General features: G+C 43.6%; 4 protein-coding genes across 4 annotated transcripts in view; all 4 read right to left on the bottom strand.

Moving 5' to 3' along the window:
* Window positions 1-22,404: 22,404 nt before the first annotated feature.
* Window positions 22,405-32,528, bottom strand: stx12 (syntaxin 12). The gene is made up of 11 exons (XM_017686560.2): window positions 32,388-32,528; window positions 31,998-32,109; window positions 30,004-30,188; window positions 28,114-28,183; window positions 27,856-27,955; window positions 26,970-27,107; window positions 26,776-26,819; window positions 26,062-26,164; window positions 25,543-25,615; window positions 23,491-23,573; window positions 22,405-23,330 (listed from the first exon to the last, which is right to left on the bottom strand). Exons 3-11 carry the CDS (start codon window positions 30,098-30,100, stop codon window positions 23,238-23,240), a joined length of 801 nt encoding a protein of 266 aa, XP_017542049.1. The 5' UTR covers window positions 30,101-30,188; window positions 31,998-32,109; window positions 32,388-32,528; the 3' UTR covers window positions 22,405-23,237.
* An 869-nt stretch (window positions 32,529-33,397) lies between these two features.
* trnau1apa (tRNA selenocysteine 1 associated protein 1a) lies at window positions 33,398-47,514 on the bottom strand. The gene is made up of 9 exons (XM_017686562.2): window positions 47,355-47,514; window positions 47,153-47,250; window positions 46,784-46,883; window positions 45,459-45,508; window positions 45,097-45,228; window positions 40,300-40,419; window positions 39,241-39,418; window positions 38,053-38,086; window positions 33,398-33,812 (listed from the first exon to the last, which is right to left on the bottom strand). Exons 1-9 carry the CDS (start codon window positions 47,376-47,378, stop codon window positions 33,628-33,630), a joined length of 921 nt encoding a protein of 306 aa, XP_017542051.1. The 5' UTR covers window positions 47,379-47,514; the 3' UTR covers window positions 33,398-33,627.
* Window positions 47,515-52,430: 4,916 nt separating this feature from the next.
* On the bottom strand, window positions 52,431-58,653 carry sh3bgrl3 (SH3 domain binding glutamate-rich protein like 3). Its single transcript, XM_017686561.2, has 3 exons — window positions 58,521-58,653; window positions 54,714-54,881; window positions 52,431-54,172 (listed from the first exon to the last, which is right to left on the bottom strand). The coding sequence occupies exons 1-3, from the start codon at window positions 58,563-58,565 to the stop codon at window positions 54,107-54,109; spliced, it is 279 nt and encodes a 92-aa protein (XP_017542050.1). The 5' UTR covers window positions 58,566-58,653; the 3' UTR covers window positions 52,431-54,106.
* A 9,232-nt stretch (window positions 58,654-67,885) lies between these two features.
* paqr7a (progestin and adipoQ receptor family member VII, a) overlaps window positions 67,886-71,746 on the bottom strand; it is a 4,552-nt gene continuing 691 nt past the window's right edge. The window contains exon 2 of the mRNA XM_017686558.2: window positions 67,886-70,290. Within this exon, the coding sequence (XP_017542047.1) occupies window positions 69,198-70,268 (1,071 nt within the window). The 5' untranslated portion in view covers window positions 70,269-70,290 and the 3' untranslated portion in view covers window positions 67,886-69,197. The remainder of the gene's footprint in view (window positions 70,291-71,746) is intronic.

A 71,746-nucleotide genomic window follows, 5' to 3' on the forward strand; every position in this document is an offset into this window, starting at 1 on the left:
CCCTGCTCAGTCTAGTGGCGCACTTCTCTCTTCACCTCTTTGTTCTTTGCCTCGCGAAGCAGTTAGAAGAATCAAATATAAATACAACTCTAATTTATCCATATATAAGGAATAATTCTCTTAGTAAATTAAAAAAAACCTAAACTACCAGACTACTAGGAGGTGTGCTAATGATAATGGGTCCTAAAATTTCTTAATATTTTATCTCACACCTGTTCGTTCTCTGACTTGCCGTTGTGGGAAGGAGAATGAATGGGTGAAAAACACAGGCCAAATCAGGCCTCGAGGGTGCCCTGCTCAGTCTAGTGGCGCACTTCTCTCTTCACCTCTTTGTTCTTTGCCTCGCGAAGCAGTTAGAAGAATCAAATATAAATACAACTCTAATTTATCCATATATAAGGAATAATTCTCTTAGTAAATTAAAAAACCTAAAATACCAGACTACTAGTAGGTGCCCTAATGATAATGGGTCCTAAAAATTTCCTAAATATATTATCTCACACCTGTTCGTTCTCTGACTTGCCGTTGTGGGAAGGAGAATGAATAGGTGAAAAACATAGGCCAAGTCAGGCCTCGAGGGTGCCCTGCTCAGTCTAGTGGCGCACTCCTCTCTTCACCTCTTTGTTCTTTGCCTCGCGAAGCAGTTAGAAGAATCAAATATAAATACAACTCTAATTTATCCATATATAAGGAATAATTCTCTTAGTAAATTAAAAAAAACCTAAACTACCAGACTACTAGGAGGTGTGCTAATGATAATGGGTCCTAAAATTTCTTAATATTTTATCTCACACCTGTTCGTTCTCTGACTTGCAGTTGTGGGAAGGAGAATGAATGGGTGAAAAACATAGGCCAAGTCAGGCCTCGAGGGTGCCCTGCTCAGTCTAGTGGCGCACTCCTCTCTTCACCTTTTTGTTCTTTGCCTCGCAAAGCAGTTAGAAGAATCAAAGATAACTTAGCCCGAATACAATTATAAATAAAAAAAAGTTTTCCAACAAACAAAAGGAGATTCTTCCACAGACAGAGGAACTGAAAGGCCCGATGGCGTGACTTAACAAGCGGTGGCCCGTGCAATACCCTTGATCTTCCTATCTAACCACGGCTGTTGAGGACAGTTGATGGGGGAAGTCATTGTATGTTCTCTAAACCTAACCCTAACCCTAACCCTAACCCCCTAACCCTAACCCTAACCATAACCCCTAACCCCTAACCCCTAACCCTAAACCCTAACCCTAAACCCAACCCCTAACCCTAACCCTAAACCCAGCCCTAAAACCTAACCGTAACCCTAAACCCCAGCCCTAACCCTAACCCCTCACCTAACCCTAACCTCTAACCCTAACCCCTAACCCTAACCTAACCCTAACCTAATCAAACACCAAAGCGTACTCCCTAAACTGATCAAACACCAAAGCGTACTCCCTAAACTGATCAAACACTAAACCGTACTCCCTAAACTGATCAAACACTAAACCGTACTCCCTAAACTAATCAAACACTAAACCGTACTCCCTAAACTAATCAAACACTAAACCGTACTCCCTAAACTAATCAAACACTAAACCGTACTCCCTAAACTAATCAAACACTAAACCGTACTCCCTAAACTAATCAAACACTTAACCGTACTCCCTTAACCAATCCAAACACTTAACCGTACTCCCTTAACCAATCCAAACACTTAACCGTACTCCCTTAACCAATCCAAACACTTAACCGTACTCCCTTAACCAATCGAAACACTTAACCGTACTCCCTTAACCAATCGAAACACTTAACCGTACTCCCTAAACCAATCGAAACACTTAACCGTACTCCCTAAACCAATCGAAACACTTAACCGTACTCCCTAAACCAATCGAAACACTTAACCGTACTCCCTAAACCAATCGAAACACTTAACCGTACTCCCTAAACCAATCGAAACACTTAACCGTACTCCCTAAACCAATCCAAACACTTAACCGTACTCCCTAAACCAATCCAAACACTTAACCACACTCCCTAAACCAATCCAAACACTTAACCACTCTCCCTAAACCAATCCAAACACTTAACCGTACTCCCTAAACCAATCCAAACACTTAACCGTACTCCCTTAACCAATCCAACACTTAACCGTACTCCCTTAACCAATCCAAACACTTAACCGTACTCCCTTAACCAATCCAAACACTTAACCGTACTCCCTTAACCAATCCAAACACTTAACCGTACTCCCTTAACCAATCCAAACACTTAACCGTACTCCCTAAACCAATCCAAACACTTAACCGTACTCCCTAAACCAATCCAAACACTTAACCGTACTCCCTAAACCAATCCAAACACTTAACCGTACTCCCTAAACCAATCCAAACACTTAACCACACTCCCTAAACCAATCCAAACACTTAACCATACTCCCTAAACCAATCCAAACACTTAACCGTACTCCCTTAACCAATCCAACACTTAACCGTACTCCCTTAACCAATCCAAACACTTAACCGTACTCCCTTAACCAATCCAAACACTTAACCGTACTCCCTTAACCAATCCAAACACTTAACCGTACTCCCTAAACCAATCCAAACACTTAACCGTACTCCCTAAACCAATCCAAACACTTAACCGTACTCCCTAAACCAATCCAAACACTTAACCACTCTCCCTAAACCAATCCAAACACTTAACCACACTCCCTAAACCAATCCAAACACTTAACCATACTCCCTAAACCAATCCAAACACTTAACCATACTCCCTAAACCAATCGAAACACTTAACCACACTCCCTAAACCAATCCAAACACTTAACCACACTCTCTAAACCAATCGAAACACTTAACCACACTCCCTAAACCAATCGAAACACTTAATCATACTCCCTAAATTATAATAACACTAAAATACAGCCCCTACGCAATCATAACTCTGTTCATCTACTAACACCTAGACTAAAAAACCCCAACACTAAACTAAAAACAGTAAATACTAAACGAAAGTCTCCTACTTATATTAATAGCAATAACAGTGATAATGACAATAATAATAAAAAGGAAACTAATTACTTTCTAAAGGATAAAATAACTAAATTGGACATGGGACACAAGCCTAGGCATGATCAACCTATGGCTGGCCGCCTCGGATGAAGGTGTATAGTGTTTAAAGGCCGAAACACCTGATGACTCTGAGGTACACTACTGATGATGTGTCCTAAAATTTCTTAATCTACTATTTCTGTACTCTAATTTATCCACATATAAGGAATAATTCTCTTAGATATTTTTAATAATAAGAAAAACTAAAATACCAGGCGATTAGTAGGTAAGCTAACGATAATGTGTCCTAAAATGTCTTAATGTATTATCTCACACCTGTTCGTTCTCTGACTTGCCGTTGTGGGAAGGAGAATGAATGGGTGAAAAACACAGGCCAAATCAGGCCTCGAGGGTGCCCTGCTCAGTCTAGTGGCGCACTTCTCTCTTCACCTCTTTGTTCTTTGCCTCGCGAAGCAGTTAGAAGAATCAAATATAAATACAACTCTAATTTATCCATATATAAGGAATAATTCTCTTAGTAAATTAAAAAACCTAAAATACCAGACTACTAGTAGGTGCCCTAATGATAATGTGTCCTAAAAATTTCTTAAATATATTATCTCACACCTGTTCGTTCTCTGACTTGCCGTTGTGGGAAGGAGAATGAATAGGTGAAAAACATAGGCCAAATCAGGCCTCGAGGGTGCCCTGCTCAGTCTAGTGGCGCACACTTCTCTTCACCTCTTTGTTCTTTGCCTCGCGAAGCAGTTAGAAGAATCAAATATAAATACAACTCTAATTTATCCATATATAAGGAATAATTCTCTTAGTAAATTAAAAAAAACCTAAACTACCAGACTACTAGGAGGTGTGCTAATGATAATGGGTCCTAAAATTTCTTAATATTTTATCTCACACCTGTTCGTTCTCTGACTTGCAGTTGTGGGAAGGAGAATGAATGGGTGAAAAACATAGGCCAAGTCAGGCCTCGAGGGTGCCCTGCTCAGTCTAGTGGCGCACTCCTCTCTTCACCTTTTTGTTCTTTGCCTCGCAAAGCAGTTAGAAGAATCAAAGATAACTTAGCCCGAATACAATTATAAATAAAAAAAAGTTTTCCAACAAACAAAAGGAGATTCTTCCACAGACAGAGGAACTGAAAGGCCCGATGGCGTGACTTAACAAGCGGTGGCCCGTGCAATACCCTTGATCTTCCTATCTAACCACGGCTGTTGAGGACAGTTGATGGGGGAAGTCATTGTATGTTCTCTAAACCTAACCCTAACCCTAACCCTAACCCCCTAACCCTAACCCTAACCCTAACCCCTAACCCCTAACCCCTAACCCTAACCCTAACCCCTAACCCCTAACCCCTAACCCTAAACCCTAACCCTAAACCCAACCCCTAACCCTAACCCTAACCCTAAACCCAGCCCTAAAACCTAACCGTAACCCTAAACCCCAGCCCTAACCCTAACCCCTCACCTAACCCTAACCTCTAACCCTAACCCCTAACCCTAACCTAACCCTAACCTAATCAAACACCAAAGCGTACTCCCTAAACTGATCAAACACCAAAGCGTACTCCCTAAACTGATCAAACACTAAACCGTACTCCCTAAACTGATCAAACACTAAACCGTACTCCCTAAACTAATCAAACACTAAACCGTACTCCCTAAACTAATCAAACACTAAACCGTACTCCCTAAACTAATCAAACACTTAACCGTACTCCCTTAACCAATCCAAACACTTAACCGTACTCCCTTAACCAATCCAAACACTTAACCGTACTCCCTTAACCAATCCAAACACTTAACCGTACTCCCTTAACCAATCGAAACACTTAACCGTACTCCCTTAACCAATCGAAACACTTAACCGTACTCCCTAAACCAATCGAAACACTTAACCGTACTCCCTAAACCAATCGAAACACTTAACCGTACTCCCTAAACCAATCGAAACACTTAACCGTACTCCCTAAACCAATCGAAACACTTAACCGTACTCCCTAAACCAATCCAAACACTTAACCGTACTCCCTAAACCAATCCAAACACTTAACCACACTCCCTAAACCAATCCAAACACTTAACCACTCTCCCTAAACCAATCCAAACACTTAACCGTACTCCCTAAACCAATCCAAACACTTAACCGTACTCCCTAAACCAATCAAACACTTAACCGTACTCCCTTAACCAATCCAAACACTTAACCGTACTCCCTTAACCAATCCAAACACTTAACCGTACTCCCTTAACCAATCCAAACACTTAACCGTACTCCCTTAACCAATCCAAACACTTAACCGTACTCCCTAAACCAATCCAAACACTTAACCGTACTCCCTAAACCAATCCAAACACTTAACCGTACTCCCTAAACCAATCCAAACACTTAACCACTCTCCCTAAACCAATCCAAACACTTAACCACACTCCCTAAACCAATCCAAACACTTAACCATACTCCCTAAACCAATCCAAACACTTAACCATACTCCCTAAACCAATCGAAACACTTAACCACACTCCCTAAACCAATCCAAACACTTAACCACACTCTCTAAACCAATCGAAACACTTAACCACACTCCCTAAACCAATCGAAACACTTAATCATACTCCCTAAATTATAATAACACTAAAATACAGCCCCTACGCAATCATAACTCTGTTCATCTACTAACACCTAGACTAAAAAACCCCAACACTAAACTAAAAACAGTAAATACTAAACGAAAGTCTCCTACTTATATTAATAGCAATAACAGTGATAATGACAATAATAATAAAAAGGAAACTAATTACTTTCTAAAGGATAAAATAACTAAATTGGACATGGGACACAAGCCTAGGCATGATCAACCTATGGCTGGCCGCCTCGGATGAAGGTGTATAGTGTTTAAAGGCCGAAACACCTGATGACTCTGAGGTACACTACTGATGATGTGTCCTAAAATTTCTTAATCTACTATTTCTGTACTCTAATTTATCCACATATAAGGAATAATTCTCTTAGATATTTTTAATAATAAGAAAAACTAAAATACCAGGCGATTAGTAGGTAAGCTAACGATAATGTGTCCTAAAATGTCTTAATGTATTATCTCACACCTGTTCGTTCTCTGACTTGCCGTTGTGGGAAGGAGAATGAATGGGTGAAAAACACAGGCCAAATCAGGCCTCGAGGGTGCCCTGCTCAGTCTAGTGGCGCACTTCTCTCTTCACCTCTTTGTTCTTTGCCTCGCGAAGCAGTTAGAAGAATCAAATATAAATACAACTCTAATTTATCCATATATAAGGAATAATTCTCTTAGTAAATTAAAAAACCTAAAATACCAGACTACTAGTAGGTGCCCTAATGATAATGTGTCCTAAAAATTTCTTAAATATATTATCTCACACCTGTTCGTTCTCTGACTTGCCGTTGTGGGAAGGAGAATGAATAGGTGAAAAACATAGGCCAAATCAGGCCTCGAGGGTGCCCTGCTCAGTCTAGTGGCGCACACTTCTCTTCACCTCTTTGTTCTTTGCCTCGCGAAGCAGTTAGAAGAATCAAATATAAATACAACTCTAATTTATCCATATATAAGGAATAATTCTCTTAGTAAATTAAAAAAAACCTAAACTACCAGACTACTAGGAGGTGTGCTAATGATAATGGGTCCTAAAATTTCTTAATATTTTATCTCACACCTGTTCGTTCTCTGACTTGCAGTTGTGGGAAGGAGAATGAATGGGTGAAAAACATAGGCCAAGTCAGGCCTCGAGGGTGCCCTGCTCAGTCTAGTGGCGCACTCCTCTCTTCACCTTTTTGTTCTTTGCCTCGCAAAGCAGTTAGAAGAATCAAAGATAACTTAGCCCGAATACAATTATAAATAAAAAAAAGTTTTCCAACAAACAAAAGGAGATTCTTCCACAGACAGAGGAACTGAAAGGCCCGATGGCGTGACTTAACAAGCGGTGGCCCGTGCAATACCCTTGATCTTCCTATCTAACCACGGCTGTTGAGGACAGTTGATGGGGGAAGTCATTGTATGTTCTCTAAACCTAACCCAGCCAGAGCCTTCGGACCAAGCACGCTAATCGAATCCCAGCAGTCTCCTGTCAAATACAATACTAAAAAACATCCCAAACCTTGGGGAATAAATAAGCTTAAAACATGGGCCAAGTCAGACCTAGAGAATGCCCGGCTCAGCCTAGTAGGGTAATTCCTTCCTTCTTTATCTGTTCCTTCTTAGTCTCATAATGCAGTGAACATTAAAAAATATGACCCCAAAACTACCATCACACTAAAAACATAACCCCAACACTAAAACCAGCCCTAAACCTAACCGTAATCCCAAACCCAGCCCTAAAACCTAACCGTAACTCTAAACCCATCCCTAAAACCTAACCGTAACCCTAAACCCCAGCCCTAACCCTAACCCCTAACCTAACCCTAACCTCTAACCCTGACCCCTAACCCTAACCTAACCCTAACCTAATCAAACACCAAAGCGTACTCCCTAAACTGATCAAACACCAAAGCGTACTCCCTAAACTGATCAAACACCAAAGCGTACTCCCTAAACTGATCAAACACTAAACCGTACTCCCTAAACTGATCAAACACTAAACGGTACTCCCTTAACCAATCCAAACACTAAACGGTACTCCCTTAACCAATCCAAACACTAAACGGTACTCCCTTAACCAATCCAAACACTAAACGGTACTCCCTTAACCAATCCAAACACTAAACGGTACTCCCTTAACCAATCCAAACACTAAACGGTACTCCCTTAACCAATCCAAACACTAAACGGTACTCCCTTAACCAATCCAAACACTAAACGGTACTCCCTTAACCAATCCAAACACTTAACCGTACTCCCTTAACCAATCCAAACACTTAACCGTACTCCCTTAACCAATCCAAACACTTAACCGTACTCCCTTAACCAATCCAAACACTTAACCGTACTCCCTTAACCAATCCAAACACTTAACCGTACTCCCTAAACCAATCGAAACACTTAACCGTACTCCCTAAATTATAATAACACTAAAATACAGCCCCTACGCAATCATAACTCTGTTCATCTACTAACACCTAGACTAAAAAACCCCAACACTAAACTAAAAACAGTAAATACTAAACGAAACACACCACAACACAACACACACTACACCACAGCACACCGCACAACACACACTGCACTTCACAACGCACCACACACACCACACTACACACATAGGCAGCACACACAGCGCACTGCACAACACAACACACTACAACACACAATACACCACAACACACCGCACAACACACACTGCACTTCACAACACACCACATACAGCGCACCACACATCACACTACACCTCACAACACACGGCACACACATGCAGCACACACACAGCACACTGCACCACGACACACCACACCTCACAACACACACTGCACCACATTGCACACACAACATGCAGTGCACAACACACACAGCGCACCACACACCACACTGCACCTCACAACACACACGGCACACACATGCAGCACACACACGGCACACTGCACCACGACACACCACACCTCACAACACACACTGCACACACATCATGCAGTGCACAACACACACCACACAACGCACTGCACAACACACAACACACCACACACACACACACACAACGCACTGCACAACACACCACCACACACTGCACTACACAGCACACGCTAACCTAACCCTAAAACTTTCAATCTAATCCCTAACCTATAAAACCAGACCCCACCCAATCTGTAGTCAGGGGACCCAACAACGGGCCCCCCGACTTTAACCATAGATGGACCCCAAACTACAGAACACGAGTTCGGGAGCCCGGCGTTCGTCCCTTTAGGGAGAACAGAGTGAGTGATCCCCTGATGAGGGGATCGAGTACATAGAATACAGCATTAAACCCAGAACCACACTAAAATGAGTAAAGCTTTAGAGGACGGTAGATTCTCAAGAAAAATATGCAAATTTTCCCAATATGCGAATCCTTCCAATAGACCAATGGCAACAACTCCACATCCTTAAATGATTAGATAGAGACTTAGAACCTATGAAAACATACCAAAATTCCAAAACTCCAAAAGACCCTGGGCTATGGGACTCAGAACACCCAGAGACCCAGGGAACTCCAAAAGACCCATGCATATGGGACTAAGAACAACCAGAGACCCAGGGAACTCCAAAAGACCCTGGGCTATGGGACTCAGAACACCCAGAGACCCAGGGAACTCCAAAAGACCCTGGGCTATGGGACTCAGGACACCCAGAGACCCAGGGAACTCCAAAAGACCCATGCATATGGGACTAAGAACAACCAGAGACCCGGGGAACTCCAAAAGACCCTGGGCTATAGGACCAATGCTTATGGGAGTCAGAACACCCAGAGACCCAGGGAACTTCAAAAGACTAATGCTTATGGGAGTCAGAAAACCCAGAGACCCAGGGAACTTCAAAAGACTCAAGCTTATGGGAGTCAGAACACCCAGAGACCCAGGAAGCTCCAAAAGACCCAGGGCTATCGGAGTCAGAACTCCCAGAGACCCAGGGAACTCCAAAAGACCCAAGCTTATGGGAGTCAGAACACCCAGAGACCCAGGGAACTTCGAAAGACCCAGGGCTATGGGAGTCAGAATACCCAGAGACCCATGCTTATGTGACTCAGAACTCCTAGAGACCCGTGGAAATTCAAAAGACCCATGCTTATGGGAGTCAGAACTCCCAGAGACCCAGGGAACTCCAAAAGACCAAGGGCTATGGGAGTCAGAACACCCACAGACCTAGGGAAATTCAAAAGACCCAAGCTTATGGGAGGCAGAACACCCAGAGACCCAGGAAGCTCCAAAAGACCCAGGGCTATCGGAGTCAGAACTCCCAGAGACCCAGGGAACTCCAAAAGACCCAAGCTTATGGGAGTCAGAACACCCAGAGACCCAGGGAACTTCGAAAGACCCAGGGCTATGGGAGTCAGAATACCCAGAGACCCATGCTTATGTGACTCAGAACTCCTAGAGACCCGTGGAAATTCAAAAGACCCATGCTTATGGGAGTCAGAACTCCCAGAGACCCAGGGAACTCCAAAAGACCAAGGGCTATGGGAGTCAGAACACCCACAGACCTAGGGAAATTCAAAAGACCCAAGCTTATGGGAGGCAGAACACCCAGAGACCCAGGGAACTCCAAAAGACCCAAGCTTATGGGAGGCAGAACACCCAGAGACCCAGGGAACTCCAAAAGACCCAGGCTTATGGGAGTCAAAACACCCATAGACCCATGGAAATTAAAAAGACCCATGCTTATGTGACTCAGAACTCCCAGAGACCAATGGAAATGAAAAAGACCCAGGCTTAGGGGACTCAGAACTCCCAGAGACCCATGGAAATTAAAAAGACCCATTATTATTGGACTCAGAACTCCCAGAGACCCATGGATATTAAAAAGACCCATGATTATGGAACTCAGAACTCCCAGAGACCCGTGGAAATTAAAAAGTCCCATTATTATGGGACTCCCATTATTAAGCCTGGGTCTTTTGGAGTTCCCTGGGTCTCTGGGTGTTCTGCCTCCCATAAGTCCCATTATTATGGGACTGAGAACTCCCAGAGACCCATGATTATGGGACTCAGAACTCCCAGAGACCCATGGAAATTAAAAAGACCCATGATTATGGGACTCAGAACTCCCAGAGAACTCCCAGAGGCCCAGGGAACTTTAAAAGACCCATGATTATGGGAGTCAGAACTCCCAGAGGCCCAGGGAACTTTAAAAGACCCATGATTATGGGACTCAGAACACCCAGAGGCCCAGGCAAATTAAAAAGACCCATGATTATGGGACTCAGAACTCCCAGAGACCCATGGAAATTAAAAAGACCCATTATTATTGGACTCAGAACTCCCAGAGACCCATGGATATTAAAAAGACCCATGATTATGGAACTCAGAACTCCCAGAGACCCGTGGAAATTAAAAAGTCCCATTATTATGGGACTCCCATTATTAAGCCTGGGTCTTTTGGAGTTCCCTGGGTCTCTGGGTGTTCTGCCTCCCATAAGTCCCATTATTATGGGACTGAGAACTCCCAGAGACCCATGATTATGGGACTCAGAACTCCCAGAGACCCATGGAAATTAAAAAGACCCATGATTATGGGACTCAGAACTCCCAGAGAACTCCCAGAGGCCCAGGGAACTTTAAAAGACCCATGATTATGGGAGTCAGAACTCCCAGAGGCCCAGGGAACTTTAAAAGACCCATGATTATGGGACTCAGAACACCCAGAGGCCCAGGCAAATTAAAAAGACCCATGATTATGGGACTCAGAACTCCCAGAGACCCATGGAAATTAAAAAGACCCACGATTATGGGACTCAGAACTCCCAGAGGCCCAGGCAAATTAAAAAGACCCATTATTATTGGACTCAGAACTCCCAGAGACCCATGGAAATTAAGAAGTCCCATGATTATGGGACTCAGAACTCACAGAGACCCATGATTATGGGACTCAGAACTCCCAGAGACCCGTGGAAATTAAAAAGTCCCATTATTATGGGACTCAGAACTCCCTGAGGCCCATGGAAATTAAAAAGTCCCATGATTATGGGACTCAGAACTCCATGAGGCCCATGGAAATTAAAAAGTCCCATGATTATGGGACTCAGAACTCCCAGAGAACTCCCAGAGGCCCTGGGAACTTTAAAAGACCCATGATTATTGGACTCAGAACTCCCAGAGACCCATGGAAATTAAAAAGACCCACACCCACGTTACATGCTCCAAAGACCCATTCACACGCTAAAAACCCCGCTTCTCTAGCATCCTCTGGGCCCGAGATCCACAATGCCCAGGGACCGCTACACCAAAATACGCTACCCCATTAACACACGCCTTTCTCGGCCAAAAATAATCAAAACATCCGGGGAAAAGACCCACCACCAACCCAGCATGTCCACAGGCCGGAATTTTGACTAAGTTTTTATGGTCTACCAGGGAGCCGACCAAATACATTTCTCTAAGTCTGAAGGCCGACCACTGGGAGACCCAGTAGAAACAAAGACCCACAGGCCCAGGGAGATTCAAAAGAAAAACGAAGTTTTTATGGTCTCCCAGGGGAAAGAACAAATAAATTTCTCTAAGTCCACATTTTTAACCCCTGTCGGCCACTGGGAGACCCAGTAGAAACAAAGACCCGGGGAACTTCGAAACACCCATCGCTATGGAAGTCACAAGATCCAGAGGCCCGGGGAGATTCGAAAGACCCAGCGGCTTCGGGGCTCCGCGGCTCCGCGGCTCCGCAGGGGAGATTCGAAAGACCCAGAGCATGGAAGTCACGACATCCAGAGACCCATGGGAACTTCGAAATACCCAGCGCATGGAAGTCATGACATCCAGAGGCCCAGGGAGATTCGAAAGACCCAGTGGCTTCGGGGCTCCGCGGCTCCGCAGCTCCGCAGGGGAGATTCGAAATACCCAGCGCATGGAAGTCATGACATCCAGAGACCCATGGGAACTTCGAAAGACCCAGCGCATGGAAGTCACGACATCCAGAGACCCATGGGAACTTCGAAATACCCAGAGCATGGAAGTCATGACATCAAGAGGCCCAGGGAGATTCGAAAGACCCAGCGGCTTCGGGGCTCCGCGGCTCCGCAGCTCCGCAGGGGAGATTCGAAAGACCCAGCGCATGGAAGTCATGACATCCAGAGACCCATGGGAACTTCGAAATACCCAGAGCATGGAAGTCATGACATCCAGAGGCCCAGGGAGATTCGAAAGACCCAGCGCTACGGAGGTCGTAACTTCCATAGCTTTGGGGAACTTCGAAGACCCAGCGCGTAAGTTTTTATGGTCTACCAGGGCTTTCCCGGGACCCTCAGAACCCATGGGCTGGACCAAAGCACCTTAGGGCCGAAATTAGGGAATTTTGGTCGGGCCTCGTAGCTTCGTAGCTTCGTGGCTTCATGGGACCTCCGGACCACCGTGGCGGAACGTTTAGCGCTCCAGACTAAGGACCTAGCGACCTGGGTTTGGAACCCGGGGCAGCGGGCATTTTATTTTTGGCTGGAATTTACCATGGAGCTCCGAAGCTCCGAGGATCCACAACTTCCCGTTACTTCCAGCCTATTGTAGGGTAATGGGCAGCGCTCTTGGCTTTCAGTCCAGCGACCCGAGTTCGAAACTCATCTGACCTTTACCTCGCTTATCTGCCTTATTACCCCACTGATCTGATCGTTACCTCACTTACCCGCCTTATTACACCCTAATTGTGAAAAACATCTAGAAATGTGAGAAATCAAGCCATAGCAAAAAAAACTCAAAGCTATAAAGGTGTTAATTCCCTAACTTCAACACTAAGACTAGACTATGACCAGACCTAAACCTAATTTCAAGACTAAATCTAGACCTAGTCCTAAGCCTAATCCTAACTTCAACACTAAACCTACCATTAAACCTAACCCTAAATTCAAACAACCTACATCTAACCCTAACTTCAACACTAACCTACACTAAACCAATTCCTCCTACACCTAACCCTAATCCAACACCAGACCTAAACCAACTTCTTAAACTCACCCTCATTTCAACACTTGACCAACTCCTGTTACTTAACCTCAGAATGATTACACAGCCATACAGATGTTCAATTTCAGCATTCATATCGCTCAGTAATAAACCATATATATTAGTTACATATTTTACTCAGAACTGTATAAAGATATTGTCTCTTTGGCTCCTCCCACATTAACTCTATTCTCTCTTGTATTTATAGTGTTTGTCTCTTAGTTTAAAGCTTCTTATCAGTGAGTTTGTCTGGTCTGTTCAGTGTGTTAATGTCATGCATGTGTGACTCTCCAACACTGAGTCCTCGTGTGTAACAAACTCAGTAAGAGAAATAATGTACTTCTAATCTAAAACTCAGTCACAGCAGAGTTCATCTAATACTATGATCCAAGTTTGGATCAACATCATGATTTGATCTTCCAAAACACAGATCTACTCATCAAATACATCACTGCAGAAAAACACGTGATTTGAACTCTCTTTTTTTTTTTTTTTAATTTAACCTGTCATGTCTGGCCATTTTTGCAATCGGAATGGTAATCCGAATGTACTGATGTACCAAACATATTTGTTTTCAGAAGAAAAAGCTCTATAGGTTACTAAAGCCTATTCTTGTTAAAGTTTGTATTTTATTTGTTTGGCCAGGCCTGACAGGCAATAAAAAAGAGGACAGGAAAGAAAGAGAAGAAGGGAGGAGAGAGAAAAAAATTATAATAATAATAATAAATCATAATAATGATAATTAAGTAAGTAAATAAATAAATAGAAAAAATAATAATAAATAAATAAATAAATAAAAAAGAGAAAAAACAAATAAAATAAGTAAATAAACAGACAACTAAATAAAAATAAATAGATAAATAAGTAAGTAAATAAAAAAAAGAGAGGGGAAAAAAACAATTATACAGATATACATACATATACATATATACACCCAGACATAATTCTACTATTTGCTGCTACATACATACACACACATGTTTACATATCTATACATATGCCTCTATACATATACACCCACCCACCACACACAATTCTACTGTTTGCAGCAATGTGTATATGTGTGTATATGCGTTCACATGTCATGTGTCATGGAATGTGCTCAGCAATGAGGGCAAGAAGCCGCAACCATGCCCCCGTGGTCCAGAGACAGATAGGGAAGGACCCGGGGGACCCGGACCATCCACAGCCCATTAGGAACTCAGGAGACCTGAGGCCACATGCTCCGACGGCCACCGCGTGCACGCCCCAGAGGACGAAGAATGGAGGCCCCAGACAGAGCGCCCACAGACAAAGGGCAAGTGACCGGAGAGCCAGAGGCAATGAGCAGCCCACCCCCCCGGCAGGCCAACATCCCCAGCATGAGCCGAGCATGCGGCCCCCGAGGGCCCAGGCGCCCGAGACCGGCCGACCCCCGGCAGGACCCCCCCCCCATGCCAGAGAGGCCCAAACCACCCTCAGGACACAACCGCCAAGGGAGCAGGGCAGGGACCATGCCAAGATGTCCAGCCATGCACCCAGGGACCCACAGGACACCCATACCCCGGGGAGTCGGCAAGCAGCAGGGAGCGGTGGGGAGGGGTAACTCCTGCCCACCACCATGTACCACAGATGTCCAGGCTCAGCAAGTCATAGACCCAGGCCCAGCTGTCCACACACACATGTTCACATGCACCCACACACACCCACACCCACACTCGCACACACCAGTCACCCACTCATGCATACACACGGAACATACATGGACTCACAGTGTCGGCGGGCGGACACCAGCACGGGTCAGCGGTAACCCAGGGAGGCAGCCATCCCGGCCCCGAATGACCGGCCGGTCCCCCCACCAGGCAGGGTGCACCAAACCGGGGTGTGAGAGGACCCACCCACCCCCCCCCACACACTCAATATGTGTGTGAAATGAAAAGAATGTGTGTGAGCTACAGTGCAATTAAAATTGGAGGGACAGAGGCAATGTAGTACTGAATAACAGCACACTGCCACGCTGCCCCCCAAGGCCCTCAATGTCTAATGTGTAAATAAAATTGAGGGGCAGGTAGCAGTGAGCAGATAAGTGAGGTCACATCAGCAGCGCCACCCACCATCCACTGAGTGACACCTGCCCCCCAAAGCCCTGTGTGTACTGTACTGTGTCATGAAATGTGTCATTGTAAGGGGGGAAAAAAGGGGAGGAGTGGGACATCACGCATCACAGCGAGCAGAGCCAGGTAGGTGGCCCTACTCACTGCAGCATGGGCCCCCCTCCCCCAGAACCCCCATGTGTAGTGTGATGTTTGACTGAGTGGGAGGAGGGGAAGGGTCAGGATAAGAAAGACCGAGAGGCAGAGAACTACCCCTCGGAGGAAGAGAGCCAGCTGGCGCTAGCTCACTAGGCACCCCGGTTTCCTACACCCGGCCGCGGCGCAGGGAAGGCCGGCCCAGGGCCCGAAGCGGCCACGACCCCAGGACACCACCGTGCTCCAGGCCGGCGCCCGCCCACACAGCTGACACAGCACAAAACATACACACCCACACGCACACAAGAGACAACAATTATCACACATACACATACTCACGGTTACAATACACATACTCACAATGACAATACACATACTCACAATTACAATACACATACTCACAATTACAATACACATACTCACGATTACAATACACATACTCACAATTACAATACACATACTCATAATTACAATACACATACTCACGATTACAATACACATACTCACAATTACAATACACATACTCACAATGACAATACAAACACAAACAACACACACCCACACGCACACAAGAGACAACAATTATCACACATACACATACTCACAATTACAATACAAACACATACAAACACACACACATACATACCAACACAAACACACTCACCCGCACAAACTTCACACACACCCATATACACGCAAACACAGTGGTCCTGGGTCCAGAACCAACCGGCCCTATGTGGTTGTCCCCCTTCTTGAGTGCCCCACCCCTCCTCCCGGGAGGCATCCAGAATCCTGGAATGCCAGACAGACACCCTGGTGCGCCCCAGACCCCCCACCACCCGGCGGTGCGCCCAGGGGGGCACAGACCCCTCCAGCGCAGGGAGGAGCCCAAACGGGGGACGGGCGACCCCAGGCGCCAAGGCCCCAGACCCCGCACCCCGGCCCACACAGAGGAGGCCAGCCCCCCGGACGGGGCCAGCACCCACCCCCACGGGTCCCCAGGTCCCCACCCCAAGACCGTGAGCGCACACATCCAGGCCCCCCACCATCAACAACAGGGCCCGCACACAGAAACCGCAGAGCGGCAGCCCCCATCTCCAGTCTAAGAGCCATCAGACACCCAAATGGATTTGGTTTGGATTTTTAGTCATTTTAAAAGTATTTAGACATATCTGTGTCCAGAAGTTTTCATCCGGGATGATGGAAAGATCTCTCTCCCATTTTGTAATTGGAAGGGATATTGAATCATTAATTTTTAATAATAATTTGTATATTTTTGATAACAGTTTAGGGGTATAGAGGTTTAGAAAGTCTGTTATCCACACAGGGATTTCTAGATTTAGATTACTTAGATTAAATCTTGCCTGTATGATGGACCTCAATTGGTGATATTCCAGAAATTTGCTACTGCTAATTTCATATTTTAAAATAAGATCTTCAAATGAAATAAAGGTCCCATCATGAATAACATGTTCTAAATTATTTATTCCTTTTTCTTGCCATTCTGAAAAATTCAGTACTGTCTTTTTCCGACATATATCGGGATTGTTCCAAATGGGTGTTAATTTACAAGGGATTAGTGAAGACTTAGCCATCTTTAAGAATTCCCACCAGGCTATCAGGGTGGTGCTTATTGTAAGGCTTTTAAAGCAATTGTAATGTTTAATGCTGGAGCTAATGAGAGGTAAGTCAGATATTTTCAATTTCCCACAGAGTGTTTGTTCCAGATCCAGCCATGGACTGTCTGAGCGGTTTGATTTCATCCACCTTGAAACATACTGTAGTCTATTGGCTAAAAAATAGTGATAAAAATTTGGTAGTTCTAGACCACCGCTGCATTTTAGCTTTTGTAAAGTCTTCAAGCTTATTCTAGATGTTTTACTTTTCCATAAAAATTTAGAATATATTGAGTCTAGCGACTTAAACCAAGCAATAGAAGGTTTATTAGGGATCATTAAGAACAGATAATTTACTTTAGGCAGAATCATCATTTTTATTGTGGCAACTCTCCCCATGAGAGATATAGGTAGAGAGTTCCAACGTGTGAGATCGTCCTCTATTGTTTTTAGTAGAGGAATATGGTTCAGTCGTACCAGATCTAACAGCCTGGGAGAAAAATGTATACCTAGATATCTAATGTTGCCCGACTGTAGTGATGTAGTTATGATGTTCTGAAATTTACAATTCAGAGGCAAAACTGTTGATTTACTCCAATTAATGGAGTAATCTGATACAGATGAGAACTTATCTATAAGTGTGATTGTCTTTAGAAGAGCGGTTTGTGAGTTCCCGAGGAAAAGTAATACATCATCAGCATAAAGGCTTATTTTATGGTCTGTATTTTCTGTTTGGATTCCTTTGATGTTTACATTCTGTCGGATTTTTGCTGCTAGTGGCTCAATGAAGATGATAAACATTGAGGGAGAGAGTGGGCAACCTTGTCTAGTTCCCCTCTGCAGACTGAAGCTTTGTGAAATAAGATCATTTGTCCTAACCCGTGCATTTGGAGAGCTGTATAATGTTTCGATCCAGTTTATAAAGGATGGGCCAAATCCAAATTTATGTAGAACTGCTAACAAAAATTTCCAATTTACCCTGTCGAATGCTTTCTCTGCATCTAAAGAGACTACTATTTTTTCTAATTTGTTAATGGAACAGTAGTCTATTATATTTATTAGTCGGCGTGTGTTATCGGCCGAGTGCCGGCCCTTGATAAAACCTGTTTGGTCCGAATGTATAATATATGGAGTGATTTTTTCTAATCTTCTTGCGAGAACTTTGCAAATAATTTTAAGGTCTACATTAATAAGAGAGATTGGGCGATAGCTAGATGGAAGTGTTGGGTCTTTGCCTGGTTTAAGAAGCAGGCTAATGTTGGCCGAGTTCATGTTTGGAGAGATTGTGTGGTTATTCTTGATTTGAGTCACCATCCTGAAAAAAGTAGGTTCTAACACAGGCCAAAATTCTTTATAGAATTCTGCTGGGAAACCGTCTGGGCCTGGGGCTTTATTATTTGGAAGGTGCTGTATTGCCTTATAGAATTCAGATGATGAAAACGGTGAATCAAGAGTTGTAATCTGATCCTCAATTAATTTAGGAAGATTTATGTCATTAAGAAATTCTTCAATTTCAGCATCAGATGGATTAATCTGTGATGAGTATAAGGCTTCATAAAAGTCTTTAAAGGAGTTATTTATTTGTTGTGGGTCATGAGTAATATTACCGACCGAGTCTTTAATAGAGTGAATAGCTGTTTTTTCTTTATTCAGTTTTAACTGATTGGCCAGGAATTTTCCAGATTTATTTCCATGTTCAAAGTTTTCCAGACGCAACCTCTGCAACATAAATTGTGTCTTCTTATCAAGTATTTCATTTAATTCCAATTTAAGTTTCCTCAGGCTGTTAATTATATTTTCTTGTGGTGATGCAGCATAGGCATTTTCTAAAGATTTAATTTTCTGTTCCAATTCTAATATAAGTGTTTTTTCTTTATTTTTCTTATGTGCGCAGTAAGAAATTATTTTACCCCGCATTACTGCCTTTCCTGCTTCCCATAGAACACATGGCGATATTTCCGGCAGATTATTTTGTTCTAAGTATATAGCCCACTCTCGTTTAAAATAATTAATGAAATCTTGTTCTTTAAGTAATGATGTATTAAATCTCCAGTTCCTAGTTGGTGGTGTAACTCGTTTCTGTGTCAGAGACACAGATACAGGTGCGTGATCACTAATAGTGATAGGATGTATCTGAGTGTCTGTGATTTCCGTCATCATGGAGCTACTGACTAAAAAGTAATCCAAGCGGGAGTGGGAGTGATGTACTTGTGAGAAAAAACTATAATCTCTCAGAGTGGGGTGATGTGAGCGCCAAGCATCGCAAAGACCAAAATCCTTCATGTATTGTTTAAGAATGTCTGCAGACTGCCAGTTCCTTTGACTCACTGCTGTACTGAGCCTGTCAATCTCTGCATTAAGTACCAGGTTGAAGTCCCCTCCTATTACAATTGTGGTGTCAGTGATCAGCAAGTGAGGTGAAGAAGGTATGAAAGAAGGAGGGATCATCAACATTTGGTCCATATATACTGGCAATACATAAATCTATATTCTGAATATATAGATTAAGTATTATAAATCTGCCTTCGGGGTCTGATATCGTGTTTCTAATAGAGAAGTTTATCCTTTTGTTAATTAATATAGCTACACCTCTTTGTTTAGAGTTGTAACAGGCTGAGTACATATGAGGAAACTGTGAAGAGGAGAGTGTGTGTGCAGATGTTCTGGACACATGTGTCTCCTGTAGGAACACAATGTCCGCCTGTAAGTCGTTTAACCGGTTAATAATTTTCACCTTTTTCTCCCTTGAACCAACTCCACGCACATTCCATGAAACAAACCTCAGTGTGCTCATATTGAAATGTGTGTGTGTGTGGATGTGTATGTGAGTGTACATTGCATGTTGTGTGTCCTGTATAGCATTGTGTGTGTTGTGTAGCAAACATGTTGGATGCAGAAAGAAAAGGAAAGGGTGCTCCAAAGTGACAAATATAGCATAAGAATGAGGGAAAAAAAAAAGAAAAAAAAATTAATAATAATAATAAAAATAAAATAAAAATAATAATAATTACTTAACATAAAGTCCACTATGCTGTCTGAACCGGCATTAATTGTTATATACAGACATGTAAAAAAGAAAAACAAAGAAGATAGAGAAAAAAGGCGTTTGTATACACAGGTCACCTGATCAGTATAGCCATGGCGTGGTTTCCTGGTCGCGATAGAGCTGTCCGTTTATATAGAGTTTGTCCACTGCGATGATAGCTCGTGAACCTTCTTGAATATGTTTTTTCCGGAGAGGGAACAGGATTTTGCGTCGCTCCAGGATCTCTTTAGGAAACTGATCGTTGACGCTGAAGTCCGTTCCTCTCAGCTCCCGTCCGCGGCTCTTCACCAGCTCTTTCTGCTTGAAACGTTCGAATTTGGCTACGATTGGTCTGGGTCTGTGTGCCCCGGGTCGCTTAGCTCCTATTCGGTGGACACGATCGAAGTTGATGGTTTTAACAGTGTCTGCCGGGAGCTTCAGGTAGGATTGCAAAAACTCCTTCACTGTCGTTTCCGGGTTTTCCTTCGATTTCTCCGGTAGACCCGAAAACACGAGGTTGTCCCTCATGCTGCGGGCCTGGAGCGCGGTGACGGTTTCCCTGATTTTTTTATTCTCCTCCGAGAGCCGGGTCATTCCCTTGGTGAGGGAATTCACCGACTCTCTGAGAGCGGCGTTCTCCACAGCCAGTGCTTCCACCTGCTGTTGGCTGAACTCTACCGACTCCCGGAGAGCCTGAAACTCCTTGTGAAGAATTTCCAAAATGGAGAGGCGAGCGTCGAAACTGGACAGCTTCTTATCAATGGACTCCAAAATGTCCGCCACTTCGCTGGACTGAGAAGAAGCCCCTGGTGAATCTTCTGGGCGACTCCTCTTGGTGGATGGAGCTCCTTTGCTGCTGGACGGAGTGTTGGTTGGTTTTCCCATTACGACTCGGTCGAAACACTCGTCGATGTAAGCTTGCAGACTGTCCAGATCTTCTTCACCGTCCTCCAGTGTACTTCCGGTAGTGAGTAACTTATTAATATAAATTTTATAGCTTTTAAAGTTGTTTTATAACTGTGTTGGCTAAGAAAACTAATCCATGTGGTTTATAGATTACTGACTTGCTGCCTTGCTCAATATTGCCGAGGTTCGTGTTGAGGTCTGCGTTACTACAGCATAGCGTCTTCCTGTCTCTTCCTCTTCCTGTCTCCTCTTCCTCCCCTTCCTGATTTGAACTCTCTAACGCCACCTGCTGAAATGCCTCATATTCAAAGTTAGATGATTTTCCAAAGTTACATATACCTCCATGTTTCCTGAACTTCACAAATCAAGCTGGAATTAATTAAAGTTTAAGTTTAAGTTTGCTTTTGCAGCCCATTATATGAATTCCAAGAAGTCAAATCAAATCAAATTTATTTGTATAGCGCTTTTTACAATGGATGTTGTCACAAAGCAGCTTTACAAAATTTCGGAAAAGACAGAAGGTGATCTAGTCTCTAGAACCAACTTTTACATCTTAAATTTTAGGGGTTATTACACTATAGTAAATAGGGCAGTCGTGGGCTGGAGGTTAGGGATCCAGCCTTGTGATCAGAAGGTCGCCGGTTCGATCCCCAGAGTCACCAGCACATGACTGAGGTGTCCTTGAGCAAGACGCCTAACCCCCAACTGCTCCCCGGGCGCTGTGGATAGGGCTGCCCACTGCTCCGGGCAAGTGTGCTCACTGCCCCCTAGTGTGTGTGTGTGCGCGCTCACTAGAGTGTATGTGGTGTTTCACTGCAAGGATGGGTTAAATGCGGAGGTGAAATTTCCCCATTGTGGGACTAATAAGGGTCCCTTAATTTAACTATAGAGCGATCTAACAACCTTTTCAGGCCTTTTCAACCAGAACCGACATTCGCTACACAAATAAAACATTGTTTTCTACTGTAAAGTCACATCAGCCACAAATGCACAATATACACACAGAAAGACGCGTTTGAGATGTTTCTTTACTTCTGTTCTCAGTGTTTAAAAAAAGAAAACAAAGACAATTCTGCTTACTTTAAAAGTGAGGGTGCGTTTTTATGGTTCTTCATCTGTGTACAGTTAAACAGATCCATATTGTTTATACCTGCAGAGCTTTTACAGCACATTTACAGCCTTGATCACAATATAGAAGAGTTTACAGGATAAATGGTAAAGAAACAGAACCGAGGACTCGTCAGTCGTCATCACCGCCGCTGTACAGCAACACTGCTGACACTTTCACACTCGAAGAAAAAACACTTTTGTTTTTGAAGCTCATCTCAATATGTGAGTCCATCTTTTAGGAGTGTTACTAGCTCTGAAATGAAGAAGTACACATTTTACAACACTCAAAATCTAACAGCCCAAAGAGCTTTACAACGGGAAGAAACACTTCTATCCCGTCTCCATGGTGACAGACTTCAACTTCAAAGCAATCCTTAAAAAATCATTTTCCTGATACTGACGTTAGTGTTAGTGCAGTAAATATAGAACAGGGAAGAAAACAAAACATTAGAATTATTAATTAAATCATTTTACTGTCTGAAAGCAAATCCCTTCACACTCATCTTCTTCCTGACTTTAACGCAGACAGAATCTAACCAGAGTTTCTATGGGAATGTCAGAAATCCGTGTTTCTATCAGAGTCATTAGCACTGCTCCGTCTGTCTCTGAACACTTGCAGGAAGGAAGCACTGACACCTCTAACCCCTCAGGATGTGCCTCAGTGTGGAGAGGGAACAAATAAATAAAGACATGAAAAGCAAAAAGAGAAAAGAAAAAAAGCAGATGTTTCTCCTCATTTGGAAGCCAGCCAGATGATGATGCCAAGGACAGTGATCGCTATGGAGAGCACCAAGGCCAAGATGCACATCTTCTTACGGGACTTTTGCTGAGGAGGAGAATTTAATACATCAAATTATAAAAATCAAAAAACAACAACCACCACCACCACCAGACAGTGAGAGATCCTTATTATTAAATACAGATGAAGCGCTCCACACTTCCACTGCATCGCTTCAAATTCCTCCTGTTAGACTTGACTGTGTTACCTGATAATACGCTGCTCTCTGGAGCTGCTCGGTTCCTCTCTCCACATGCACCTCCGCACTCTCCACATTGGCCTCGATACTGTCTGTAGTCACACACATTTACATGCTTTTAAAGAAACATTGACAAAATCTCATTCACCTGTGCAGTTATAGATGCAGTTACTGCTAAAGTACTCAGCTTCCAACATCAGAAACTTTCAGAATTTCTAATGATGCTTTAACATGACTGCAGATTTTTATATTTAACTAAATTTAAAAACACCTTCACATATTAAAAAAGAAAGACACCTGAACATCTGACTGCGGTTATCATTCAATTGTGAACCTCAATGAAAGGTTCAAAGATCAATATTAATAAAACTTAATACAGAATTAAGAGAAAGTTGCACAAATACAAACATTACGAAACAGAAAATATCAGTCAGACATTAAAAACCCTTAAAATAATTTTAAAACAACAGATTTGTGAGCCAAACTTCATCAGTGAATTATGGAGCACTGTGCCTGATCAGCAGGGGGCGCCATGCTAACACTGAAGCATTTGCATTTACAGCATTTTGCAGACGCTCGTATTCAGAGAGACTTGCAATCTAATCGTTTTTACACAGGTAGGTGAACATAGAGGGCGGAGGTGTTACCCGTTACATTATACCAACTGCAGAAGCAGAGTGGATAGAGGAAAATTGAGGGAAACACTGTAAGAGAAGTTGCTTTAGTCTGATAGGAAACTGAAGTTGGGAAGAAACTTTATCCTATCCTAAACACTCAGAAAGCAGCTCCGAAAGTGCAAGGGGACATCAGGAACACTCAAATTCCTGACCTCAATCCCACGGTCAATCTGTGGCACCATGAAAAAATAAATACATTAAAAAAAAAATTTAAAAAAACACCACAAACATTCAAAAACCTGCGGTACGGCAATCCTTCATACCACAGCCTTAAACAGATGGTCACTGAACTTCACTGATACTCTGCTGATGAGTTAGTACTGCAACAAAGATCTAGCAAATACGGACACTGCCTGGACGGCATGCACTCTGGATATTTAACACGTTGCGTCAGCATCTTTAAAAGATCTATAAAAATGTATTTTTTTTTTGGCTATTTTGGCATCACTGTCTGGTATCACAGAGAGCATCACTTCTACGTGGACAGAGAAGCTCTGTAGCGAGTAGTGAACACAGTGACGATGGCCCAGTCCATCAACGAGTAAAGGTTCCCAGCCATTAAGAACATCAACTCTAAAGAGTGTTAAAAAAAAAAGTGTGCAGAATCAGGAAGGATCCCACAATCATCCTTCACACCGTTTACTCCATTACCACCTGGAAGAAGACTACGGTGTGCCAGGGCAAGCCCTCCCACCTCATGAACAGTTTCTTCCCACAGTCAGACAGCTGAACGGATCTACCTGACGGACTTCAGACTTACTGCTCACTTTATCTGCTGCACATTAACTTCAGCACTCAGACACTTTACTGTGAAGCTTTAATCTCACTCACTTTATATGCACAGCCACTTTAATATGTACACCTGTGGTCACCAAGTCTGGTCCTTTAGACCTACATTCCTGTGGAACTGTCAAAATCTGTCACAGCTGCTTCAGCTAGTTAACTTCTTCAGAAGGCTTTGATTGGCTGGATCAGATGTATTGTTATACAGTGAATGGGAGGGGCATCACGTTAGATGCAGGTTTGAACTAAATTCTGAAGGACAGCAGATCTCCAGAGTCAGGGCTAAATGACCGCTGCTACTGCTATACACTGTCTGCAGTTTTACTCATCTTTGTGGTTGTGTTACTAAAATACTACTTTTAAATACCATGCAATGATGAAATTACACAACAGCTCAATATTTTATTGTGCGACGTTTGTATAGTTTGTATCTACTTGTCTGCTGTTTTCTGTTAAATGCAGCACTGTGTTCTCAAGAAGCTGCATTTTGTTCCTCTCAACAAATCTGTGATGAGAAGAAATGAGAATAAGGCTGACACTGACTTTGAAAACAAAACAAGATTTGACTTAATTAAACAGCACACAAAGTGACTGAACTCACCGATCATCTCCCCCTGATCGTGGATCATCACTGCAAGGTCCTTAAATATCTGATTTACATCCATGATGTCTGACTGCGATCAAAACAAAGAGCTTCATCAAAAACAGCACCGCGTTCAAATACTAGCAAACAGAACACAGAAAAAAATCTGAACATTAATTTCATCTGAACAATAAACCCAGATATTTCATTAAATAAAAAAGTCATTAAATAACACGACAGGAAATTTACAGAGAATAAACAGACACGACAGCTCAACTGAAAAAGACCCGTATCAGGATGTTTATAAAAACTGAAAGACTTCATTTATAATTCTGTTTACGTGCAGGTCAGTACACACTTTAATAATGTGAAGCGCCCCCTTCAGGAGGCAAGTCAGTTTATCCACATTACCACTGTTTGAAATAACTATCACTCAAGATTAAAATCGCTGATTAATATCAGTCAGATTCATATAAATATCTTAAAAATAAAAATCTGTCAGATATCACTAATTAATCTCAACAGTGAAACTCTGACCTCCAGTTGCCGAATGTTGGTCTCTCTCTCTTTAATGAGCTCCAAATCCTCCTCCGTTATCACTGCTTCATCTGTCTGAGTCAGAGTCTGACCAAAACCATCACTAACACACACACACAAACTCAGCATTGTGCAGACTGGACTCAGGGTATGTTAGCAGGTAGGCCTGTGCCAGTAATGGTCTCTTATTTGGGTAACTGAGTTTTTTTTTTTTGGGGGGGGGGGGGGTTCTGTTTATTTTCATTTTGCTTTAGCTCATAATTTTGTGAAGTTAAAGACATAAAAGTTGAATTTGGCAAAGGTTGTGATTGTACTTTGCGGTCATCTTTAATTTGGCTTTGAAACATGAATTAATCTAGTAATAAACTAGACTATGAAAGTTACACAAACTTCTCTGTCTGAGCAGCTGAAGCTGTTTAGTCTGACTCTGAAGATGTTCTAAAGCTGCATTTCTTGTTTGTGCAGTTCTGATATCTGCCTGCACAACCGAATGCGCTCAGCCAGCTCAGCTCAACACAACAATCGTAGATACAATAAATAAGGCATTAATGCAGGATTTCACATCATTAACATGTTTAACAGTTCAGTCGTGTTCATGTGTAAGAACAATAGTGTCTTACTGTCCCTGGACACCATTACCATGGCAACTCAGTCACTCGGCACAGGCCTACTTAAAGGGAAGTCTGTCATAAGCAAACATGAGGTCTGACATACTTATCAAACGAGACGAGCTGCTCTTCACGACCTCCATCTTCAACCTGCAGTTTAACATGAGTCAAACAAAACGTGTTAAAAATAGGATCAAAATTACATTTAAAAAAAAAAAAAAAACAACAACTTCCTCCATCCACTAAACGTAAACACAGCTTCTGCTCATGTGTATGGAGAACATGTGCTCGGTTCCTTACAGAGAGTCGAGAGCCGGCTCTTGCTCGGGCGACAGACTCCTTCTCTTTCTCTGCCGCACGACGCTGAACTGCCTGGAAGTTGTTCAGAGCAGCGGAGAAATCGTTCATCAGGCGGTCTTTCTGGATCTTCTGCTGTCTCTGCAAAGGAGAAGGTCAGCTATGAGGGGTTCAGGTCACTTTCACAGCTCTACTCTCCCCATTCATAATTATCCTTTGTCATATTCATCAGACTCAGACGTCTAAACAGAGTGTGAGCAAAGAATCGTAAAGCTACAGTTCATCATCACTTATTTACAGAGCACCTTTCACATACTCAGAGATGCTTCACAATCAGAAACAAACTACATAACACCGCACGCACGCACACGCACGCACACGCACACGCACGCACACGCACGCACGCACGCACACAATATAGAGCCACTTAACCCAGAAAGAGTCCTTAGCTGCAGGGAAAGTCTCACACCGCAACTATGGTGTATCGCACAGACAGCTGGCCTGGGAAGCCTCGAAGAGCCGAACGCCACCAGGCAGCCTCACAGCCGCAAAACAGCATCACTCAAGCAGCCGGTACAGGCTGCATCATAGCTGCAATGTAGCAGCACCCAAACGGCACAAGAAGCCGCTGAGCCACAGGTGAAAATCACTCTCGGCCGCGGATATGATGGAAAATTCCTCAGCCAACAAGGAAACATCAAAACAAACAATACAGAACAAATGAAAATCAAAAGTGGCAAAGTGGCAACCATATTGTGCCAATGTACTTACAACAGAGCACGTGCATGCATATGCATGCATATACACACACACACACACACACACACACACACACAGACTGTTCACTGTCTCAGAGCCCACATACATAGACACAGATATACAAACACACCTGCTCAGAGGGAGAATGAGGCAGAGGAAGAGCCCCCAGATCTTTCAGAAGTTTGTTGGTCTCTTTGGCCAGCTGATTAGTGTAGTGCTGCACCTGCTGACTGAGAAGAAAGGAGTGTTTTAAAAGTATGAAATTACTACAAGACATTTCAATAAAACATAACACAGAAAAACAAAAATATACGATAGAGAAAAACATCCATATTTTAAGAAGGGGAAGATCAAAAAGTCTCAAATCAGTTCAGATATAAACACTTACAGTTTATCCTGCAGTTCACTGGTGTCTTGTTTGGTCCCCAGCTGGTTCACCATGCTTTTAATCTGAGCAGCTAAAGCAGAGACACACAGTCAGAATGAGAACAGAAACAGTTTAAAGTGAGTGAACAGTGAATATTCAGTAAAGCAGGAATTGTCCTAAAGTAGAACATAAATAAACCCAAGGAATATCAAAGTATTTCTGATTATTTCATTTTAAATGTGTGTGAATTTTATACGAGAGGCAACGGTTGTGTTTTTTCTGATTGCTGACTGGAAACAAATTTTGGCCTCTAAAATAAAAATGACAGACAGCGCCTCCCTTTGAAAGGAGAAACATCTCACCAGCATCTCAAATCTGTTCTGACTTTATTCGTCCCTTTTCAGTCAAGGCCTTCAAGCATTTAGAGTTCATTACATCTCTTCCTCCTTCTGGGCTTCCTCCACAAACAGCACCGCCACCAAGACTACACATGAGCACGAACAGCTTAAATGATTCTTAATAACTCAACAAAACTTGTTTTTGATCAATCTCAACTATTTTCCACAGCTGTGAAGCGGTCACAGTAAAACTCCATGTTCATTTGGATATTATTTACATTGCAGGTCAATACAACAAGGCAGAAAAACTATTCTTGAGACATCATGGATCTATATAAGAATATTATAATATAATATAATAATAGATTTACGTAAGGGTCTGCATTAGCACTGAGGTTCGGCAGACTAATAACAGCAGGGTTTTGCCCTGAATCATGTCCACTACAAACACCTGGAAAGTCTGTTATGATCCTACTCTAAAAATCAGTTTCTAAATTCCTTACATGCTACTTCACATCCCCTTTGGCCCTCAACGCTTACAACTCAACAAATCTGCGCCTCTTAGTGCAGCTGCTCACAAAACGAGTGTATTACTGTGCGTGTGCCACATGCATGAAGCATCACGAACATGTTCAGTTCTGCCCCCACGCCGAGTGGCTTCATGCAGTTTTACTTCGCAAGGCTTTCTATTATAAGTCATTTGTTTCGTTCTGTCAGAAAAAAAAAAAACAGATTTTTCCTGTCACTCAGGGTTGCCAGATTCACGGTTCCCCCAACAAATCGGGCTCATTCTGAAGTTCAGTTTGGGTAGAAATTTAAAGCAGTACAGAATCTAAGAGATACGGAAGCATAAACTCATTTATAAACTCTGTGCATCCTGCAGTAATACATGCATCTTATTATATACATCCTGCATAAAAAAAGGAGACATTACTAATACAGAACCCAAAGGATTAAGCATCAAGTGTACAACAAAGTCTTTAACTGTAGCTTCTGGCTGCACTTAAGAACCATTAAGTTCAAGAATAAAAACTACAACTTTATTTCAAGCTTAGAACCCAATAACAACAGTTCTGTTTTGTCAAAATTTAAATATCATCAGCGTAAATGAGAAAGTCCATGTTATGTTTACAGATGATGTAAATAAATTGTAAATAAAAGATTAATAGTAAGGGTCCTAACAACAGAGCCCTGTGGGACACCATATTGCAGTCTATGTTCAAAAAATCCCATTTACACTGACAAACTGATAGAGACCAGTCAGGTGAGACCTAAACCAGGTGATGGCTTGTCTGTCTAAACCAACTTTTCAATCTATGACAATACCAGAGCAAACTCTACTTAATGATGCACTCAAATCCAGCAGGACCAGAATAGAGAATTTTCTGCAACCTGAAGTACCACCCAAACCACCCAAACCTGTGTGCTATGATTTTTCCAAAAACAAATATGTCCTGGGTGTACTTACTTAACATGAACAACTGATTTACAGCGACTGAGTGCAGCTGAAATCAATCATGAGGAACAGGGCAGTTTGGCTGTTTTACTCCAAAAAGTCGAGACTGAAACTCACTGTTCTGCGTGATCTTCTGGATGTTAGAGCTACACGTCTGAATGAGACTGCTGAAGTCCCGCGGCGGAGAACGATAGTCTGCCTTTCCATACGACATGGCTGCTCGTTTCTTTCAGTCCTGGATGAATTCCTGAGCAGAACGTGGAGGAGGGCTGGAGCAGGAAGTCCGCTGGAGTCTGTAAAAGCTGGGAAACAGATCTGCTTTAACAAACACCTCAGAAGTGACAGAGCAGATTTCCGGGACAAAACCCCACTCTTGGGGCATCTCGGGTCAGGACAGAAGCTGTGAAGCTGAGTTTGACAAGCTGGTTCACACACTCACTTTGAAATCAGACGGTTTTGAGAAACAAAACGCTGACCTAGCTTTAGCCGGTATGCCTGCTGTCACAGTCGCCTTATCAGAATTATTTAAACTGACCGCTTCACAGCTGTGGAAAGTAGCTGTGGTCACAGTAAAACGCCATGTTCGTTTGGATATTATTTACATTGCAGGTCAATACAACAATGCAGAAAAACTATTCTTGAGACATCATGGATCTATATAAGAATATAATGTAATATAATGTAATAATATATTTATGTAAGGGTCTGCATTACCACTGAGGTTTGGCAGACTAATAACGGCAGGATTTTGCCCTGAATTATTATATGATAACACCTGGAAACACTTATGATTCTACCCTAAAAATCCGTTTCTACATTCCTTGCATGCTACTTCACATTTCCTCTGGCCCTCGAAGCTTCGGACGTTCACTATAAAGTGATAAATAATGGCACCCCTCAAGTGAGTTTCTGAGACTTAACCTTTGAACAGGACACTTGTGTTTTTTGTAAGAATGACGGTGAAACTGCAGCCCACCCTGTCTAATGACGCACTCATTTAGGACTATTCTGAACAGAATAAGATTCCAGATCTGAACACCTTTCCAGTAAACGATGTAATGCCTGGGACAACAATAGAAGACAGCAGTGTGGATCTGTTTATTAAAGCTACCATCATTTTAAGGAAAATATTCATAAATGCAAATATATATATATATATATATATATATATATTTTGTTTTTTCACTCATTTTAAAGGAAATGACGTAAGAAAGCTTAATGTGCTTCAGTAACTGATCTCCGAGTATGTTTGTAGTTTGTTTGTTTGTTTGGCCTCACCCGTTTATCTGTTCTATTCAGATCTGCAGACTCATCCCAGATTCGTTCTGTTATTACATTATTATTATTTATACATTTTAATATTTGTGGTTGTAAATAGTTCCGGTGTGTTTTTTGGCACATCTCCTTTCATCACCTTCACAGTTATGAAGAATAAGAGTCACTGATGAACCCAACACTGACCTAATCTAACTGTGAAGTCACATCTCTGACCGGTTTACATCCAACCAGGACTGTAAAAACAGGCAGAACCAGACTTTTCTTTAATATGCGGAGAGATTTCTGTGCCTCGGCGCTCAATAAAGCAATAAGATAAACAACGTTTTACAATATTAATGCAGTAGTCATTAAATCTAGCTAAAGTTGGCTTCTTATCCGAACTTCCCGTACCACCTTAAACAGTGCAGCAATTTCAGTCTGGCGCCTCCGGCACACTAATGTAACCGCTGCATTATTTAAGGTGGAACGGGAAATTCGAATAAGAAACGTCAAGAAACGTCAGCTTCGCTTTAGCTGCACCGGCTAACGACTGCCTACTAACTCTAAACTAAACAACGGCAGCTACTGCAAACTACAGCTGGATTAACAGTTTAAAAGCCTGGAAAGTCTCAAATAATCTGATCTAATCAACTTCACCCTTCGGTCAAAGTGACGTGCTAAACAAAACCCAGCTACGCTAAGCTATGCTACGCTAACCTAGCTAATGTCGCCTGTTAGCCAGACGTCCAGAGCCTCGTTAGATAAAGTCTTCAGCTCTTGTAAAACTACATCTGTAATGGATGTAAAACGAGCTTTATACGTAAGAAACTCCCGTTTCGGCGGAATAGTCTTACTTGTTGCGAGGCCCTCTCCTTCGTGAACACGTCCGCTCAAGTTCGGCTTTTTCCGTCAGAGCAGCGAATCGGCTCCTCCGGATCTTCTCGCCGCGCCGCGCCGCGTCACAGCCTTAAAGACACACAGCGATTTGTTTTAATGCTTTTATTAATAATCGACAGCAGACATCGAAACAACTCATAACTCAGCAAACCAACACGAAAGCGAAGCTGAAGTTAGCTTCTTATAAAAAAAAATCCGTTCCACCTTAAGTGGTGTAGCACTTCACCTATATTCGTTAAGGTGGAATGGACAATTCCAGTAAGTGGCTGCCGATTAAGAACCTAAATTCAGGAAAGCACCAAAATATCCGCAGCGTAAACGATCACAGTGAAATGATCTGTTCTTACGTATATGCGCTTTAAACGGCCAGATCCCGCTATTCTCCTAAAATCTCTTACTGAAGCACCATGTGACTCTCATGTGTTCCCCAGCTGATCCTCCAGCCTGGAGAGCTTATCACACAGAGGGCCTGAAGGCTGAGCAGACTCGGGGAGGAGGTTCTCGTACTGTAGGAACGGCAGGTTCTCTCAACTCTGAGGAGCTCTTATTGGATAACTGCATTAAAAAGTGCATTTTTAAACACACACACACACACACACACACACACACACAGATACACAGACAGACACACTGATAAACACACACAGACGACAGATACATAGAGACACAGATACACACACACCCACAAATACACACAGACAGATACATACACACACAGACGACAAACAGATACACACAGACACACACACACACAGACAGATCCACAAATACACAGACAGATACACACAAATACAGACACACACACACACACAGATACACACACACACACACAGAGGCACACACAGATATTTACAGACACACACCCTAACACAAATACGCAGATACACACACACACAAATACAGACAGATACATACACACACAAATACAGACAGATACACACACACACACACACACACACACACACACAGATACAAACGCAGATACATACAGACAGACACACACACATACAGGCAGACACACACAGACACACACGCAGGCAGATACAGACAGACACACACACAGAAAGACACACACAGACGCACACAGATCCCAGCGCTCACTGGGCGGAAGACAGGATACACCCTGGACAGGCCACCAGTCCATCACAGGGCAGACATTTGGACACACACATACTCACACGAGGGCCGATTTCCAGGGCATGTCCTTGAACTGGGGGAGGAAACTGACGCAGATACAGGGAGAACATGCAAACTCCACATAGAGAGGAACCTGGTCACCCGGCCGGGGAACTGAACCCAGGCCCTTGTTGCTGAGGCGCCACTGTGCCACCCAAATCAAAGAATAAAACAGCGCAACTATGCAGAACAAAACTACATTTATTGTAAATACTGTAAACAGGTTATTTGCTGTATACATAGTATGTACATGAAAAGCTGGAAACAGATAACGTACAAATGAAACTCCATCTCAGGAAGAAACAACTGCTGAAACACTGCAGGTTCATAAAGACAATCGTATCAGCTCTTATTCAGACTAACCAAGAAATACAAATTTTCAACAAAAAAAACAACAACCAGAGAAAGTGTTCACTGCCACTCCGTGTCCCCGTATTCGTAAACTGGCTCTGGTAAACAGCTCATTACGCTACAGCTGATCCCATCCCACGACTCCGGAGGCTGACAGTAACAGCCAATCAGAGCGTCGTAAAGCTCCTCACTCTTCTCCATGAACCTCCTATTGAGCTCCACAACATCCAGCTCCATGTTTGGATCTGCATGGAAGAGGGGGAGGAAGAAGATAAAGAAGGAGAAGAAGAGCAGATGTTCCCCTGAGTATCACTGCATCACACTTGGAGTCTGCAGCTACATTTTAATCCAAAGATTTTAACAAAAACAAATTCAGTGTTGGCTGTGGAAACGGAACACTTGCAATATTTTACAAACGTCATCAAAACTGTTTTTTCATTCAACTTCAGTGGAGGAAGTCTTTGTTGATACCTGAAATGTTTATTTTTCAGGAAAAACGACATATTTATGCATAAAGTGATGGCCATGTGACAAATTTCACTGAAAAACTTGTGGGAAAACAATTAAGTTCCTATTTGAAAAGAAATCAAATACATGAAAAATTTCCATCTGGTTTTAGGCCACATCATAGTACAGACACAGCACTCCTGAAAATTGTACACAATCTCTTATTGTTATCTGATCTAGTCTCTGCTAGTTCTTCTTGATCTTAGTGCAGCATTTGATACAATAGGCCACGCCATCTTACTAGACAGACTAGAAAACCCAGTAGGGGTAACAGGAACAGCTCTTTCCTGGTTCAGGTCCTACATCACTGACCGCTATCAGTTCGTTAATGTAAACGGTTCATCATCTTTCCTCGCAAAAATAACATATGGTGTTCCACAAGGCTCTGTTTTAGGACCTATATTATTCACACTATATATGATAACACTAATACCATTTCCACTACTATGCCGATGACTAATATATACTATATATAATGTATATATATATATATATATACGAACCGGATGATAAAATTAAACTTGGCAAGATTGAGGACTGTGTAAAAGACATAAAAGACTGGATGTCAAGTAACTTTTTCCTACTTAACTCTGATAAAACAGAGGTCCTGCTTCTTGGTCCAAAAGTAGCTAGAAACAAACTGTCTAGCTCAACAATTAATCTCTCAGCTGCATCGAGCTCCTCTATTAAAATCTTGGTGTTGGACAGATCAGCGTCCATCACATCAACGCACATATAACTAATATCCCTAGAACAGCCGTCTTGCATCTCTGCAATATCGCTACATTAAGAAATGCGTGATCTCTACAGGACGCAGAAAAGCTAGTTCATGCTTTTATTACTTCAAGGCTGGACACTGTAATGTCCTGCTGTCTGGACGTCCCAGCAAAAGCCTCAACAAGCTTCAGCTGGTCCAGAACGCTGCAGCCAGAGTCTCACAGGAACCAGAAAGTTTGACCATATCAGCCCAGTTTTATCAGCCCTGCACTGGTTACCAGTTAAATTTCACATTGATTATAAAATCCTATTACTGACCTATAAAGCTCTAAACGGACTCGCCCCTCAGTACCTGAGTGACCTTCTCTCCCACTATGAACCATCACGCCTACTTAGATCACAAGGTGCTGCTCACTACTGGTACCTAGACTGAATAGTCTGTCTGTCTGTCTGTCTGTCTGTCTGTCTGTCTGTCTGTCTGTCTGTCTGTCTGTCCTGTTTTCTCTCCGGTGTGGTCCAGAGGAGGATGGGCTTTTTTTTTTGAGTCTTGGTTCCTCTCAGTGTTTCTTCCTCTTTTTGCTTACACCTGTCGTAAAAAGCATTAAATAAATAAACTTTGACTTGGCTTGAAATCTGAGATTAATCCAGGTTTAGACTCTCAGACTGAGATTAATCCAGGTTTAGACACTCAGACTGAGATTAATCCAGGTTTAGATACTCAGGATTAAAATTTGTCTGCAGTCTGATTTTCTTCCTCTGCTAAAAAGTGATGCTCTTCACATAATTGACACCTTAAATGCCATGAAGAAAAAAAAAAAAGGTCCAACTCCATCTTTTCTGATTGGTAAAAAGCTCGTCTCTGATTGGTCCAAGAGCTGGTTATGATCTGAAATCCTAAACTGAACCGGCCGTGGAGCAGGTCAGGTGTGTGGCCTCAATTGGTAAAAACTGATCCACGTTAGCAGATTCATTTATTAAAAATCAATCAATCAATCAATCAATCAATCAATCAATCAATCTTAATCAGGAGGTTCTGGGGAAACCAAAATGTTCATAATTTGTGACAAACATGATCTGCTCCTCATCTGAACTCTGCAAGGTGTTTATTTATCTCCTTCCACTGCAGTTTAACTCTCAGCCTTACCAAATACAGCTACCAAAGATAAAAGGTAAACAAGAATTTTATAGTAACGATTAGAAGGCTCATAATTCACGCAATAACCTGAGAATGTGGATCCTCATTTCAGCAGGCAGCAGAAGGTAAGAACTTATTTTGGAAGTCAGTATTTATTCTATAATTTCACGCGACTAAAGCCTTATTGGAGCAGGATTAGTATTACATGGAGAAGTGCTGTAATCTGAGGGATTACAAATGGGATCTGTGCTTTTAATCTTAATATTAGTCTGCAGTGTATGTAGTTTTCTGAATCTTTTAGCTTCTATAATTCTCATAACGCTGAGCTCCTCAGCAGACTGAACAGACATTTCAGTAATGTAATAAAACCAGCTGATAGAAAATAGACGAGGCTGAATTCGCTTCTTATTGAGATTTCCAGTTCCACCTTAAACAGTTCCTTTCAAATGGAGCAAGTTTTCCGTCTCGTTCGGCTGCATCTGCTGAGCGGAATAAACCCGCTTTACTAGCCTAATGCTAGTCTATATGCCAGTCAGCCGCATGGACAGCTGTTGTTGTTTGGATTTGTGGAACCTGTCGCATAATGTTGACAAACATCCACATGATGATGTCTTGGTTGAGGCTGTTTGCGGTAATTTGGGGGAATTACAGAGATTCTTTATCCCGTAAGAATCGGCCACTCAAATCCAGAGGAGGGAACACGTTTCTAAGTTGCAGGTAATGAGTCTCAAGTCTTCCCACTAAAGTCCTGAGTAATGAGTAAGTCTAAAGTCCAGAATCAAGTCCCAAAACAGTCGAGTCTTGATACAAGGTCTGAGTACAAGTGAGTCCCAAGATAGTCCTAATCTCTGAGTCCTAGACAAGTGAATTCTTCAGCTGACTTAAGGTCATGAATAACGGGAACAGTACTGACAGCATATTAATTTATTACGTTTTATCCTTCCAACAACATTCAAAATCAATGGTACACAGACATGACAGACATACTGTACACACAAAGAGAAGAACTTTATAAAATCATTTTAGAAGTGCGACTAAATTAATAATAAAAAATATATATTTGAAGATCATTTTTGATTATTTTTCTGAACTTTGGGCATAAAGAATTAAAATAACCAGCTCAACAAACTAAAAACAGACGCTAGTTTGAACTGAATTTAAGTGACAAGAGAAACCAAAACTGAACAAAGTTTACACAAGACAGTAAAACGACGTTGAAACTACGAAGCTGAAGTCGACTTTTACGCCAGCAGCTGCTTATTTGACTTTTCACCTCACTGCTGCACCATTTAAGGTGGAACAACAAATTCTGATATGAAGCCGGCAATAAGTCGACTTCAGCCTCGTGGTGAATGTTTAACCTGCAGTAACTGTTAATCAGTCAAACAGAGACGCGGTGTCTCTTTTTCAAAATGACTCCAATCGTATGAAAAACAGCCAGACTCTCCACGTTTCTTCCACTTTGATGACTTTTTTGATGCTCAAGTCTGAGTCAGAGTCCCAGTCAGTGGTGTTCAAGTCAAAGTAGAGTCCCAAGCCTTCCTCAATTTTCTCGAGTCGAGTCTGAAGTCATCAAATTTGTGACGCGAGACTCTAGTCCAAGTTATATGACTTAAGTCCACACCTCTGCTCAAACCACACACAGTTTACATTACTGACCTCTGATTAAACTAATCCCACTGCTGAAGTGAAAAATTTACAATCTGCTGCCAGAAACAGAAATTTTTCCCCGATTTTCCCCTTGACGGGGCAGAAATGGGCCTCCACACGAGGACATGACATTGAAGTGCTATTCTCCTGGCTGTATAAGACTGGAGGCAGTTTTGAGCCCCTGCAGGAGGACAATTCTGATGTTTAACTTGCGTCAGAAGCACAAAACATGAATCTCTCTCAAAACTGTAAAATGAGTTTTTAAACTCTGGACTTTTCCTGTAAATGAGCTCAGCGCAGACTGATGTCTCAAAAAATCCATAGAAGAGAGACTCCAAAGTCAAGTGTAATGAAAACTGGTATTATTTTAAGATGGTGCAGCAGAAACTGAGGAGCCAGAATGTAACTGCTGCACTAATTAAAGTGGAGCGGAAAAGCTGAACAGGGATGTTTAAAATGAGAAAAAGAGCACTTACACTCCAAATCAGCATCCTGCACCTCCTCACAGCTCTGTTTAGGATTATTGATTAGTTACATTCTGAGAATCAGGAACACTCATCATTCAGGCTAAAACTAATAAAGTTTATTAACATACAATAAGAAAAAGTTAACTGGACTGTAGATGGGATGACATTTAAAAAAAACAAAAAAAAAAAAAACAAAAACACCAAATTAAAAAAAAGCAGTCAAGTACAGTAATAAAATACAATCGTACAGCACAGTTGGATTATGCAGAGTACAGTAGTACAACCCTAATGAAGTTCCAATGAAGTTGAGACGTTCTGTCAAACAAAAACAGAATACGATGATTTGCAAATCCTTTTCACCCCATATTCAACTGAATCCACTACAAAGACAAGATATTTAATGTTCAAACAGATAAACTTTATTGTTTTTATTCACTCATTTAGAATTTGATGCCTGCAACACATTCCAAAGAAGTTGGGACACGGGCAACAAAAGACTGGGAAAGTTGAGGAATGCTCAAAAACACCTGTTTGGAACATTCCACAGGTGAACAGGTTAATTGGAAACAGGTGAGTGTCATGATTGGGTATAAAGGGAGCATCCCTGAAAGGCTCAGTCGCTCACAAGCAAGGACGGGCGAGGTTCACCACTTTGTGAACAACTGCGTGAGCAAATAGTCCAACAGTTTAAGAACAACGTTTCTCAATGTGCAACTGCAAGGAATTTAGGGATTTCATCATCTACAGTCCATAATATCAGTGTCCTCAGTTCCCAAACGCTTATTGAGTGTTAAAGGAAAGGTGATGTAACTCAGTGGGAAACACGCCCCTGTCCCAACTTCTCTGGAACGTGTTGCAGGCATCAAATTCAAAATGAGTGAATATTTGCAAAAAACAATAAAGTTTATCCGTTTGAACATTAAATATCTCATCTTTGTAGTGAATTCAGTTGAATATCGGTTGAAAAGGATTTGCAAATCATCGTATTCTGTTTTTATTTATGTTTTACACAACGTCCCAACTTCACTGGAATTGGGGTTGTAAATTAAGAGTACAGTGGTATATTAAAAGGGAATAGTACTAGAATACGGTAGTAGAGCAACAAAGTACAGTAACAAAGTATAGTAGTAAATTAATAGAGTAGAGTAAGAGTAATAAAATACAATAGTTCAGTACAGTAGTAGAGTAATAACGTACCTGTACTGCATCCCAATAGCAGTGTGTGTAGGGATCGTAGTCCACTGTGCTGTGATAATAACCAGAGTAATAGTTGGAGTATTGTTGGATGTAGAACTGGTATAGATAGCACTGGTTCTCGGCGTAGTTCTCTGTATTATAGAACTGAGTCTGATCCTCTGTGTGCTCTCTCTTACTCCTGGTGAGAACACAGCGCTTTAGACAAGTGTTCTGTTTGGTAAGCAGTATTAAAATGAGAGCAGCTCACTGTAGAGGCAGTTTAAAGAGCAGGTGGATTCCACAGAGCAGGATTTCCCAGCTCAGCCAGATAATTTAAACCCAAAGCCAAGACCATCTGATAAGACTAGATCTGAGGAACATCCTCAACACTGGGTTTAAGTTATCTGCCTAACTGAGAAATCCTGCTCCCATCAAACAAACACCAGCACGCTGATGTCTGCAGGGTTCCTTAGAACATTATGAAAAAGAACCGATTAACAGTCTTGGGGCAGTCATGGGCTGGAGGTCAGGGAACCAGCCTCGTGACCGGAAGGTCACCGGTTCGATCCCCAAAGCTGACAGCACATGACTGAGGTGTCCTTGAGCAAGACACCTAACCCCCAACTGGTTCCCCTGGCACTGTGGATTGGGCTGCCCACCACTCCGGACAAGTGTGCTCACTGCCCCCTAGTGTGTGTGTGTGTGTGTGTGTGTGTGTGTGTGTGTGTGTGTGTGTGTGTGGTGTTTCACTTCAAGGATGGGTTAAATGCGGAGGTGAAATTTCCCCATTGTGGGACTAATAAGGGTCACTTAATCTTAAAACCAAATGGATCAGTGTGAATGAGAATAGAATGTTCTAGATTCCCCCAACAATCACATACAGACATAGAACCAAACCAACCAAAACGGTTCTATTTGTGTTTGTGTGCTCTGACCTTCAGACTGTATTCAGAACAGAACAGACGCAGTTCTAGACTGAGGCTGAGCTGGAGAGTCAGAGATGAAGGTACGAGGGCAGAGTAGTGAAACGGTTCTGCTGCAGCAACAGCATCGATCAGTTCAGCTATGAGGTGAACTCACGGTTTGCTGGTGGCCAAATGGAGGCGTAGCGGCTTCTTCCCGAGTCCGATAGCGCCCTGAAACTCTGACAGGGCTCTTCTCTGATCTCTCTGAGAGGTGAAGCTCACAAAACCACAGCATCTAAACCCAAAAGACAACAAACAGTGATGCAGAGACCACAAACGCTGTACCTCTGTAAACACTACCGCATTAAACGCTGTACCTCTGTAAACACTACCGCTTTAAACGCTGTACCTCTGTAAACACTACCGCTTTAAACGCTGTACCTCTGTAAACACTACCGCTTTAAACGCTGTACCTCTGTAAACACTACCGCTTTAAACGCTGTACCTCTGTAAACACTACCGCTTTAAACGCTGTACCTCTGTAAACACTACCGCTTTAAACGCTGTACCTCTGTAAACACTACCGCATTAAACGCTGTACCTCTGTAAACACTACCGCATTAAACGCTGTACCTCTGTAAACACTACCGCTTTAAATGCTGTACCACTGTGAACACTACCGCATTAAACGCTGTACCACTGTAAACACTACAGCAATAAACGCTGTAGCTCTGTAAACACACACTAAACACTGTACCCCTGTAAACACTACCGCTTTAAACACTGTACCTCTGTAAACACTACCGCTTTAAACACTGTATCTCTGTAAACACACTGTAAACACTGTACCCCTGTAAACACTGTACCTCTGTAAACACTGTACCTCTGTAAACACACTGTACCCCTGTAAACACACTGTACCCCTGTAAACACTACCCCTTTAAACGCTGTACCACTGTAAACACTACCGCTTTAAACGTTGTACCTCTGTAAACACTGTACCCCTGTAAACACTGTACCTCTGTAAACACTACCGCTTTAAACGCTGTACCACTGTAAACACTACCGCTTTAAACGCTGTACCACTGTAAACACACACTGTAAACACTACCCCTTTAAACGCTGTACCTCTGTAAACACTAACGCTTTAAACGCTGTACCACTGTAAACACTACCGCATTAAACGCTGTACCTCTGTAAACACACACTGTAAACGCTGTACCCCTGTAAACGCTGTACCCCTGTAAACGCTGTACCCCTGTAAACGCTGTACCACTGTAAACACTACCGCTTTAAACGCTGTACCCCTGTAAACACTACCCCTTTAAACGCTGTACCACTGTAAACACTACCGCTTTAAACGCTGTACCTCTGTAAACACTACCGCTTTAAACGCTGTACCCCTGTAAACACTGTACCTCTGTAAACACTACCGCTTTAAACGCTGTACCACTGTAAACACTACCGCATTAAACGCTGTACCTCTGTAAACACTAGCCCTTTAAATGCTGTACCTCTGTAAACACACACTGTAAACACTGTACCCCTGTAAACACTGTACCCCTGTAAACACTGTACCCCTGTATACACCACCGCTTTAAACGCTGTACCTCTGTAAACACTACCGTTTTAAATGCTGTACCCTTGTAAACACTGTACCTCTGTAAACACTACCGCTTTAAACGCTGTACCACTGTAAACACTACCGCATTAAACGCTGTAACTCTGTAAACACTAGCCCTTTAAACGCTGTACCTCTGTAAACACTGTACCCCTGTAAACACTGTACCCCTGTAAACACTACCCCTTTAAACGCTGTACCACTGTAAACACTACCGCTTTAAACGTTGTACCTCTGTAAACACTACCGCTTTAAATGCTGTACCACTGTAAACACTACACCTCTGTAAACACTACCGATTTAAACGCTGTACCACTGTAAACACTACCGCATTAAACGCTGTACCTCTGTAAACACACACTGTAAACACTGTACCCCTGTAAACACTGTACCCCTGTAAACACTGTACCCCTGTAAACGCTGTACCTCTGTAAACACTACCGCTTTAAACGCTGTACCACTGTAAACACTACCGCTTTAAACGCTGTACCTCTGTAAACACTAACGCTTTAAACGCTGTACCACTGTAAACACACACTGTAAACACTACCCCTTTAAACACTGTACCTCTGTAAACACTACCGCTTTAAACGCTGTACCACTGTAAACACTACCGCATTAAACGCTGTACCTCTGTAAACACTAGCCCTTTAAATGCTGTACCTCTGTAAACACACACTGTAAACACTGTACCCCTGTAAACACTGTACCCCTGTAAACACTGTACCCCTGTATACACCACCGCTTTAAACGCTGTACCTCTGTAAACACTACCGTTTTAAATGCTGTACCCTTGTAAACACTGTACCTCTGTAAACACTACCGCTTTAAACGCTGTACCACTGTAAACACTACCGCATTAAACGCTGTAACTCTGTAAACACTAGCCCTTTAAACGCTGTACCTCTGTAAACACTGTACCCCTGTAAACACTGTACCCCTGTAAACACTACCCCTTTAAACGCTGTACCACTGTAAACACTACCGCTTTAAACGTTGTACCTCTGTAAACACTACCGCTTTAAATGCTGTACCACTGTAAACACTACACCTCTGTAAACACTACCGATTTAAACGCTGTACCACTGTAAACACTACCGCATTAAACGCTGTACCTCTGTAAACACACACTGTAAACACTGTACCCCTGTAAACACTGTACCCCTGTAAACACTGTACCCCTGTAAACACTACCGCTTTAAACGCTGTACCTCTGTAAACACTACCGCTTTAAACGCTGTACCTCTGTAAACACTAACGCTTTAAACGCTGTACCACTGTAAACACACACTGTAAACACTACCCCTTTAAACACTGTACCTCTGTAAACACTAACGCTTTAAACGCTGTACCACTGTAAACACTACCGCATTAAACGCTGTACCTCTGTAAACACTACCGCATTAAACACTGTACCTCTGTAAACACACACTGTAAACACTGTACCCCTCTAAACACTGTACCCCTGTAAACACTACCGCTTTAAACGCTGTACCTCTGTAAACACTACCGCTTTAAACGCTGTACCACTGTAAACACACACTGTAAACACTACCCCTTTAAACACTGTACCTCTGTAAACACTAACGCTTTAAACGCTGTACCACTGTAAACACTACCGCATTAAACGCTGTACCTCTGTAAACACTAGCCCTTTAAACGCTGTACCTCTGTAAACGCTGTACCCCTGTAAACGCTGTACCCCTGTAAACACTACCCCTTTAAACGCTGTACCACTGTAAACACTACCGCTTTAAACGTTGTACCTCTGTAAACACTGTACCCCTGTAAACACTGTACCTCTGTAAACACTACCGCTTTAAACGCTGTACCACTGTAAACACTACCGCTTTAAACGCTGTACCTCTGTAAACACACACTGTAAACACTGTACCCCTGTGAACACTGTACCCCTGTAAACACTGTACCCCTGTAAACGCTGTACCTCTGTAAACACTACCGCTTTAAACGTTGTACCTCTGTAAACACTACCGCTTTAAACGCTGTACCTCTGTAAACACTACCGCTTTAAACGCTGTACCCCTGTAAACACTGTACCTCTGTAAACACTACCGCTTTAAACGCTGTACCACTGTAAACACTACCGCATTAAACGCTGTACCTCTGTAAACACTAGCCCTTTAAATGCTGTACCTCTGTAAACACACACTGTAAACACTGTACCCCTGTAAACACTGTACCCCTGTAAACGCTGTACCCCTGTAAACGCTGTACCCCTGTAAACGCTGTACCTCTGTAAACACTACCCCTTTAAACGCTGTACCACTGTAAACACTACCGCTTTAAACGTTGTACCTCTGTAAACACTACCGCTTTAAATGCTGTACCACTGTAAACACTACACCTCTGTAAACACTACCGATTTAAACGCTGTACCACTGTAAACACTACCGCATTAAACGCTGTACCTCTGTAAACACACACTGTAAACACTGTACCCCTGTAAACACTGTACCCCTGTAAACACTGCACCCCTGTAAACACTACCGCTTTAAACGCTGTACCTCTGTAAACACTACCGCTTTAAATGCTGTACCACTGTAAACACTACCGCTTTAAACGCTGTACCACTGTAAACACTACCGCTTTAAACGCTGTACCTCTGTAAACACTAACGCTTTAAACGCTGTACCACTGTAAACACTACTGCATTAAACGCTGTACCTCTGTAAACACTACCGCATTAAACGCTGTACCTCTGTAAACACTACCGCATTAAACACTGTACCTCTGTAAACACACACTGTAAACACTGTACCCCTGTAAACACTGTACCCCTGTAAACACTGTACCCCTGTAAACACTACCGCTTTAAACGCTGTACCTCTGTAAACACTACCGCTTTAAACGCTGTACCACTGTAAACACTACCACTTTAAACACTGTACCTCTGTAAACACTACCGCTTTAAATGCTGTACCACTGTAAACACTGCACAACTGCCCGTCAGTTATTCAATCTGTAATCATTTCTCACAGCCGTATTTACGCAACAAGCACAGTGTGAAAGGTTTGAATCGTGTTGAGAAAAATAAATGTAGATCAAATAAAGCAGTAAATGTGTTTAGAGACAGGAAAACAAAACAATTCTAACTTCAAACTAAGGAGCTCTAACAAGTTTAATGGGCAGCGCTGAGTTTGTTTATTAGCTAAACTCTACACATCGTTGTGTGTGTCGTTAGTATTTATATTACAATCACTTGTCAGCTTGTGATCATGACAGCCCTGTATAATAATAATAATATTATTATTATTATTATTATTATTATTATTATTATTAATTCTGCATGGTCTGAATGGCTAGTGAACTGTGTTTGTTTTCCAGCCTCACTTTGAGTCGCTGTTACTGTCCAGCACTATTTTCCCGGAGCAGCACGAAGGAAAGTGGATACAGAAGAACTCGTACAGCATTCCGTCGTCCACATCCGGAGAGAGATCCGACACGAAGAGTGAGAAAGTGGGACTGAAGCAGAGAACAAGAAATCAGCACTGCTCTTAAAAAAACTAACCACTTTCAGAAGAGGAGGTTCTCAAACTGGTCCTCAGGGATCTCAGATGGTCTACAACTCTGCTCAATCCCAAAGGGACTCAAGTAATTATCATATAGTTATCACTACTTTACAGAACCTAAAATGGTTCTGTGGCAGCACGAAGAACCTGGCATATTTCTAAGATAGACTGCAAGCCCCTCACCTGCTCTCCTGTCTGCTGAACGTGGCTCGATTCAGTTTGAACCTTTTCGGCTGTAAAGATAAAAAATAAAGGCAATCAAAAGAAACACATCTGGGTTCTAGATCAGGACCCGTGAGAACGTTTGATTCCGCCCAATTGAAAGTTACCCCAACCTTTAATAAGTGATTAAACTGAAACTTTATTTTTAAAGAAATACCGTAAGAAAATACAATAAACGATTAAAAAATTTGATCTAAAGCTTCATTTGAACTCGATCATCTCAACGCTGGAAGATCTGGTCTTTATTTTACCGATCAGACCATCACAAACGTCCTTTAGCCCCTAAAAGGAAAGCCTGGACCCCTCGTTCTTTAGTGTGTGGTTAGAGCAGGTTAAGATGTAGTCACTGCAGGTTAAAGTGTGTGGTCAGTGTTGGTTAATGGTCAGTGCAGGTTATAATGTGGGATCAGTGTTGGTTAATGGTCAGTGCAGGTTATAGTGTGTGGTCAGTGTTGGTTAATGGTCAGTGCAGGTTATAATGTGGGATCAGTGTTGGTTAATGGTCAGTGCAGGTTATAGTGTGTGGTCAGTGTTGGTTAATGGTCAGTGCAGGTTATAATGTGGGATCAGTGTTGGTTAATGGTCAGTGCAGGTTATAGTGTGTGGTCAGTGTTGGTTAATGGTCAGTGCAGGTTATAGTGTGTGGTCAGTGTATTGGTTAATGGTCAGTGCAGGTTATAGTGTGTGGTCAGTGTATTGGTTAATGGTCAGTGCAGGTTATAGTGTGTGGTCAGTGCTGGTTAATGGTCAGCGCAGGTTATAGTGTGTGGTCAGTGCTGGTTAATGGTCAGCGCAGGTTATAGTGTGTGGTCAGTGCTGGTTAATGATCAGCACAGGTTATATTGTGTGGTCAGTGCTGGTTAATGGTCAGCACAGGTTATAGTGTGTGGTCAGAGCTAGTTAACAGTCAGTGCAGGTTATTAATGGTCAGTGCAGGTTATAGTGTGTGGTCAGTGCTGGTTAATGGTCAGCACAGGTTATATTGTGTGGTCAGTGCTTGTTAATAGTCAGCACAGGTTATATTGTGTGGTCAGTGCTGGTTAATGGTCAGCACATGTTATATTGTGTGGTCAGTGCTGGTTAATGGTCAGCACAGGTTATAGTGTGTGGTCAGAGCTGGTTAATAGTCAGTGCAGGTTATTAATGGTCAGTGCAGGTTATAGTGTGTGGTCAGTGCTGGTTGGCAGTCAGTGCTGGTTACAGTATGGGGTCTGTACTGGTTAATGCGGGGTCAGTGCTAGTCGTAGTGTGTGCTCAGTGCTGGGTAGTGTGTGTGGTCAGCTCACCGGAGCAGCTCCAGGTAAAGGTTTCCCGTTCACTCTGCGCAGACAGCGCTCAGCTGTGGCTTCATCAGCAAACTCCACAAAGCAGTAACCAGCCGGATCCCTGCAGAGAGAACCTGCATCACCTCACACACCTGCGCCCTGTGACGTCACCTGGGCCTCCGAATCGCCAGCTTCCCATTTGGCATTTTCCGTTCCACCTTAAATGGTACGGCTCTTACATTCTGGTTTTTCAAGCATCGCAACGAAACTGCTGCACCATTTAAGGTGGAGCTGAAAAGTCCAGTTCGAAGCTAGAAGTTCGGTTTGAGGTCCAGCTCAGCTGATCAGCAGGTCTGAATAAAATCAGCCCACCTCTGTTTAAAGTCTCACCCGCTGAGTTTATCGCGGATTAATCTCACTCTCGTCACCGTTTCTCCCAAAGCAGCAAAGGCGCGGCGGATAAAAGCCTCATCCATGGACGCCTCAAGCTGGAAACGAGCGGATAAACAACAACATGTCAGACTCGGAAGTCCCGCTCTAAAATCCCCGCAGTTTTCCCTCTGAACGCCCAACGGAGGAGAACCCGACTCACATTTCCCATCCAAAGGCTGCTCATCTCGAACCGCGCCGGGAAAAGTCCGCACGGCTGTCTGACCTGCGGGTTTCAGCGGCGGCATTTTAAAGCTGACTGTTACTCGGCGCCGCTCTGCGCTCTGCGCTACACACAGCGCCGCCTGGCGGTCACACTTATACCGTCACTCAGACTCTTCACTGCAGACTCGGCGCCAACTGGCGGTCACACTTATACCGTCACTCAGACTCTTCACTGCAGACTCGGCGCCGCCTGGCGGTCACACTTATACCGTCACTCAGACTCTTCACTGCAGACTCGGCGCCGCCTGGCGGTCACACTTATACCGTCACTCAGACTCTTCACTGCAGACTCGGCGCCGCCTGGCGGTCACACTTATACCGTCACTCAGACTCTTCACTGCAGACTCGGCGCCGCCTGGCGGTCACACTTATACCGTCTGGCATCTGCCCGAATAAAGCCTTGTAGACAGTGACCGTGTGTTTCCCTCCTTACAGACAGAGACTGACCGCTGTCATATACAGTGATCACAGCAGAGGGATGAAGAGGATCCAGAGCGGTCAGAGAGCACATCACTGAAATCGAGAGCACACAGGAAAGTTGCCTCCACTGTGGTTTTCCTGCGAATCACCGGGAAACAGGATTAGTGTCTATAAAAGAATCCGAGCTCCTGCCTCAGTTCGTTTGTAAGGTAACTGAGTTTCTCATCAAACTAGATGCCAAAGTATTTACACTCATTTAGTCTTTCAGTAATGGATCCATGTAAAGTCGAAACATTTAAAATGTTATTTTCAATATGAGCCGGTCTGGAAAACATTAACTTAGTTTTGTCTGCATTTAGGACTCATTTGTGGCTTTGGAGTGCGACTTGGAGTTAAAAGAGCACTTCAGATTTTCATTGGCTACCCTCGCTGGGTTTACAGTACAGTATAACACTAATCAGCTTAAAGACGCACTGTACATTCTTTCACTGTAGATACAGTTTCATTCATATAGATTGAAAACAACTGTAGTAAGATCATCTATAACCAGCACAGCAGCTGTAATGGTGTTATGTTTTTTCCTGAAACCAGACAACTGTGCTCAAAAGTTTCCCGGGAGAAACGACTGCAGTTGATCATTACTGACAGCTTTAAGATTAGCCTGTAACTGTTTAGATCCGGTATGTCTCCATCTTCATGCAATGGGGTTACACTGGCTATTTTCCAGACACTAGAGACTCTACCTGATAAAATTGAGAGATTAAAAATATGAGCAACAGGCTCTGAAATGATTGGGGTTGCAGGTTTTAAGAAAAAGGGATTCAGTTTATCGCCACTGATCTTCTAGGGTTGATGGTTAAAAGAGCTTTTGCGACCACACTGAAGGAAAAGGCGTGCACAGTAAACAGGCGTTATGACTTACAGCATCTTTGCACTCAGTAACCGTCATTCTGTCAAATTGACAATCAGTTTCACAGCTGTTGTGCAAATGGAACAGACAACAGGTGAAAATTACTGGCGATTAGCAAGACTCACTCAATAAAGGAGTGGTTCTGCAGGTGGGACCACAGACCACTTCTCAGTACCTTTCTGCTTTCTGGCTGATGTTTTGGTCACTTTTGAATGTTGGTGGTCTTTCACACTCGTGGTAGCAGGAGACGGACTCTACAACCCACACAAGTGGCTCAGGTAGTGCAGCTCATCCAGGATGGCACATCAATGTGAGCTGTGGCAAGAAGGTTTGCTGTGTCTGTCACTGAAATGCTCTCACTGAAGCTCGCTCAGCATATCTGGCCTCGCTGATCGAGAATAATAAGTATAATCCTAGAGTTCTGTTTAATGAGATTTCCCAAATCACACAAAATCAGGCAGGTACTGAACCAGAAATTCCAGCAACTCTCACCAGTGAAGTTTTTATGGACTTTAATAATAAAATTGATAATATTAGACGACAAATTCAACCCACAGTATCAAATTCAAATCCAGCTTGGCCGTCAATTGACGTGGCTGATATAGAACAAAACACAGCTGTAGAAAAGAGCCTGGAAACCTTTCACCCCCTCCCACAGCTGGAGCTAGAGAAGATGATCTCTTCTGCAAATTACACAACCTGCACACTCGATGCAATTCCATCAAAATCACTCAAAGAAGTCCTGCCAGTCATTATAAACCCAATCTCAACTATAGTAAACTCGTCCCTTAGTCTGGGCCATGTACCCAAAGCTTTTAAACTAGCAGTTATCAAACCTCTGATCAAGAAACCAAATCTTGATGTCACCGTTTTGTCTAATTACAGGCCTGTTTCTAACTTACCGTTTATATCAAAGATCTTAGAAAAAGCTGTGGCCCAACAACTTAGTTCATATCTACACAAGAACCATATATATGAAAAATTCCAATCTGGATTCAGGCCACACCACAGCACTGAGACGCTCTAGATAAGATAACTAATGATCTTCTTCTTGCCTCTGATCAAGGCTACATATCTCTCTTAGTGCTACTTGACCTCAGTGTGGCTTTCGATACAATAGACCACAATATTCTCCTAGAAAGGTTAGAAAACATGGTTGGAGTCACAGGGACGGCCCTATCATGGTTCAGATCTTACCTATCAGAACGTTATCAGTTCGTTAGGGTAAACAATTTATCTTCCAATTATTCAAAAGTGAGATTTGGAGTTCCGCAGGGCTCTATATTAGGACCATTACTATTTACACTATACATGTTACCGTTAGGCACAGTTATAAGTAACCATGGCGTAAACTTTCACTGTTACGCAGACGATACTCAACTGTACAGATCAGCCAAACCTGATGACCAACACAGGTTAAAGAATATGGAGGACTGTGTAAAAGACGTGAAAGGCTGGATGTCACGCAACTTCCTATTAAACAGTAACAAAACAGAGGTTCTCCTTCTGGGTCCAAAATTAGCAAGAAGTAAATTACCAGATTTAATCTTAAATCTCGCCGACTTTCCAGCCGCACCTGGACTAGCAGCAAAAAATCTCGGCGTTATAATAGATTCAGATTTATCATTCGATCAACACACAGGCGGCATCACTAGGACAGCTTTTCTACATCTTCACAACATCGCCAAGATCAGAAATGCCCTGTCCCTGCGTGATGCAGAAACACTAGTACACGCCTTTATTACTTCCAGGCTAGACTACTGTAACGCGCTACTGTCAGGATGTACGAGCAGGAATTTAAACAAACTCCAACTAGTCCAAAACGCCGCAGCCAGGGTCCTCACTAAAACTAGAACATCTGATCATATCAGTCCAGCTCTATCATCACTTCATCGGCTGCCTGTTAAATTCCGTATTGATTATAAAATCATTTTATTGACGTATAAAGCCCTACATGGTCTCGCTCCCGAGTACCTGCAAGACCTTATTTCTCATTATGAGCCATCACGACCACTCAGATCCCAGAGCGCTTGCTTATTAATAGTTCCCAGAATTCCTAAGGCTGCAGCTGGGGGAAGAGCTTTTTCTTATAAAGCCCCCAAACTCTGGAATGATCTTCCAGAAACTGTTCAGTTTAGCTTTTGGTAGCTAATGTTCCCCCCTAGATAAAGGCAATTCCAACTAATTCCATCTCTCTGCTTTCTTTCCGAATATATGACTGCCCACCTGTCCGGCCGGACACTGATGGACGACTGACTGTCGAGCTCTCCCGCTACCCACTTCAGACCAGCTGCCCACACCCCAGCTACCACCACCTGCCTTGGACTAGCTGCCCACCCTACACTGATGTTCTCATAGACTCCCAGTTATTCCTAATACCAATATTACTGCTATTAATATTAGTAATATATTCACTCTGTAGGTAGTCTGACCAGAGGAGGACGGGTCCCTCCTGGTGAGCCGGTTTCCTCCTAAGGTTTCTTCCTCAGTTCTGAGGGAGTTTATCCTTGCCACTGTTGCCCCCTGGCTTGCCCACCAGGGGGTTTTACTTTTTTTTTTTACATTCTTGTTAAAACTTTGTCTTTTCTGGAATTCTGTGAAGCTGCTTTGTGACAACATCCGTTGTAAAAAGTACTACAAATAAATTTTATTTGATTTGAATTCCAGCCTGGATCCAATAAGCTGCCCCACCCCCTTACTGAAATCTAAAACATCTGATCCAGCCAATCAGGGCCTCAGGATGAGACTCCAGGACCACAGTTGGAGAGCACTGATCCAGGTGCAAAAACAGCTCAGTCACAATCTGTAAACCCCACAACTCACAAAGCGAAGTCACCAAGCGTCCAACTTCTGCTGCATCTCTCACTACAGAGCTCCAAACTGCCTCTGGAAGCAACATCAGCTCAGAAACTGAGCGTCAGGAGCTTCACGAAATGGGTTTCCATGGCCGAGTAGATGTACGCAAGCCTAAGATTACTGTGTGCAATGCTAAGTGCCGGCTGGAGTGGTTGAAAACCACTACTGTGAAACCGAAGCATCAAGTACAGCGATCTCTAACTCTGGTCCAACCTGTATCCAGTAAGCGGCCCTGCCCCCTCACTGAGCTCTATGAAGCTGGAAGAACCCAAATCGACCCATGAGCTCTGACACCGAGTGAACACAGTTATTAATATTAAACTGGCACTGGTCAGTTTATCCTGTCAGATTCAGACTGAAACTCTCACTGAGCTGTTAATTAAAAACATCTCTAATAAATCAAATACAACACAGAGACGACACATTCACCACAGAGAACACTGCACTGTGAACGCGGGGGTTTTCAGTCCGAGCTCCACAGTCAGGACTCAAATCCTGAGAATCCTCAGCCTAATGTCTGGAATGCTTTAAAGAGCCCATATGCTGCATTTTTTTGTGTTATGTTTAAAAGGCCGTTTTGTTACTGTGTCTTTAAGACTGATCCAGGCTGAGTGTGGACTGTGTGTCCTCCAGAGTGAAACTAAGTCTTACATAAAGAAAGTTCAGTTTTCTCTGATCTCGCCCTTTAATGACTCTACATTTGATTTAATGTGACAGATCAGACTCTATCTCTGGATCCCATTAATGAATCGGTTAATAATCACACTTTAAATACACGAGAGCATCGTCTTCCTTCATGTGTCAGTAAAGAAAAACACTAGACGCGTCTTCAACATTTTCTTTTCTTTTTATTGATCCATTTTCACCATGTCATCATCTTCTCGGAAGACAACACTGTTTCTTTCCCTAGTTTTTCCTGCTTTGGCCAAAGAGGGGCGATTGGTCCGAAAAGCCGAGCAGTACGGAGCACAGCGACATTCACTAAACACACAATCAATCAAACATTAACAACTAAACCGATTAAACCGATCGGGGAATCAGAGTCGATACACAGTTAGTTCTGATCTCATGTCTCAACACTGCCACCCTAATGATCGCCTGTCTGAGACCGACTCAGCAGCGATTATTAATCAGGCAGCTGTTTTTCAGCGCTTCTCAATCAGGATCCCCTGCAGAGCCAAAGTTCTGCACTTCGACATAAGAGCGTCTGATTAAGATCTTTACAGCACAGAGATTAAATAGCTCTTTAACAAAGTTCCTCAGAGTGAGAAGCGCTGCTGTAATCAGGGTGAAGATGAGGATGATGAGGGACGATTACGTGCCATAAACAGTGACAAGAAACTCCACTGATTTTTCTACATTTCTGCAGAATTAAGCGGTTAAGATGTAAAGATGTAAAGAGTGGATCGATGTGAAACGCTCTGTTTTGCAGTCAGACTTTGAAAATTTGGTGGAATTCCCCTTTAAGAAGCAGACAAAATACCAGACAGAACAGATTCCATATATCAGGTCTCATCATTCCCAAAACAAACGCCTGCTCAGCAGAGTGATGCTGCATAGTGTCCGGCTGTGCTGTGTGGAGAGTTCTAGGTAAAGCTGAGATGTGGAGGTTCTAAGAGCGACTGAACTTGTCAGTGGTTCTAGAAACGAACAGAGTTAATACCAGGTTCATCAGTGCATTAACAGAACCCAATGAGATGAAAATCCACTGTGAGACGACGCAGAGCAGAACAATCAGAGCAAATCAAAACCGACAGGACAAACAGAGTTAAACGACAAGCAGACAGATCAGCTCCAAACCTCCAAACCTCCAGAGCCCTGCACCGTTCATTTCTGCTGTCTGATTTTCGCTCCGCATTATCAGCCGTTTTGGCGCTTTTTCTGGAAAATCGTCCTAAACCTCAGAAACCAGGACAGTGTAAATTTAAATTTATTGGCACCGTTTAAGACGACGGAATGTTTTGCGCTGAAATGAGTTTATGCTCCACACAGCTCCAATAAACAGTCGGAATTTTAATGTATTGGCATTAAATTGATGCGAGTGCAGTTATCAATAATCAATAATCAATAATCACTTCTACATTAATCACAATGTAAATCAAGCGAAAGCAGAAAAAATGCGACTCGATTATGTTTTTAAGATCATTTCTCTTTTTTGGTCCACAGGAAGTTAAGATGAGCGCAGATTAACGTAAAGAGTAAGGAGGTTCAGTCCAGATTCGCCGAGCACAGATCAGGAGCTCTGCTCGCTCCAGCATCACAGATCAGAGCAGCAGATTCACTGAACACGATGAAGAGATGGAGATGGATCCAGCGGAGCGGAGCGGGTCAGCAGAACAGCGGGCTGCGCTTTCAGGTTAGAGGTGAGGGGGTATTTGGCATGTTAACGTGGCATGAGGGGCAGGTGGGCACCGCCAGCGGGCAGATGTTCCTTTCAGGGTGTTTTTGGGGTGGGGGCGGTGGGGGAATGGGGGGCTGTTATTGAATGGTACCAGGTGTGCTTTTCATGCGAGCTTCAGAAACTTCTCCACGGTGTCCTCCTCCACTGCCTCGGAGAACATCACATAGTTCTGTTAAAGAACAGAAACACAGCGATCATGAGGTTCTGCATAGAGAACATCAAACAGCCCAACAACAACAAAACAATAAAAAGCTCTACTGTTACTGTTTCAGTAAGTGATGGCAGAGCTGCAGCGCTGATCCATATCAATAACATTAAACACTGGAGTCAGTATTAATAAAGTGAATGAATTCTCATCAATTAGGAGTGTTAATAATATAATCCTGACCGTTTGCTGTGACTGGCCTGTTTTACACACTTCTATAAACATTAATCAGAAACAGACACAAAGAAAAACAGTGACTGTGAGAGTCGGAGCGTTACAGAATCAGAACAAACGACCCGTCAGAACTCTGACCACCTGACCCTCCTGTGTTCAGCGGAGCAGTGAAGGAGAAAATCGCTGATCTGTCTTCCTGATCTGTTCCGAGTCAGCGAGTCGGTGTCTAATCTAACTGAATCTAGAACGCTGTTTGTTTGTAGTTCCAGCAGTGAAAGAATACATTTATTCATTTTTCTGAATACTCATAAATAAACGCGCCCCTTCTTACCCCACAGTACTGATCTTCGTTGAAAATCTGCGGCGGAACCGCGGTGGGGTTTCCGGATTTGGTCCTCATCTCATCGCGGAGAGCTCCGTCCGCCGAAATGTCAATGAGCTCATACTGGATGCTTTTACTCTCCAGGATCCGCATCACTTCAGCCTGCTGAGACTTCACCTGAAATCCAGAGCAGCATGACAGACCACCATCAGAGACCACCACAACTTTAATATCAACACAGAACCCGACCATTAGAACCTGCAATAATCACTTCAGAACCAGTGCCTGTATTACAGAAACCTCCTCACTCTGAAATCTGATGTTTAGTCTCCATGACGACTGAATTCAGTTCAGTATCTATTCCAGAATATCAGCTCCTCCCTTCATGACCTCATCATTAACTCCAGATCAGAAAACAGCACCACACAAACATCCTGACTGGACTAAACCTCCTAAATCCTGTCCTAACTTTAGGATGAACCCCAGCAGGGTCCTGACTTTAGGATGAACCCCAGCAGGGTCCTGACTTTAGGATGAACCCCAGCAGGGTCCTGACTTTAGGATGAACCCCAGCAGGGTCCTGACTTTAGGATGAACCCCAGCAGGGTCCTGACTCCTGTTTAAGGCCCGTTTCTCTGGTTCTGAGGCGGCTGAGTCAGGCAGCGTAGTTCACTACCAGCATAATGAGCTCCATTTATTCCTACTGTAAAACGCGGCTTTCACTGGGAGATGTTTTTCTCTTCTAACTCTGCGTTTTAAACATCTCAGACGCTGCCGACTCGAACTCCACCGCCCCTCTGATCACCTTCCTGTGTTAAAGTAGATGATGGAGTTTTACAGTGATGGAGGTGAATAATGAGGAGGCGGAGCTGAACGTGTCTTTTAATTAGGAGGAGGAACATTAGCGCACTCGGCTAAAGCTGTTGGGAAATGGAGACTGAAACTGGGGAGCGGCAACTCTGATAAACTGCAGGGGGCGCTTTGAGTAACGGCAGGGAGCGCTCTCACAGCATTCACTACTTACAGTTCATCACTCTTTAGCTCTGTTTGGCCTTTTTTACATTTTAACATTATTTTGATGACGTGTTTAAGTTTCAGCTGTGTGTTTATGGTCGGTTGCCAGGAAACAGACATGACAATTGTGTAGATTAAGATTTAGATTTTTTTTTTTTTTTTAGAATTTACAACCATTAGTCTCTGTGCTTGCACACTGTAAAGTTAGACCTCAGCATTTAACCCCTCCGTGCGGTGAAACACCCAAATACATGCACACTAGCGAACACAAACACTAGGGGGCAGTGAGCACACTTGCCCGGAGTGGTGGGCAGCCCTATCCACGGGGCCTGGGGAGCAGTTGGGATTAGGTGTCTTGCTCTAGGACACCTCAGTCATGGACTGTCAGCCAAGGGGATCGAACCGGCAACCTTCCGGTCACAGGGCTGGTTCCCTGACCTCCAGCCCACGACTGCCTCCTAAGTTTAGATAAGATGCTGTAAGATAAAATTCCTCAGTTAAGATCAGATTTGCTGCTGTAATATGAATTAGTATAAAATCTTATGTTGACCCGTCAGATCTGAGCCTAAAACAGCCCCAGACCACAGTCACACCAGACTCACAGTAGAGCTGGACGATTTTCGGACTGAACCCTGAATTCAGCGAGCCAAGCTGCCAGTGAGTTGTGGTTGTGATGTCACAACAGATGGAGGTCTGGTTGATAAGTTTAATAAGAAAAGACAAAAACCACCAGTAGAGCTAAATTTAAATGTTTGTTTCATTTCAGTCCAGTTAAATATTAATTACAGTCTGTTTGTAATGAAACAGTGTTCAGTGTTGTTGAAGAGCTCAGTACAAAAAACTATTTACACAATTTTCCCACTTTTAGCGCTGGAGCTACGAGGCCAGTACTTGTAGCTAACAAACACTGGAAGCCAATAGTCACCCAAATCAAATCATTTCTCTAAACACCTTCTGAAAGCAGCTCTCAGAAACCTCGCAGCTCGTTAATGTGGGTTTATATACGTGCTTTAGGAGGCAGTGTGACTCGCTGAGACACGCAAACATGACGTTTATAAACGGAATCAGCAGAGAGTATCGAATCAGGGGTGCTAAATCTTTTTCACAGCACCACCTTTTGTTAGGGATAAAATATTTCATGACTCTCTCGGAACTCCACGCTCACAAAACCTGGACTCCAAAACGCACCTCCGCTGACGGACGACATCTGCAGCAGAAAAAAGAATAACCCGTCCTTTAAAGGGGAACTCCACCCATTTTCCCAAATCTGTGCATAATTAACTGGCTGGGATGTAATCAGAGCGGTTCTGAACGGTTTGGTGTGAATCGCTCTGTTCTAGTTAAACTGACCAAGTCAGAACCTTTCACAGTGGTGGTGATAGGAACCAGACGTCCCTCTAAAAGCTCCTCACAGTGGTGGTGATAGGAACCAGACGTCCCTCTAAAAGCTCCTCACAGTGGTGGTGATGGGAACCAGACGTCCCTCTAAAAGCTCCTCACAGAAAGTTCCTACATGAACTGGTTCTGAATTCACTGCCTGATGACTGAGACGCTGTTTTATGAGAGTTTAGAGAACTTCAACTCCATTCATGGTGGAGGGAGACATGCAGGGCGCTGTGCGGCAAAATAGTCCCCAAAGAAAACTCATTATTCCAGATTTTCCACTGTTTTCCATCATCAACATTCCAGATATGTCCTTACTCTTCCTGTTTGGCCCCCAGGTTGATCGTCTCGACCTACAGAAACAGTTCAGCTCTTTATCATATAAAGTTCATCACTGCACACAACACCACACACAGCAGCTACACACAGGCTTTACAGACTGGACACACCCTCTCTGCCCACTCAGTGACCACAGAGCAGTGAGTCACCTCACAGCCTGTAAACCAGGATGTCCTCCAGTTCTGCTTTACAAGCCGAGCTGACTGACAGGGACACGCTGTCAGAGCAGCAGAGGAAGTTGAAGGACAGCCCAGTGACCACACCTCGGGCCGAACCTCAGTCCAGCTTTAGCCTCACACTTTCTGGAGAAGCGTTTAACTCATCAGGACTAATTTCATGTCGTCTCACGATGTTCACATCTTTTTCGAATTTCCCGTTCCACCTTAAATTCCGCCTGGCGCCAGAATGTAACTGCTGCACCATTTAAGGTGGAACGGCGAATTCGACAAAGAAGCCACTTCCGCCTCTTTCACAGACAAACCACTGCCAACCTCCGCGCGCACACGGGTCAGACAGCGTTTATGAGCGTTTGTGAAACTATGACAGCGACTTTAGCCCTCGATCATCTCGTGAACGGAGGGCCACGACTTCCGTTCTTAACACGGAGGAGTCTGCACTTCCTGCGCGCGCCCCTCATTAAATACCGTAAATATGTTAAATACGCGCGACTGCGTGAATCTGCAGGTCAGCAGCGCCGCGGTGGGTGCAGCCCGGCCGACTGCGCGAGAGAGAGAGAGAGAGAGAGAGAGAGAGAGAGAGAGAGAGAGAGAGAGAGAGAGAGAGAGTGAGTGAGTGTGTGTGTGTGTAGAGAGAGAGAGAGTGTGTGTGTGTGTGTGTGTGTAGAGAGAGAGAGTGTGTGTGTGTGTAGAGAGAGAGAGAGAGAGAGAGAGAGAGTGTGTGTGTGTGTGTGTAGAGAGAGAGAGAGAGAGAGAGAGAGAGAGAGAGAGAGAGTGTGTGTGTGTGTGTGTGTGTGTAGAGAGAGAGAGAGTGTGTGTGTCTGGGTGTGTCTCCTCTAAGCCCCGTGTGTAGAGTGACCCTCTCTCTCCGCAGCTCTGCGGACGTCGAAGTGACCGTGCTCACCTCTCTCGACGCGGTGACGGTGGTGTAGTACAGCCTGACGCCCATGTTCGCTGCGAGTCTTTGTGAGGGTGAATGCGCTCAGAGCTCGGATCTACAGGCTCTGCCCGCCATCGCTCACCCGCTATTCGCTGATGCGCTTAAAGAGACAGGCGAGCATTTTCAGACACAGAACATTAAAGGGCCCATACCCTGCATTTTAGCCAGCTCTGACGTATGTGTGCTTTAATGGAACAAAGATAATGTGATTAATAGAAACATTTATTTATATAGTTACAGTGACTACACAGTTACAGTTACAGCAACTACACAGTTACAGTGACTACACAGTTACAGTGACTACACAGTTACAGTTACAGCCACTACACAGTTACAATGACTACAGAGTTACAGTGACTACACAGTTACAGTGACTACACAGTTACAGTTACAGCCACTACACAGTTACAATGACTACAGAGTTACAGTGACTACACAGTTACAGTGACTACACAGTTACAGCCACTACACAGTTACAATGACTACACAGTCACAGCCACTACACAGTTACAGTTACAGCCACTACACAGTTACAATGACTACACAGTTACAGTTACAGCCACTACACAGTTACAGTGACTACACAGTTACAGCCACTACACAGTTACAGTTACAGCCACTACACAGTTACAATGACTACACAGTTACAGTTACAGCCACTACACAGTTACAATGACTACAGAGTTACAGTGACTACACAGTTACAGTTACAGCCACTACACAGTTACAGTTAGTCACTACACAGTTACAGTTACAGCCACTACACAGTTACAGTTACAGCCACTACACAGTTACAATGACTACACAGTTACAGTTACAGTCACTACACAGTCACTGTCTGAGATGTCAGCAGCTCTGTCAGAGAAGAAGTGCTCCTGGTTCCCTGAAGAACCAGCGAAAGTATATTTTTGTAACTGAGATGTGAAAACTACTTTAGAAAGAACCTCCACATGACAAAAGGTTCTAAAGCAGTTGATGGTTCTTTTTTAGAACTGTACTAGGAACGTTGAGCCAGCAGCCTTTTAAACTAGAACATGTAGATTACAGGCTAACGATGCAGAGAACCGTTCTTATCTGCCTCAACAGGCGCGTCTGCTTTATCTGCGAGATCAGCAGAAGCAGGAAGAGCTTTAACGGCTGCAGCTCCCACTGAGCTCGGCTCAAACATTTTAAAGGGCTCATAGCACCGAAAACTCACTTTCATTAGGAATGGAAGCTTTGGGCGTTAAACACCGTTAAAGCCTCAAACCGTCCGCTCTGCAGACAAAAAGCGTCTGCTAAATGTAATGTAATGTAATGTAATGTAACAACTCGCACGAATCTGCCTACTCGGCCTACAGCAGTCTAGCCCCGCCCCTTCTCTCTGAGGTTCAGCCTGGCCTGCTGTGTGAATGAGCAAGCAAGCAAAATTTATTTATATAGCGCTTTTTACAACAGGTGTTGTCACAAAGCAGCTTTACAGAACAATCAGTATTACAGAGAGAAGAGAAAAGAAGAAAGAAAATCCGGGTCCGAGCCCCCATGAGCGTCGCCAGCGGCGACGGTGGCAAGGAAAAACTCCCTAAAAGAGGAAGAAACCTTGAGAGGAACCAAGACTCAGAAGGGGAACCCGTCCTCCTACGGTCGACAACGGATAGCAATCATTATTAGTATGAAGTTTTATAGTAAAGTGGGAAAAGAAAGAGAAGATCTGAGGGTGAGGACTGCACAGCGCTGTACAGCAAGAAGCTCAGTGGTGGTCAAACCGGTCCAGAAGGCTGGTGAGCAGCGGCACCAATCAAGGCAGTAGAGGCAACAGCATCAGGCGCACAGGATGGGCAGCTGATCAGCTCGGCAGAGAAAGGAGAAGAAAAAACAGAGTCAGTTCTGTAAAGAGTGGCTGACCACAGATTACAGTAAAACAGAGCAGCAGAGACTCCAGCAGGTCTAGACCTGACAGGGAAGACTAGTCACCAAATGCTTGACTGTACAAATAAGTTTTTAGCCTAGACGTAAAGACTGGGGCTGTGTCTGATTCCCGAACATTAGCAGGAAGGTTATTCCAGAGCTGGGGGGCTCTGTATGAGAAGCTCCGCCCCCTGATGGAGCTTTATTAGTTCTAGGTACCAGTAGTGAGCAGCACCTTGTGATCTAAGTAGGCGTGATGGTTCATAGTGGGAGAGAAGGTCACTCAGGTACTGAGGGGCGAGTCTGTTTAGAGCTTTATAGGTCAGTAATAGGATTTTATAATCAATGTGAAGTTTAACTGGTAGCCAGTGCAGGGCTGATAAAACTGGACTAATATGGTCAAACTTCCTAGTTCTTGTGAGGACTCTGGCTGCAGCGTTCTGGACTAGCTGAAGCTTGTTAAGGCTTTTGCTGGGACGTCCAGACAGCAGGGCATTACAATAATCTAGCCTTGAAGTGATAAATGCATGAACTAGCTTTTCTGCTTCCTGTAGAGATAATGAATTTCTTAATTTAGCGATATTGCGGAGATGCAGGAAAGCTGTTCTAGTGATATTAGATATATGTGTGTCGAAGGAGAGATCAGCGTCTATCATGACACCAAGATTTTTAACAGATAGGCTTGATGAAACTGACAGATTGTTAAGTTTTAGTGTTGAGTTAGACAGTTTGTTTCTGGCTAATTTTGGACCAAGAAGCAGGACCTCTGTTTTATCTGAGTTAAGTAACAGAAAATTATTTGACATCCAATCTTTTATGTCTTTTATACAGTCCTCAATCTTGCCAAGTTTAATTTTATCATCCGGTTTACTTGATATATATAACTGGGTGTCATCAGCATAACAGTGGAAATTTATGCCGTGTTTACTGATAATGGTGCCTAGTGGTAGCATATATATTGTAAATAATATAGGTCCTAAAACAGAGCCTTGTGGAACACCATAAATTACTTTTGCACGAACAGATGATTCACCCTTTACATTAACAAACTGATATCGATCGGTGAGGCACAAAGCAGGGCAGCCAATCAGAACAGAGCTCATTTACATATCAGTCTCAGACCCTGTTCAGACAGGAGTAGTTTGCCTGAGAGGGTGCGCGATTTCTTTATTACAGAGTTTCAGCTGGACATCTGCACATCTAAGGACCCGGAATATGATGAGTTATGACTGTCTCTGGTTCATCTGGGGGGGGGGGTTTACTAACGGGTTCTGAGTCAGTGTGGGAGATTTTGGTGAGGTCAGTCTGATGAGGTCAGTTCACTGTTAGCTCACATGTTAACGGTTGTAAAACAGACGCCGACCGACTCCCGACACGCCCGCGATTCCTCTTCTCCGACCAATGCTGCACCTGCGATTTAAAGGCAGGTATTTTCTACACATTAAAGGGACCGTTACCCACTTTTTAAAATTCCTCCGCAATTCAGTGGCAGATGTGAACAAAGTCACTGGGGTGAAATTCTGCGATCAATCATTTCCCGCTAAAACTCGTTTACACCTCATTCCACTGCAGAGGAAAATCTGGCGGACTTCCCCTTTAAAGCTACACACTGTAACACACTGCTGTAAGTTCCCTGTGGATTCACCGCAGGATCTTACTGTAAAATACTCTTCAGTAATCACACCTGTCATGTGAATTAACAGCAATGCGGTCGGTTGACGCCGTGTCTGTCACGCTGAGGACGCGCCCTCGTCCATTCACAGGTCCAGTCACTGGGCATCAGCGGCACGCTGATCATTGTAGGCGCTGCTTCTGATTCATCACAGCACTCTTTATCAAACCGGACAAACTTCCGGCGCTCCCGTGGAGGAGTGAGCACGAGCCAGCTCATTGGTGGCCGACGCGTTTGGACCACGCAGCTTCGGCTAGAGCCGTCCGCGAGCTCGAGAGCTTAATGTTACACTCACCTTTTCGTGGCCAGGGTCCAGTGTCGCTCTGTCCACATCATTATTGACCCTCTGAGGCCTCAGGCCTGTTTCATTAAGCTACTAAAGTAGTCAGCGAAGACGCTCGAGGCTAGCTCTGTAGCTTGAGCAGTGTTAGCTAGCTTTGTAAAGTTTATTTGAGCTCATCTTATTTTTTATTTATCTAACTTCGTTTAAAACATGTTACCAATACAAGCTAGCCCATTAGCCTTCCAGCCGTTTTATAAAGTTGATGTTTCGTCCTTAGACTCGGTGGCAGCAGGTAAATAACGCCGGTCCAGTTCACGTTATTGAACCCAGGTGACTTGCTAATTGGTGTGAAGATGTCATTAACTTGTTTACTTGTGCTGTTATAGAGCCGACGGTACAACAGCAAACAGGAGGAAGCCAGAGATTTTCAAAGTGAGTGGGGAGCTGGAATCGTTGATGGAAGCAGACTGAAAAGTGAGGCGTGTCCCGGTTTTATTCCCAGGAGTTTACTCCACTGTAGTAATGTCTTTCTTTCCAGTCATTTAGGAATTGATAAAATTCTGCTTCCTCACCTTCGCTTAGCTAAATTATCACATATAGGCAAGTCCATTCACTTAAACTGATGATATTAGCGTATTAGTCTATTTTTGCCATGTTTGACTGACATGCAGTCCATTTCCTAAACACATTTTCTTTCATCAAACAAACACTGAAAATACATCTTTGGTAAATACAGGCCATTTAACTTGAGCAAGATGATATTGTGTGACATGTGTGCTAAGACTTGCACTGATGTGTTAACGTTTGTGAGGCACATGCAGATCCATAGTCGCATTCCCAATGCTTCTCTTAAATGTGTTCATCCTGGATGCCACAGAACTTTCCAAAATTTTAGGACATTTAAATCCACGTCACCCCACTGCTGCGCTCCCTTCACTGGCTTCCTGTAGCTGCATCAGATTTAAACCCTAATGCTGCCTACAAAGCCAGAAATGGACCAGCCCCTACCGACTTGATGGCAGTGGTGAAATCTGGAACTGAACCACGAGCCCTTCGAGCTTCGAGTACAGCTCGGCTCGACCCGCCATCCTTCAAGGCGCGTGGAAGACCAGCGTGGAGAATATTCTCCGTACTGGAGCCCAGGTGGGGGAATGAACTCCCACTGGCTGTCCGAACAGCAGAGTCTCTCGCTGTCTTCAAATGTAGACTGGAGACTCATTTCTTTACACAGCACTTAAATCAGCACTGAATTATAAGCTGCACTTATTTTATTGTACTGCACTGTGTTTTGTAGTTTATTGTATTGTAGTTTATTGTTATTGCAGTTTATTGTATTGTATCTTATTGTTATTGTATTGCATTGAATGGCTCAGAGTTCTGTGTTCAACTCTGGTTCTTTTTCTCTTGGTGTCTGCAGTGACTGTGTTTCTAGCAGTATCTGAGCTCAGGACCGTCTTTTTCTCTAAGCTATTGGTAACTAGCAAAGATACTTTCTCTAGATTGACAAAGCACTTCTTGTAAGTCACTCTGGATAAGAGCGTCTGCTAAACGCTGTAAATGTAAATGTAAAATGTGTGGGATGGCACGGTCACTGAAAATAAGATGTTTGAGCCAAACAATTCGTCTGTAGGCCTAATTGTTTATCAGGATGCTTTTGAGGTTGTAAAAAACACAAAGTCCTTGCAGTACATGCCACTCTTGCTAATATTTTACCCCACAATAGGTCAAACGTCAATCACATGCAACTGGTATTGCTATGTAAAGAACAGGACTTTAAGTATTTTGGCCAAGAGCTAGTGTTTGGCTCTCTGATAAAGGACCTAAAAGCTCTTGAGACAAGTGGCATTACATTGCCTGATGGTAAGACTTACAGAGGAACTGTGTGTGCCATTGCAGGTGATAACTTAGGTTCACACTTCATTGGAGGCTTTACAGAGAATTTCAGCAACAGTATACACTTCTGTAGATATTGTGAGATTGACCGTGCAACATTTGCAGCAGATCCTCTTGCTAAGGGCCAGGATCGTACAGAAAAGTCATATCAGAAACATGTGCAGACTCAGAATGTAAATCAAGTCAAATTTGACTCGGTTTTCAATGACTTGACATATTTTCATGTATGCCAGCCTGGGTTACCTCCCTGCTTTGGCCATGACCTTTTTGAGGGCATTGTTTCTTTTGATTTGGCACTTTACATTAAGCATGTTGTCATGGTGGAGAAACAGTTCACATATCTTGATTTGAATTGCCGCATGACACAGTTCAAATATCTTGGTAGTGATGCGAGTAACAAACCCTGTGAGGTGAACCCAGGTGCAGAGAAGCTGTCTGGACATGCAGTCCAGAACTGGTGCTTTCTCAGGATGTTACCTGTGTTAATAGTGAATGCAGGTGACAGTGAGGTATGGCAACTAATTTTACAGCTCAGAGAGATTGTGGACCTTATTGCTGCTCCAGCTATTTCCAGGGGGCAGGTAGCCTATTTAGAGGTCCTAATAAGGAGTATTTGGATCACCTGCTTAAGCCAAAGCACCACTATATCCTCCATTATCCTGAACTCATCTTTCACTTTGGACCACTCATCCACTTGTGAACATTAAGATTTGAAAGTAGACATACATACTTCAAACGATGTGCAAGAAAACTGCAAAACTTTAAAAATCTATGCAGTACCTTCGGCAGAGAGACATCAGCTTTTGCAAGCTTTTCTAGGTGCTGGTCCCCGTTTCCCACCTGATGTTGTGGTGGATAGATGCACAGAGTTTGTCTTGGAAGACTACAACGATAACATCAGACATTCAGTTGCTCATTACAACTTTGATCCTCTACATACTCTGGTTTTCCATGCTGTGTCAGTTAAAGGAACTGAATACAGGAGCAAAACGTTTGTTGTGATAACTCATAACGATGAAGGCCTTATTGTTGGTAAAGTTAAACAGGCTCTTATTCATAGGAGCTCCTGTGTTTTTTTTCATTACTGAACAGTATCAAGCTGTGCGTCTTCCAGAATTTGGTGTTTATTACATTAGAAGTACATTAGGAGGTTAGGGAGCTGGCCCTGTGACCGGAAGGTTGCCGGTTCGATCCCCAGGGCCGACAGTCCATGACTGAGGTGTCCTTGAGTAAGACACCTAACCCCCAACTGCTCCCTCGGCACCGTGGATAGGGCTGCCTCCCGCTCCGTTTCACTTCACGGATGGGTTAAATGCGGAGGTGGAATTTTTCCCGGATGTGGGATCAAAAAAGTATCACTTAACTTAAACCAGTGCACGGAGCCTACTGCTGTGTTGCTCATGAGAAGCTACTTGACTATTACCCACTGATACAGTTCACTGTTTGGGGAAAGCCACTTTTAATTCTTCATTCTATCCCAACCTATTAGCAGAATGTCTTCACTGGAAGAGAATATCAAGAGGATTATCCTCAAGACTTTGCCCAGTCTATCTGTGGAGACACAGCTGCAAGTTGTTTCCACGCTTCAGACGTCTGGTATTGACTCTGTGGCTGACCTGAAATATGTCCAACAGGAGGACATCAAAGGCCTGTTGCCTATTATACAGCAGAGAAAATTAGTGGAGGCCTTCAGATTAGGTAATTAATATTTAGTCTAATATTAATTAGGTAATTAATATGTACTCAGTCATCAGTAACCCCCCTCTGCCAGTTCATCACCACATTCACTACCAAAACAGGCCAGTGGTGTACCTCCACAAGGCATAGCATGGCTTGACGTATTTGTGATGCCATGGGAAGATGCCGCAGGAAATACTTTCAGCCATTACAAATGGTCAGATACCTTCTTCCAGATGGCGGCGCCAGATGACCAGAGTGGTAGTGGATGAAATTAGAAAATACAACCCCAATCCCACTCGCTCCCAGTGCCGCACAATTTGCCATAAGATCATTATGCAGTAGCCAAAGAGTTTCACTGACATGACCAAAAAAGGAGTCCTCTTTGCAGGAGGCTTTACCTCACTTCTTCAGCAAGTAAAAACTCGCATTGAGAATATCAACAGGGGGGGGGCTGTAACGGCAACGTTCTGTGGGATGCCGCGGGGAAACTGGACCTCAACGTGGCCCAGTTGATACCTATGGCTGCACACGATTCCAACCAGAGCCCCCAAAAGAGGAGACGACTGACACATTGGAAGAGATGCGGTACAGAATGGAAAACATTTACCAGCAGGAAGGTTTGAATGGGGGACAAAGGGCAGAAGTGGTAAATCTCATGGAGACTACATACAGCCTTCAGCGCACCTACATAAACACAATGCCTGCGCCCTCCACTCAGGATCTGAAAAGCAAATGGCCATGCCGTTTTACTCAGAGGGCATCTGTGCTCATTATGAGAACCTTGGGATTTGGAGCTTTCTGTTCAGGAATGTGGTCGAGCAATTGTGGAGCACTTAGAACTCGTGACTGATCACCGTGAGAGCCGATTGGTCAGTGTTACTGCTACTGAGAGCCGATTGGTTAGCGTTACTGCTACTGAGAGCTGATTTGTTAGCGTTACTGCTACTGAGAGCTGATTGGTTAGCGTTACTGCTACTGAGAGCTGATTGGTTAGCGTTACTGCTACTGAGAGCTGATTGGTTAGCGTTACTGCTACTGAGAGCTGATTTGTTAGCGTTACTGCTACTGAGAGCTGATTGGTTAGCGTTACTGCTACTGAGAGCTGATTGGTTAGCGTTACTGCTACTGAGAGCTGATTGGTTAGAGTTACTGTTACTGAGAGCTGATTGGTTAGTGTTACTGCTACTGAGAGCTGATTGGTTAGTGTTACTGCTACTGAGAGCTGATTGGTTAGTGTTACTGTTACTGAGAGCTGATTGGTTAGTGTTACTGCTACTGAGAGCTGATTGGTTAGTGTTACTGCTACTGAGAGCTGATTGGTTAGTGTTATTGCTACTGAGAGCTGATTGGTTAGTGTTACTGTTACTGAGAGCTGATTGGTTAGTGTTACTGCTACTGAGAGCTGATTGGTTAGTGTTACTGTTACTGAGAGCTGATTGGTTAGTGTTACTGCTACTGAGAGCTGATTGGTTAGTGTTACTGTTACTGAGAGCTGATTGGTTAGTGTTACTGCTACTGAGAGCTGATTGGTTAGTGTTACTGCTACTGAGAGCTGATTGGTTAGTGTTACTGCTACTGAGAGCTGATTAAAAAAATAAATAGTATAAAATAATAAATAGTGCTGAAATAGTTTGTTTTTCTGTGTCCAAATCTTTGTGCATTTTTTGTGCAAAACAAACGTTTTTTAACTCTGATTCCCCCAAAAGCTCCCTATCAATATCTATTTATTTTAGACTTGCTCTGGAGAGCCAACTAGTGTCTGACAGTCAGGTCTCCTGTCTACATGCTCTAACTGGACCTCCCTGGAACAGATCCTGAAGAATGGCCTTATAAATACAGTTATAACACACACTGACCATAAGCTCCCACCCTATCTGTGCACCTACCTGCTAAAAAACGATACTGACCATTAACTGACCACAACTACTTTTATTAGATTAAACAAAATTTTGCAGAAACATGTACACTGATAAGTCTGACTGCCTGTTACAACACCGGCTTTAACTGCCCTCGTCCACTCAGCCTCACCTTGTCCCTTCGAGACAATCCCCGGTGCCACCTTAAGTATGATGTTTATGGGCTGAGGCTACAGGCTAAAGGATACACAGAGACCTCACTGACCCCTCCAAATAATCTGCTCTACCCTGACCCCTCCCAATAATCTGCTCCTCACTGACCCCCCCTCCTTCACTGTGTGAACACCTGTAAGGAGTCAAAGTGGACGAGAGCATTATAAACAGCACTGAAACAGAACCTGTTAAACACTGTGCTTGAACGTTTGTTGTTTACATAAAAAACTCATTTTAACGTTTTATATAAAAATGTAACCATAAGTTTGTCAGTGTTCCCAAAACAAAACATGTTAAATAACTGCATTTGTGACAAATACAATTAAAATACTGCAGAGTGTAGAAAGTTTAAACGGCTAATCAGATTCATGCTGAAACTGGTTCACTGCTGAATTGATGGTCGTTAGTTTCTGAGGCTGAATGACCGACACAGTCCAGCAACCAAACACAGAAAGAGGAAAATCTACAAACCTCAGTAAACTGTGTTTGACCTGCATTAGACTGAAAACAATAAAAAAGCATTATTATTTCTCCTCAGGAACGTTTGTGTTTTTTGTAATATGCTAATTCCAAATCGGATGCCTGTAAGATGTCCCACACGTCATCACACTGCCTTCAGCTTTCCTTAAGCAGCTCTTAATAATCGTTTAAGGAACTAAAGACTTAAAACTGATTCATGATTTTTGACATTGTTCTGTTAGACGAGTCTTCAGCTGCTCAGTTGTTTGGGCTGCTTGAAATTCGCATGTGCTTCATGTTTTTTTTGGAGAAGCGGGCGGGTCAGTCCAAAAGAGCTTCCACTGAGCTTCAGTCCGTTTCAGATGAGCCTGAGCCCAGAGAAGTCGGCGGCGTTTCTGGATGTTGTTGATGGGTGACTTCCGCTGTGCAGAGGACAGACTTACTCCGTTTGGAACATGTTGCAGCCTTCAGTTTCAGAATGAATGTGTATTTATAAAAAAACAATACAGTGGTCAAGATACAATATCAATTATCTCGTCTTTGTTCTGGTCCATTTAGTTCAAATACAGGTAAAAGTGGACTTTCACAATGTTCATGTTATTATCTGGATTTCACACACTGTCCCAACATTTATGGAATGCAGGTCTGTAAGTGCACTTGGGCAAAAGTGCAAACTACTTTCGAAGGTCTTTCTGTCTTTACTTGGCCTTTTTCTCACATTCCAGCAGGTTTTTAACTTTCTTCATCACGCAGGCAGCGATCTGAGCGCCGACCGCCATCGTCACCACGTACAGCAGAGAGAAATTCAGTGCTGCTCCGTCACCGTGGAGATGAGTGTAGATGTGTCTCCGGTCGAGGTAGTCCAGGTACGAGGCGTGGATCTGGGAGAGAGTGCAGAGTGCCAGGAACATGTGGAACAGCTGGTGACCCTGACCCAGAAAGTCAAAGTGACCCGGGAACAGGCGCTCGGGCAGAGGGTGGGTGAAGAAGAACGCGCCGCACAGAAAAAAGATCACCTGACCACAGTGGAACATCACTGCACGGTCGCTTCTGGAGTCGGACAGGTACCAGAGCCCAATGCGATGAACCACAGGGCTGGTGTTCCAAACGTAGGCCAGAGCCGAGGGCACCACCTGACCCACCTTACGCACCCAGGACGGAAGGCTGTAGTTCTGGTACTTTCCGTAACAGCTGCCCACACAGAACAGGCAGCTGAGCAAACTCGCCACAGGCATGAAGATCCCGCTCACGCGCTCGTACCAGCTCGGCTCCACGGCGTAATAAAAATGTGCCACGGCGCTGCCGCACTGGTACTGCGCCACGCCCACGTAATCCAGGAAGTAGAAGCCATAATGGACGAACTCGGATTTGCCACCGAGCAGGTGAGCCAAGGCGCTGAAGGTCAGGTAGGTTGCAGAGGACAGGAGGAGAACCAGCAGCGGCCAACTGTGAGGATCACCCAGAAAATCCACGCTCTCCGCCAGCTGAGCCGCTTGGGCGAGGACCACCAGCGCACCCAGCAGGTGCGTCCACACGTTTACGGTCTCGTTGTGGCGCAGAAACAGAGACAGGAAGTAGTATCTCCAGCTCTGATGCAGCGGTCGGTAGCCGGTGTGGACGTAGCGCTCGCGGAAAAAGCTGGGCACCTCGGCTTCTCGCACCGTGGGGGGCACGGAGGGCACCGCCTCTCTCAGCTTCTGTGGCACCCGCCTCACCTGCTGCAGGTTAATGAACAGCCAGCCAATCTTCTCCATCGCTGTGGTTGCCATGGCAATGTGTAGAGGTGTGTGACTGGGGGGGGCCGAGAACAATCAGACAATTAAGAAATGACATTGACTCACTTCCTGTTTCTTCACCGTTTCTCCTGTTTTAACGATTCAGATTCACACAGAGCGAAAACAGAACCCGCCAGCACAACACGGACCCCCGGACACGATCCACAGCGCAGGAGTGTCAGCCGGTCTGGGCTTTGCCCTTATTTGTTTAACCCTTTAAAGGCCCAGATGAGGGAATAATGCAATTTCTCAAATAAAAGCTTAATGAAGTATAAACATGATTAAACTGATCAGCAGGACCTGCTGGACTTCACACAGTCCTGCCACGTCCACTTGCCTGCAAATCGATCAGCCTTTATTTAAACTCAGAGTTCAGTGAGAGTCTCGTTTACAGTGCAGCCGATACAGAAAACAGACACTGAACAAACTGAGCTGTAAAAAAAGATCAAATGCAACAAATAAAAATAATAAATCATAAAAGTAAAACAATCAAATCAGAATAAACTAGTAAACTTTACTTTAAACAAGGATAATATAAATAAAACACAGTTAATGAAGTGTACATACACTTAAAATCATTCTAGAAGTGTTTTACAGAACCATTTTTACTAAAGAACCCTTGCAGAACCGTCGTTTTTAAGAGCGTACCCGTTATTTTTCTGCTGGGGGCTTTTAAAAGCATCATTAGGACCGTTCTGATTGGCTGTGACTGAGAGTTAAATAACGTCATCACTGTGATTATTAACGTCACTTTTCTCGGGTTAAAGCCGTCCGCACTGCCGGATTTGCTGACTGAGCTGATTAAACAAGCATCATATTTTATGCATGTGTGTTTCGCTTTGATGTTTATTAATAACCCTTTATTAATAAGTGTGAATTTGATGGTGTAGAAGTGAATTATGCCTAATATAAAAACGCCGCTTACAGCAGAAAATCGGCTTATAAACACGGAGCTTCACGTTTTTAACTCGTCTTTATCTGCATGTTTAAAAACCCGAACCAGGCAGGAAAAGCCTTGTGCCCCCTGCCTCCTCACTCCTCCCTCGTGCCCCCTGCCTCCTCACTCCTCCCTCGTGCCCCCTGCCTCCTCACTCTTCACTCCTCACTCCTCCCTCCTGGCCTCCTCACTCTTCACTCCTCCCTCCCGGTCCCCTGCCTCCTCACTCTTCACTCCTCCCTCCCGGCCCCTGCCTCCTCACTCCTCCCTCGTGCCCCCTGCCTCCTCACTCCTCCCTCGTGCCCCCTGCCTCCTCACTCTTCACTCCTCCCTCCCGGCCCCTGCCTCCTCACTCCTCCCTCGTGCCCCCTGCCTCCTCACTCTTCACTCCTCACTCCTCCCTCCTGGCCTCCTCACTCTTCACTCCTCCCTCCCGGTCCCCTGCCTCCTCACTCTTCACTCCTCCCTCCTGGCCTCCTCACTCTTCACTCCTCCCTCCCGGTCCCCTGCCTCCTCACTCTTCACTCCTCCCTCC

The sequence above is a fragment of the Pygocentrus nattereri genome, chromosome 1, assembly GCF_015220715.1.
Source record: "Pygocentrus nattereri isolate fPygNat1 chromosome 1, fPygNat1.pri, whole genome shotgun sequence".
Classification (NCBI taxonomy): domain Eukaryota; kingdom Metazoa; phylum Chordata; class Actinopteri; order Characiformes; family Serrasalmidae; genus Pygocentrus; species Pygocentrus nattereri.

Bases quoted from the DNA above. Each gene is read 5' to 3' on its own strand.
- sh3bgrl3 (XM_017686561.2), bottom strand. From the start codon at position 58,565: ATGGGCGTCAGGCTGTACTACACCACCGTCACCGCGTCGAGAGAG. The intron at 54,882-58,520 runs GTGAGCACGGTC...TCTGGATTTCAG, and splicing joins CCGTCACCGCGTCGAGAGAG to GTGAAGTCTCAGCAGGCTGA. The intron at 54,173-54,713 runs GTAAGAAGGGGC...GTTCTTTAACAG, and splicing joins ACGAAGATCAGTACTGTGGG to AACTATGTGATGTTCTCCGA.
- stx12 (XM_017686560.2), bottom strand. From the start codon at position 30,100: ATGTCGTATGGAAAGGCAGACTATCGTTCTCCGCCGCGGGACTTCAGC. The intron at 26,165-26,775 runs GTATGTCAGACC...TGTGTGTGTTAG, and splicing joins CAGCTCGTCTCGTTTGATAA to TGATGGTTTTGGTCAGACTC. The intron at 23,331-23,490 runs GTAACACAGTCA...TCTCCTCCTCAG, and splicing joins AGAGAGCAGCGTATTATCAG to CAAAAGTCCCGTAAGAAGAT.
- trnau1apa (XM_017686562.2), bottom strand. From the start codon at position 47,378: ATGAGCAGCCTTTGGATGGGAAAT. The intron at 40,420-45,096 runs GTGAGGCTGGAA...TTTTGGGTTTAG, and splicing joins GACAGTAACAGCGACTCAAA to ATGCTGTGGTTTTGTGAGCT. The intron at 33,813-38,052 runs GTAAGTGCTCTT...TCTTCCATGCAG, and splicing joins GCAGGATGCTGATTTGGAGT to ATCCAAACATGGAGCTGGAT.